This window comes from Suncus etruscus, chromosome 15 (assembly GCF_024139225.1).
Source record: "Suncus etruscus isolate mSunEtr1 chromosome 15, mSunEtr1.pri.cur, whole genome shotgun sequence".
In the NCBI taxonomy this organism is placed as follows: domain Eukaryota; kingdom Metazoa; phylum Chordata; class Mammalia; order Eulipotyphla; family Soricidae; genus Suncus; species Suncus etruscus.
In genome coordinates, this window is record NC_064862.1 from 75,839,723 (window position 1) to 75,902,761 (window position 63,039).

General features: G+C 41.0%; 4 protein-coding genes and 2 pseudogenes across 4 annotated transcripts in view; 5 read left to right on the forward strand and 1 right to left on the reverse strand.

Moving 5' to 3' along the window:
- The window catches only part of GJC3 (gap junction protein gamma 3), a 4,833-nt gene extending 679 nt beyond the window's left edge, over positions 1-4,154 (forward strand). Inside the window, exons 1-2 of the mRNA XM_049788185.1 lie at positions 1-99; positions 4,087-4,154. The exon at positions 1-99 is cut by the window's left edge and continues 679 nt beyond it. Coding sequence (XP_049644142.1) covers positions 1-99; positions 4,087-4,154 — 167 coding nt within the window. The remainder of the gene's footprint in view (positions 100-4,086) is intronic.
- A 7,412-nt stretch (positions 4,155-11,566) lies between these two features.
- On the forward strand, positions 11,567-12,505 carry LOC126030465 (olfactory receptor 2AE1-like). The gene has a single exon (XM_049788680.1). The coding sequence runs from the start codon at positions 11,567-11,569 to the stop codon at positions 12,503-12,505; it is 939 nt and encodes a 312-aa protein (XP_049644637.1).
- An 8,963-nt stretch (positions 12,506-21,468) lies between these two features.
- LOC126029963 (olfactory receptor 2AE1-like) lies at positions 21,469-22,407 on the forward strand. Its single transcript, XM_049788186.1, has one exon. It carries the CDS (start codon positions 21,469-21,471, stop codon positions 22,405-22,407), a length of 939 nt encoding a protein of 312 aa, XP_049644143.1.
- Positions 22,408-33,891: 11,484 nt separating this feature from the next.
- LOC126030470 (olfactory receptor 2AE1-like) lies at positions 33,892-34,793 on the forward strand (annotated as a pseudogene).
- Positions 34,794-39,649: 4,856 nt separating this feature from the next.
- LOC126030466 (olfactory receptor 2AE1-like) lies at positions 39,650-40,588 on the forward strand. Its single transcript, XM_049788681.1, has one exon. The coding sequence runs from the start codon at positions 39,650-39,652 to the stop codon at positions 40,586-40,588; it is 939 nt and encodes a 312-aa protein (XP_049644638.1).
- Positions 40,589-57,425: 16,837 nt separating this feature from the next.
- Positions 57,426-59,059, reverse strand: LOC126029964 (U6 snRNA-associated Sm-like protein LSm1; annotated as a pseudogene).
- Positions 59,060-63,039: the final 3,980 nt, after the last annotated feature.

Sequence of the window (63,039 nt, forward strand, 5' to 3'; positions counted from 1 at the left end):
CTGCCTTTGCTAAGTGCTGCCCCAGGATTGCCAGAGGCCCCAAGAAATCGAGCAGCACCTCCCCAGAGGCGGCAGCCAAGGAGCCAGCACGAGAAGCAGGTGAGAGCACAGGGCTGGGCCCTGCATTTCTCTTCCTCTTTCTCTTCCTTTCTTTCTCTTCCTTTCTTTCTGTCGCTCTCCCTTCCTCTCTCTCTTCCTTCCTCCCTCCCTCCCTCCCTTCCTCCTTCCCTCCCTCACTCCCCTCCTTCCTTCCCTCTTCTTTCTTTCTTTCTTTCTTTCTTTCTTTCTTTCTTTCTTTCTTTCTTTCTTTCTTTCTTTCTTTCTTTCTTTCTTTCTTTCTTTCTTTCTTTCTTCTCTTCTTCTTTCTTTTTCTTTCTTTCTTCTTTCTTTCTTTTTTCTTTCTTTCTTTCTTTCTTTCTTTTCTTTCTTTCTTTCTTTCTCTTTCTTTCTTTCTTTCTTTCTTTCTTTCTTTCTTTCTTTCTTTCTTTCTTTCTTTCTTTCTTTCTTTCTTTCTTTCTTTCTTTTCTTTCTTTCTTTTCTTTACTTCCTTATCTTTCCCTCCTTCCTTCCTTCCTCCCTTCCTCCCTTCCTCTTTCTTTCTTTCTTTCTTTCTTTTCTTTCTTTCTTCTTTCTTTTCTTATCTTTCTTTCTTTCTCTCTCTCTCTCTCTCTCTCTCCCTCCCTCCCTCTCCCTCCCTCCCTCCCTCCCTCCTCCCCTCCCTCCCTCCCTCCCTCCCTTCCTTCCTTCTTCCTTCCTTCCTTCCTTCCTTCCTTCCTTCCTTCCTTCCTTCCTTCCATTCTTTCGTCATACCTGGCAGCTCTCAGGGGTTACTCCTGGTTCTGTGCTCAAAAATTGCTCCTGGCAGGCTCAGGGGACCAGAATGGGATACTGGAATTGAACCACTATCTCTCCTGGGTCAGCCACGTGCAAGGCAAACACCCTACCACCTTGCTATCTCTCTGGCCCCTGAATTTCTTTTGCTTCCTCTTAAAGCTTCTGTCCAGAGACCACTAACTGAGGTCTGATAGCTAATAGAATCTGGGAAGGCTCTGGGCCCTGCACCCCATTGGGTCCCCCAGACTTTGGTCCTTCCAGTGAGCCAGGCCCACACCTTCACCCTTTTCTCCCTCCTGGGTCTTGATCCACCTAGAAACCAGGCTCAACCCCATTTGGTTCTGACTTTGCAGAGTTATGAGGCTCCTGATTCAGCCCACCAGGGTTACAAACCTCCACCAGCTCTTCTTCCTGCTTTTGGGGGACCATGGGTGCTGCCCTGCTCTGGGTCAGAGTCTGTGAAGCATCTTGAAGGACTGAACGATCTTCCTCCTTGCTCTGAAGTGCTCCTGTGTCTTCTCTCCAGAAGCTTCCAGGACCTACACCCCTACTTTTTTGGATGGGTTCCAGAGTCAGCCTCAACGTGGCCTCCAGGAAAGAGAGCATCTCTCCACTCAACGTGGCCTCCAGGAAAGAGAGCCTCTCTCCATTCATCTGTCCCATCCACCAACACTGTCAGTGGCTGTGGCCTTACTCATGTTGAGATTCTCCCTGGTGCCCCATATTCTCTGCTCCTGCTGCTTCTTTGTCCTGTGACCTCCAGAGCCCAAGGCCGGGACTGATTCCTTTTCCAGGGCCCTTCCACCCTCAGTGCCCTCTGGACCCTCATTGAATTCCATGGGTGTGGCAACCCAAGTCACCCTTCACTTCCCTTTTCCACTATGTGTGGTCAGTTGCCCTCAGAACTCAGCAGGGCACCTGTGTGGGCCCCCCTGGGTCTCCTCTATAGCACACAGCCAAGACAGGGCTTTAACTGCTGATTCGAAGTACCAGGAAGGAAGGATGTCCTCAGGGGGCAACACAGTGGGTACCTTATTATCTTACATTTTATTTTGGGGCCACAACTGCTGGTGATCAGGGGTTGCTTCTGGCTCTGTACTCAGGAATCATTCCTGATGCTGCTCAGGGGACCCTATGGGATGCTGGGGATTAAACTGGGGTCATTTGTGTACAAGAGAAGCACCCTCCTTCCTGTGTTCCTGTGTTCTATCTCTCCCTTAAATTTTTTATTTTTTGTTTTGGTATTTTGGATGAGGAAGGGACACAAATATTAGTACTTGGGCCATTCCATAGGACTCTGTGCTCAGAGTTCCTTCCTTCCTGTGATGCTCAGGGTCCCACACTATGCTAAAGATCAAACTTGAACCCTCAGCACACCTCAGCTGGCACCTTACATCTGAGTATCATCTTTCTTTCTTTCTTTCTTTCTTTCTTTCTTTCTTTCTTTCTTTCTTTCTTTCTTTCTTTCTTTCTTTCTTTCTTTCTTTCTTTCTTTCTTTCTTTCTTTCTTTCTTTCTTTCTTTCTTTCTTTCTTTCTTTCTTTCTTTCTTTCTTTCTTTCTTTCTTTCTTTCTTTCTTTCTTTCTTTCTTTCTTTCTTTCTTTCTTTCTTTTCTTTCTTTCTTTCTTTCTTTCTTTCTTTCTCTCTCTCTCTCTCTCTCTCTCTCTCTCTCTCTCTCTCTCTTTCTTTCTTTCTTTCTTTCTTTCTTTCTTTCTTTCTTTCTTTCTTTCTTTCTTTCTTTCTTTCTTTCTTTCTTTCTTTCTTTCTTTCTTTCTTTCTTTCTTTCTTTCTTTCTTTCTGTCTTTCTTTCTTTCTTTTCTCACCTTCTTTCTCTCTTTCTTTGTCATACCTGGCTGTGTTCAGGGGTTACTCCTGGCTCTGTGCTCAGAAATCACTCCTGGAAAGCTCATCCCTATGGGATTCCAGGAATTGAATTTGGGTCAGCCACATGCAAAGCAAATGCCCTACTGCTGTGCTATGGCTCTGGCCCCTCATCTTGTTTCTTTTCATTTGAGCATCTCCTCATTCCTGGCCAAGGGCTGGACTCTGTCTTTTCCCAATATCACTTTTCTCAGTTCTGAACCCAGAACAATTACTTTTTTTTCTCTTCCTTTTTTTTGGGGGGGGACACACCACACTCAGTTATGTTCAAGATCTAGGTGCTGGCTCTAGGTACTTGGGAGTTCACATGGGATGCTGGGGACTGAATCTGGTTTGTGAATGTAGGGCAAACATCTTCCCCACTATACTATTGCTCTGATCCTATTTTGTTTTATTCTTCTAAATCACAAGTCAGTCATGAAGACTAATTTTCACAGAAAGGTATTGATTTTACTAGGACATGCTGGCAGTAGTGAGAAAATAATAATTTATTTATTTATTTTTTTTGGATTTTGGGTCACACCTGGCAATGCTCAGGAGTCACTCCTGGCTCTATTCTCAGAAATTGCTCTTGGCAGGCTTGGGGGACCATATGGAATGCCGGGATTCGAACCACCATCCTTCTGCATGCAAGGCAAATGCCTTACCTCCATGTTATCTCTCCGGCCCCCAATAATAATTTTTTTTTTTGTGATTCAATTGTTTCATTAAGAATCATGTTTTGGGGGGCCAGAATGATAGCATGGTGGGTAGGGCATTTGCCTTGCACATGGCCGACCCAGGTTTAGTTCCTGGCATCCCATATGGTCCCCTGAGCCTGCCAGTAGTACTTTTCTGAGTGCAGACTCAGGAGTGATCCTATGTTATGGGGCCCCATAACAAAACAAAACAAATCTCACACACACATACACACACAAAGGAAAAGGAAAAAAAATCACATGTTGACTTGAATAGAAAATTTACTGGGCCCAGCTAAGTCACTAAGGAGAAAGGCCAATATATCAGTTTGATTTCTCCTTACATGGGTCCCCATTTAGCAACAGTGGTACTGAGATACAGTTCACGTACCCTGACATACACTCATTGGAAGTAGAGACGTCAATTGTTTTGAGAGTAACATAGAACTGTGTATCCATCCGCACAAATACTGTAGAACGTTTTCATTAACTCAAAAGGAAAATCCCATGTTTCATAGCTGAGATCCTCTTCCGCCCCTAACCCCAACAGAATAGCAATCACTCATTTATTTCCTGTCTTCATTGCTCATATAATATGTGATCTTGGGCACAAGCTTGTTTCCTTTTTTTCTGTTTTTGGGGGTCCCTTTACATTGAAGCATCTGCTACTCATATTTTGTTGGCCCATTTTCCAGTTGATGGACATTTAGATGTCTTACACTCTGATCATATGTGTTATGGTGCTATGAATGTGTTTGGATAAGTCTAGTGCAAGAAACATGTTCCCTTAACTTAGGAAGTACACTTGTTGGGAGCTAGAATTAATGTTTCATTTTAATCCAGATCTTTCCCCACATTGGTTGGGCTATATTGCACACTCACCATCATTCCATAATTGTGCAAAGCAAGGTCCATGACTGTTGTGTATGCAAATACTGGTATCTCAAAATATATGTTATTAACTCCACATAAAGGAGTGTATTTATTTGTTTGCTTGTTTATTTTTATCTGTGAGCAACAAGGGGAAAGAGCCCTGCCTGCTCATATATTGTACCTGTGCTCCTAATGTATTGTTTAAGACAGAAGAGTCTTTTTTTTGTGTGTGTGTGTTTGGGCCACACCCGTTTGATGCTCAGGGGTTACTCCTGGCTAAGTGCTCAGAAATCACCCCTGGCTTGGGGGGACTATATGGGACGCCGGGGGATCAAACTGCAGTCCGTCCTACACTAGCGCTTGCAAGGCAGACACCTTACCTCTAGTGCCACCTTCCCGGTCCCAAGACAGAAGAGTCTTAAAAATATTAATTTGGTTGGGGGCCGGGCGGTGGCGCTAGAGGTAAGGTGCCTGTCTTGCCTGCGCTAGCCTTGGACGGACCGCGGTTCGATCCCCCGGCTTCCCATATGGTCCCCCAAGCCAGGAGCGACTTCTGAGCGCATAGCCAGGAGTAACCCCTGAGCGTCACCGGGTGTGGCCCAAAAACCAAAAAAAAAAAATTTGGGGAGATAGCTTGGAGGTAAGGTATTTGCCTTGCATGCAGAAGGTCGGTGGTTCGAATCTCAGCATCCCATATGGTCCCCTGAGCCTGCCAGGAGCGATTTCTGAGCGTAGAGCTAGGAGTAACCCCTGAGTGCTGCAGGGTGTGACCCAGAAAATAAAAAAAATTAATTAGTGGGTCAGAGAGATCATACAGCATGGAAGTCATTTACATTGACCCAGGTTTGATCCCTGGCACCCCATATGACCTTCTGAGCCTCACCAGGAGTGATCCCTGAAGGCACAGCCAGGAGAAAGTCGAGATCATAGCCAAGTGTGGCCTCCATTTGCACCCACATAAAGTTATTATTTTTATTGTACATTCTTTACAGGTCTTGATAAATTATAATTTTTGAAATTCCACAGAAGCCTCAATTAGAGAAGAATTTCTAGGGAGATGAAGGGAGCATAGGGTTAAAACAATAACAGAAGCCAGAGTGATAGCACAGCAGGGAGGGCATTTGCCTTCCACACTTTGATCCCTGGAATTCTATCTGGTCCCCAGAGCACTGCCAGGAGTGATTTCTAAGTGTAGAGCCAAGAGTACCCCTTGAGTGCCTCTTGACCCTTAAGAAAAAAAAAAGGAAACAGAAACAAAGGTTTCTTTTTTTTTTTTTTTTTTTTTGTTTTTGGGCCCACCCGGCGGTGCTCAGGGGTTACTCCTGGCTGTCTGCTCAGAAATAGCTCCTGGCAGGCACGGGGGACCATATGGGACACTGGGATTCGAACCAACCACCTTAGGTCTTGGATCGGCTGTCTGCAAGGCAAACACCGCTGTGCTATCTCTCCGGGCCCAGAAACAAAGGTTTCTTTGTGTGTGTGTGTGTGTGTGTGTGTGTGTGTGTGTGTGTGTGTGTGTGTATCTCTGTGTAATTTTGCATTAGAGCCTTCTGCGTTCACCCTCATGAGCTAGCTCATAACTCCAGACATGTTTTTGAAGAAAAGGATGATGCATGGAATCTTTTCAACAACACCACAGGATTCAATAAGAAATGCTAGTAAAAGACAAAAACAATTTTTAGGATCTGAAGAAAAACTCAATTCTGAATAAATTTGTGAATCACAGTGCCTCAGTAAAGATACATTTTAAAGAATTATAAAAAAGTAAGACGTATTGGTCAAGTGACTGACATCCATTGCTTTACAGTTCATAAAAAGGAATTAGTTAAAAATACCAATACATCCCAGTGAGATCATGAAGAAAGCTGTAGGAAAGTGAGTCCAAAAAACATGCTATTGGGGGTTGGAGTGATAGCATAGCAGGGAGGGAGTTTGCCTTGCACACGGACAGCCAGGTTTGATCCCAGCATCCCATATTGTACCCAGAACCCACCAGGAGTGATTCCTGAGCAAAGAGCTAGGAGTGACTCCTGAACACTGCTGGGTGTAGCCCCCAAACATAAAGCAAACAAACAACTCCCCATTCTAGTAACTGATTTGAGATAGAGAATGAAGATGAATGTCATGTTATCTAGAATGAAGAGGAGCCCCTTAAAAGAACTATCTGGAATCCCAAGGACGCAGAGTCATCACATTTTCTTCTTTTGCATTTTGCATCTGAAACCTTCCCACACATTGGAGTATGGGCTAGGGTGGCTGGGAAGGAAGAAAAGTGGGGTTTGTCAGGGCTAGAGAAATAGCATGGAGGTAAGGCCTTTGCCTTGCATGCAGAAGGACTGCGGTTCGAATCCTGGCATCCCATATGGTCCTCCGAGCCTGCCATGAGCGATTTCTCAGGGTAGAGCCTGGAGTAACCCCTGAGCTTCTGGGTGTGACTCCAAATCCACCGACCCCCCCAAAAAAAGTGCTGTTTGTCACTAGTACAGATTGAGAAATATCTCCATCTTGGGCCGGAGAGATAGTATGGAGGTAGGGCATTTGCCTTGCATGCAGAAGGATGGTTGTTCGAATCCCGGCATCCCATATGGTCCCCTGAGCCTGTCAGGAGCTATTACTGAGCATAGAGCCAGGAGTAAACCCTGAGCGTGGCAGGGTGTGACCCAAAAGCTAAAAAGAAGTGAAAAATAACTTCATCCACTAATTTATTTGCTAGGACATTGGGGAGATGCTCAGAGAGTCTTGTGTGCATAGAGGTGAGGTCTCAGATTATCTCTTAAAATGATTGGGTGTTTTGGGACAAAGCCCTTCGAGGTTCTAAGACAAAATAGCCAGGAATTTAAAAAAGTTGAATCTATTATGGCTAATGGGCCCTTGGAGAAGAGATTTCCTTATTATCTTCAGGGTCACACACCTCATGATATCACTTTTCTCTGACTTTTATAACAAACACTAAAACAAAGTGAAGCCTTTTGGGGTTGTATCTCTCAGGGTCTCTGCAACTGTAATTGGTACCTTGAGTCCTGGTCTCCGACAGAGACTCAAAATGTGCCCCCTGGGTTGAAATCCCTGATGCCTCAGTTTGCCTCAGCTGACATCATCGTTCCTCTGGGTGAGGGGATGTTTCATATCTCACACATGCTGCTCCTTTCTTTCATGATGAGCTCATGTCATACCAAATCTGTGATTCTTTTCTCCCTGAAGAAATATCCTTGTCACCAGGAAGGGACAGAAAACACTAGCAACTCATCAAATTCTAGGTTTAGTAAGTTAGGATGGTGGTGGTAAACCTCAGGAGAAAATATCATGAATAATTCCCAAATCAGGAAATCCAGAACAAATCCAGACCATTCTCATGGATGACTAAACTGGTGTTAAATGTAGCCCTTAAGAGATAAAGTGAATAGAAACTCTCATTGCCCAAGATCTGCCAGTCCTGTTGGGATAAAGAGGTGTTGTTTGAGGAAGTAGATGCATGATTCTAAGTCACTACTAAGAAACATTAAGGATCCTGTCCTGCTGTGTTAATTTGTCCTGCTGGGTCCTGGTGGAGGTCAAAATTCAGAGCAGATTGTAAAAGCATCACACACAATTTCATGTGCTGTGTTGTTGCTGCTGCTGGTGCTCTGGACAATCAGTGTAAACAGTACCTGTGAAGACAATTCCCTTCTCAAGTCTCCCAGTAAACAGAAATTTCTAGGGTTGGAGAAGGACTCTCATGAGTTTCTCAGAAAAGGCTTCTTTGGATGACCAATAGCCAATATGTGAGTCATTGAACTCAGTAGAGTGGACTTATCCTGTCTCCTCCATTGCAATTTTATACTTGTTCTCTCCCCAGTCTCTACAGAAAGCCCAGGTAAGGTAAGTCTGGGTTGTGACTATCCAGGTCCCCTTAAAATCTAGTGCGTGGGCCTGGAGAGATAGCACAGTGGTGTTTGCCTTGCAAGCAGCCGATCCAGGACCTAAGGTGGTTGGTTCGAATCCCGGTGTCCCATATGGTCCCCCGTGCCTGCCAGGGGCTATTTCTGAGCAGATAGCCAGGAGTAACCCCTGAGCATCGCTGGGTGTGGCCCCCCCCCAAAAAAACCCCCCAAAAAACTAGTGTGTTGTACGGGATTATCAATTTATTTTCTCATCTCTTACTCGAGGGTGGTATTGGACCAATCTAGGAGAGAAGTTTTGGAGAAAGGGGGTGGTGGTGGTGGGAGGGAATTTCACAAACCAGAATGTGAGAGTAATGGAAACTTTGTCTTGGGAAGAAGAGAGGCTCCTGGAGGATGGTAAAATATTTGTGATGATGAGAAGGGAGCACAGCAGAAGAAGAGAATGGGAAATACATGGTCCTTACACATAGAACATGGGTGGATTCTTTTTATTTTTTTTATTTTATTTTTTATTTTTATTTATTTATTTATTTTTGGTTTTTGGGCCACACCCGGCATTGCTCAGGGGTGACTCCTGGCTGTCTGCTCAGAAATAGCTCCTGGCAGGCACGGGGGACCACATGGGACACTGGGACTCAGACCAACCGCCTTTGGTCCTGGATCGGCTGCTTGCAAGGCAAATGCCGCTGTGCTATCTCTCTGGGCCGGTGGATTCTTTTTAACAGGATAGTGGAGAATGGAGTTTCTGATCCACTGGAACCTATAAGGGACAGCGCTGACATTTTGGTGATTTATTTAGATTACTATTTTATTTTGTTTTGTTGGGCTTCATTCTCTTTCTGATATGTATTTTGGTAATAATCCAAAAATAGCTGGATAATTTCTACAATTCTAGTTTTATCAGCATGAGTCATGCTTGGCACCCTCAGGTCTGACTGCACAGGACACTTTCCTGTTTGTTTTCTGAGTCTTAAGTGGGGTGAGGTAATGATGAGTCTGGGGAGCTCTCACCTTTCTCTTTGCCTCCAAATGAAGACAGTAATGAGTTATTCTTCCAGCCTAACATGACACAGTTTTCTCACATATAGTAAAACACCTGTAGCTTTTCCCGAGACTATTTTGTTTATATGTATGTGGCAGTTACCTAAGCATTTAATGATAACATAGAAAAAGGGATATAGGCTTAGAAGAATGAGTGTCACCCTCATAATAATAGAAATTTCTATTTTCTTCTGGGAAGAGCTTAGCACATTTGTGGTTTTAGATGGGATGGTTATTTACTTTTCCTTGCTTCCTTCCTTCCTTCCTTCCTTCCTTCCTTCCTTCCTTCCTTCCTTCCTTCCTTCCTTCCTTCCTTCCTTCCTTCCTTCCTTCCTTCCTTCCTTCCTTCCTTCCTTCCTTCCTTCCTACTCTTTCTTTCTTCCTTCCTACTCTTTCTTTCTTCCTTCCTACTCTTTCTTTCTTCCTTCCTTCCTTTTTTCTTTCTTTCTTTCTTTCTTTCTTTCTTTCTTTCTTTCTTTCTTTCTTTCTTTCTTTCCTTTCTTTCTTTCTTTCTTTCTTTCTTTCTTTCTTTCTTTCTTTCTTTCTTTCTTTCTTTCTTTCTTTCTTTCTTTCTTTCTTTCTTTCTTTCTTTCTTTCTTTCTTTCTTTCTTTCCTTTCATTCTTTCTTTCTTTCTTTCTTTCTTTCTTTCTTTCTTTCCCTCTTTCTTTCTTTCTTTCTTTCTTTCTTTCTTTCTTTCTTTCTTTCTTTCTTTCTTTCTTTCTTTCTTTCTTTCTTTCTTTCTTTCTTTCTTTATATAACTATATTTTTCAATATTTTTCTTTCTTTATTTCTTTCTTTCTTTCTCCTTCCTTCTCCTTCCTTCCTTCCTTCCTTCCTTCCTTCCTTCCTTCCTTCCTTCCTTCCTTCCTTCCTTCCTTCCTTCCTTCCTTCCTTCCTTCCTTCCTTCCTTCCTTCCTTCCTTCCTTCCTTCCTTCCTTCCTTCCTTCCTTCCTTCCTTCCTTCCTTCCTTCCTTCCTTTGGATTTTATGGGATGTCAATCTATGGGATTGAAACCATGGCAGGGCAAACACTCTCCCTACTTTGCTATCAATACAGCTTCTAGATGGGATTTTGTGTGTGTGTGTGTGTGTGTGTGTGTTAGGCAGAAGGAGGACTTTTCATAGATAGCTTAAGATGAAGTATGGCTTAAGGAGATGGTGTGTGTGTGTGTGTGTGTGTGTGTGTGTGTGTGTGTGTGTGTGTGTAATAACATGAACAGACTCTGGGGACTGTGTAGTATATTGCCGTGAGCAAGCTGAACAAGGACATTTCCAGTGTCCATGTTAGAATGTTTCTGGTTCATGTGTCACAGGATGTACTAGAGAGACTCAGAGTGCAGAGTGCACAGAAGTTATAGATTTTTGTGACCTGTTGCTGCCTCATCCCACTGTCTCATAGTACAGTTGCTCCCCCTTCTCTGATCGGCTTCAGCTCCCGTGCCTTTCCAGGCAGGAATGTGCATTTTTAGCTCCTTTCAGAGAGGTCAGGATTCTGCAGTTACCTATGTGCCACTTTGGTCAGTTCTAGAATTATGATGAGCTGAAATGTATCCCAATCATTTTTGTATGTGCCCAGCTCCTGGCATGGGCTCAGTCTGCCCTTGATCTCCTGGACTTTGTAGCTATTCACCATTCCTCACTGTGCCTGCCTGTAACAAAAAGTTCTAGCATCAGACTACACAAGGGTTTATTTCTGATATTGCAAAACATCAAATACTGAAAGATGACAGAATTTCTCTCTGGTATCAAATTTGTTAATGCCAAGTTTATCTAACATTTCATCAAGTGTATATGCATGTATAAATTATAGAGGTTTGTTTTTGATTAAACCCTGTCAGATATGTTAACAAAACAGAATGCTCATGTATATACATACAAAAAGTACACAAAAGTAATATGAACAGTTGTATATGTATTAATCAATGTGAATGCATATTATGTACTATTTATGTGAAAACCTACATATATATGTGTGTATAATTTTTTTGGTTTGAAATACTTTAGGAGTTTAAGTACTCTGACATCCAACACTAGCATTATTGTGAAGGGGAATTTTTTAACTTGCCCCCTTAAAAATTTCAATAAATCAAATAGAGAAATATTATTAATTGAGTTTGCTATATTCAGCAGTGCTCAGGGTTTACTCCTTAACCTAGATTAATTTTCGTTCTTAGTGTGGTTTAGAGAATTATATTAGGGTGCTGGAAAGCCCACATTGACTTTGAGCCAGACAGTCTACTTTTTATGCTATTGCTATTGCCCACAAAATTTTATCTTAAAGTCAAAGGAGCTTTTGTTTTTTAACAATATATGTTGAGTACCATATTTCTAATATTCATTTATCTTTATTTTCTGTTCCCACAGGGACTAAGGAGGGGCCATGAGGCAGAGCAATCAGTCCTCATTGGCCGACTTTATCTTGGAAGGGCTCTTTGATGACTCCTTAACTCATGTCTTTCTTTTCTCCTTGACCATGGTGGTCTACCTTGTTTCTGTGAGTGGCAATTCCCTCACTATCCTCCTCATTTGTGCTGACCCACGGCTCCACACTCCCATGTACTTCCTGCTCAGTCAACTCTCCCTCATGGATCTGATGCATGTGACTACGACCATCCCCAAGATGGCTACCAACTACCTCACAGGCAGGAAGTCCATCTCCTTTGTGGGTTGTGCTACCCAGCACTTTCTCTACTTGTCAGTGGGAGGAGCTGAGTGTATTCTGTTGACTCTCATGTCCTATGACCGTTATGTTGCCATCTGTCATCCATTGCATTATGCTATTCTCATGAACAAGAGGGTGGCCCTGATGATGGCCATCATGTCATGGTTGGGAGCATCTACAAACTCCTTCATTCACACTATGATCTTGATGCATTTCCCTTTCTGTGGGTCTCGTAAAATCCAGCATTTCTATTGTGAGTTTCCAGCTGTTGTGAAATTGGTCTGTGAAGACATCACTATTTATGAGATGACAGTTTACATCAGCACCATTCTGCTTCTCCTTGTCCCTATTCTCCTGGTCTCTACATCCTATGGTTTCATCCTCCATAGTGTCATTCAGATGCAGTCTGCTGGGAGTAAGAGAAATGCTTTTGCCACTTGTAGCTCTCACCTTACTGTAGTTTCTCTGTGGTTTGGTTCCTGCATTTTCTCCTATATGAGACCCAGGTCCCAGCGCACTCCACTGCAAGATAAGATTGGTTCTGTGTTCAATAGTATCATTACTCCCACCCTGAATCCTCTGATTTATACTCTCCGCAATAAGGATGTAGCTAAGGCCCTAAGAAAAGTGTTGGGAAGAGATACTGTTATTCAATGACTGCACAGTAGCTGCCTTGAGTAGAAGAGTATAAGGTATTAAACTCATTCCATTTATCTGGGTAAACCTGTAAGGATTTTTAATGGTCCAGAGTCCTGATGCTATTTGATTACAACAAATTAATGAACATACAATTACAGGTCTCTAACCTGCTGGAGGAATCTAATAACATAAGTCACCATCTTAATCTGTATGCATTGTTAAAAACAACACTAGACTTTGAATGGCTTAAATAGAAAATATATGACACAATTCTAGAGATTGCAGATTCTACAATGAAGTTTCTTACAGATTTATTGTCTAGGACCCGCTTTCTAACTCATTAATCAATATTCCTTTCATGGGTCATTTAAAAGACATAATCTCGTTCATGACCTCATCAGCTTAAAAGCTATCACCTTCAAATGCCACCACCTTGAGGATAGAAATTCAATATCTGTGTTCTTTGTGGAAAAAGTATATTTCAGTTAGTCTCAGAAAATTAAGTCAGAAGACACAAAATATATTTGAAAGAAGATATATGAAGGCAGTGATGCACTGTAAAAGATAGAAAATAAAGATATAATAATGCTTTTAATTTGCACTTTATTAACATAATAGTTTAGTACAAATGAGAAGGGAGAAAGGGTCATGCAAGTAGAGGGAGAGTCTACAGCTTTGATGAATTGTTTTACATACCCACTCTTATAAGGGCATATGGCATCTGATTGGTCAGACGACAAACCTTATTTGAATAAGAGCATCTTAGAAATCTGTGTCATGGCACATGTGATCTGATGGTCATACCACTATCACTCCATCCTCCTATTTGCATATGCTAGTCTATGATCTTTCATAGTCTTTAATCAGATGACCATCTAAGGCTTAACTAATCAGATATCAAAAACAGAAGGAATGGAAATAATAGATACAAATTCAGGTCATTGTGGAGAAAAATCTGGAAGAGGGGCTGGAGAGATAGCATGGAGGTAAAGGCGTTTGCCTTGCATGCAGAAGGTCAGTGGTTTGATCCCAGCATCCCATAGGGTCCCCTGAGCCTGCTGGGAGTGATTTCTGAGTGCAGAGCCAGGAGTAACCCCCTGAGCACTGCCAGGTGTGACCCAAAAATAAAAAAAAATCTGGAAGAGAAGAAAGAAAGCAAATAGGGAAGAGAAGGACAAGAGCAGAATGGCATGGATAGGAGAAAAGAAGGTTTTGAGCTGCTGGTTATAATCTGCTGTAACAAAATTAGATAAAACAAGTCACCAGATAATATTCACAGATTATTAAAATGGCATGGTGGTATAGGAGTGATACTACAGAAGAGTGTTTGCCTTATACTTGGTCAACCTCAGCACCCCAGGTGGTCCTTGTGGACCTCCAGGAATGATCCCTGAGCCAGGTGTAAATCCTGTATATCTTTGGGTGTATCCCCACAAGTTGTATGTTCTGGTTATTATCTAAGCACAGAAAATAAAGCATATTAATGGGTTGTTTGGAAAACTTAAATGGATGAATATATGTATATCTTTAGAGTTCTTTTTTTTCTCTACATCCTGTGGTGCTCAGAGGTGACTTCTCTCTTTGCACTCAGGAATTACTCCTGGTGAGCTCAAGGCACCATAATGGGATGCTGGTATCAAAACTAATGCAAGGCCACTGTACTATTTCTTGGGCCTCCAGTCCTTAGAGTTTTTAATTCAAACATAGAAGCATTCACATGGAAGGAAATTATATATTTTATTATGTGCAGGATAATAAATATAATTATGATTGTATTCTTACTAGACTAGAAATGTGTACTGAGTGCTTACTCTCAACCTGTAGCTAAATCAAGAGCTTGGCACCTGTCAGTCTTCTCTGACATAAAACACAATCATCTTTGCTCTTGTGAAAATTGATATTCTTTCAATAGATCCTTTCCTTAGATTCTCTGTCCCAATCTAATTTTAGTTGTCTTTTATCATCATGTTTAAAAAAAAATTTTTTTTTTTTTTGGTTTTTGGGTCACACCCAGCAGCTCAAGGGTTACTTATGGCTCTATGCTCAGAAACTGCTCCTGGTAGATTTGGGGTTTGTATGGGATGCCGGAATTCGAACCACCAACCTTCTGCATGCAAGGCAAATGCCTTAAGTCCATGCTCTCTCTCCAGCCCCTTTTAAATGCTTTAATATGAATTAAAGTCATATGTTAATGACTTTTGTATTGTTATACCTAAATTTATTTTACTCCCAGAACAACCTTTGTTTTGCTAGGTTTGAATTTTCTTTTTCTTTGTTTTAATTTTACTTTAATTTTGTTGAGGGGAACAGCTGATAGTGTTCAAGGTTTATTTCTGGCTTTGTAATCAGAGATCACTTCTAATGCTGTTCAAAGGACCATATGAGGTTCTGGGGACTGAACACTGGTTGGCTGCTTGCAAGTCCAGTGCCCTTCCACTATACTATCTCTCTGGTCCTTGATTTGATTTTGAAGCACTTTCTAGAATGGACATTCTGACATCGATTTTTTGTTCATCATATTATCATTTGAACTTATTTTTTGGGGGGCCATACTTGGAGGTGCTCAGGGGTTACTACTGGCTCTAAGTTCAGGAATCATTCCTGGTAGGTTTGGGGGACCATAGGAGATGTTGAGTTTGACACATACAAAGCAGTGCTTAGTCTGGCTCTGTGTTCAAATAAATAAATAAATAAATACATAAATAACTAAATAAATAAAATTACAGGAGCACCCAGCAATAGGGGCTTTCATCATTGCTCTTTGTCAGACCATACTGATGGATCTATAAGAAACAAGGACTCATGCCTTCAGTGACCAGACACCAGAGGCACCACAAATCTGTGTGATGTCATATGGGTAGAGAGTGATATTTGGGGGTGATGATCTATGGAGACTGGGATTGCAAGTTCTGTGAACCAGCAAGTAAACAGGCTGAAAGCAGGAATACTGCAGGAATAAGAAAAGAGGCAAATGAGCTGGAGCAATAGCACAGTGGCAGTGTATTTGCCTTGCAAGTGGACAACTTGGGATGGACATGGATTTGATCCCCAGCATCCCATATCATCCCTCGAGACTTCCAGGAGTGATTTTTTCTTTTTGGTTTTTGGGCCACAACTGGTGATGCTCAGGATTTACTCCTGGCTATGTGCTCAGAAATTGCTCCTGGCTTTGGGAACCATATAGGTCAGTGGTTGCAAGGCAGACGCCCTACTGCTTGTGTCACTGCTCTAGCCCCCCAGGAGTGATTTCTGACTGCAGGGCCAGGAATAACCCCTAGATTCCACTGGGTGTGAACCCCCAAAAATGAGAGGCAAAAATAAGAGAGAAAAATTCCCTTGCATCTGGAATGTAATAAGAGTGTCCACTTTCACTATTTTGATTCAGTGCAATACAGGAAGCCCTCACCATGGCTATTATGCAAGAAAAAAGTATAATTTATTCAAAGCAGAGGAAAATTGTGATTGACAGATCACATAAGATATTCTAGTAAAAAATAAATATACTAAATGTAATAATAATATCAAGTGTCAGCTATATTTCTATGTTAGTAAAGAATTATAAGAAATAAAATCAGGAAAACAACTCCATTTAGGATCAAAATAAATTACATCTTTTTTTTTTTTTTTGCCACACCTGGCAGCACTCAAAGGTCACTCCTAGATCTCTGCTCAGAAATCACCCTTGGCAGGCCCATCGAACCATATATGGGATGCTGGGATTTGAGCCACCATTAGTCCTGGGTGGGCCGCTTGCAAGGCAAATGCCCTAACGCTGTGCTATCTTTTGGCCCCTGAAAATGACATTTTAAGGAATAAATGTAACCATAGCAGAAAATGATGTCAAATTGGAAAAGAATTAAATATTGCTGAAAAAAAACAGAAGTCAGAGAAACGGAGCCATATCACAGCAACACACTCTTCACTAATATGTCTGCTTCCATCATTTCTGTACCTGTGGTCCCCCAGACCCCACTGCAGCAAGTTTCCTACTGAGGCTAGTTCTTAGTTTCTGTTGCCTTTGGATCATCTGATCTGTTTTCTATGTTCTGCACCTGGGGAATGCAATAAGGAGTCAGTGCCATAAAAGGTCAGACAGTCTTTCTCAGACTGTCTTCTCAAAGAAATTGGGCAATGGGGGTTAGATAAGTTAGGTTCCAAGTAAAAAATATAGTCATGGATTTAAAGAACTATATCTGTTTATGGCTAATGGTTCCTTGGAGAAGAGATTTCCTTGTTATTTTCTTTCTTTCTTTTTTTTTTTTTTTTGTTTTTTTTTGGGCCACACCCAGTAACGCTCAGGGGTTACTCCTGGCTATGCGCTCAGAAGTTGCTCCTGGCTTGGGGGACCATATGGGTCGCCAGGGAATCGAACCGCAGTCCGTCCAAGGCTAGCGCAGGCAAGGCAGGCACCTTACCTCTAGCGCCACCACCCGGCCCCTTCTTGTTATTTTCAGGGTCATGCACCTCATAATATTACAGTCTCCTGATTTCTAAAACAAACCCCCAATGAAATAATAGAAACTCCAAGTGAAGCCTTTTGGGGTTGCATCTCTCAAGGTCTCTGCAAGTCTAATTGGTACCTTGAGTCCTGGTCTCCGGCAGAGACTCAAAATGTGTCCCCTGGGTTGAAATCCCTGATGCCTCAGTTTGCCTAAGTTGACATCATCGTTCCTATGGGTGAGGGGATGTTTCATATCTCACACATGCTGCTTCTCTTCTTTCATGATTAGCTCATGTCACACCAAATCTGTGATTTTTTTTTCTCTGAGAAAATATCCTTGTTACCAGGAAGAAACAGAAAACGCTAGTAACTCATCGAATTCTAGTTTTAGTAAGTTAGAATGGTGGTGGTAAATCTCAGGAAAAAATGTCATGAATAATTGCCTAATCAGGAAATCCAGAACAGGTTTTCTTTTGACCATTCTCATTGATGACTAAACTGGTGTTAAATGTAGCCCTTAAGAGATAAAGTTAATAGAAATTCTCATTGCCCAAGATCTGCCAGTCCTGTTGGGATAAAGAGGTGTTGTTTGAGGAAGTAGATGCATGACTCTAAGTCACTACTAAGAAACATTAAGGATCCTGTCCTGCTGTGGTAATTTGTCCTGCTGGGTCCTGGTGGAGGTCAAAATTCAGAGCAGATTGTAAAAGCATCACACACAATTTCATGTGCAGTGTTGTTGCTGCTGCTGGTGCTCTGGGCAATCAGTGTAAACAGTACCTGTGAAGACAATTCCCTTCTCAAGTCTCCCAGTAAACAGAAATTTCTAGGGATGAAGAAGGACTCTCATGAGTTTCTCAGAAAAGGCTTCTTTGGATGACCAATAGCCAATATGTGAGTCATTGAACTCAGTAGAGTGGACTTATCCTGTCTCCTCCATTGCAATTTTATACTTGTTCTCTCCCCAGTCTCTACAGAAAGCCCAGGTAAGGTAAGTTTGGGTTGTGAATATCCAGGTCCCCTTAAAAACTAGTGTGTTGTATGGGATTATCAACTTATTTTCTCATCTCTTACTCGAGGGTGGTATTGGACCAATCTAGGAGAGAAGTTTTGGAGAAAGGGGGTGGTGGTGGTGGTGGTGAAAGCCACTTTTGGGAGGGAATTACAAAGCAGAATGTGAGAGTAAGAGAAACTTTGTCTTGGGAGGAAGAAAGGCTCCTGGAGGATAAGATGATGATAAAATATTTGTGATGGCGAGAAGGGGGCACAGCAGAGAAAGAGAATGGGAAATATATGATCCTTACAAATGGGACATAGATGGATTCTTTTTTTTTTTTTTTTTTTTTTTTTTTTTGGTTTTTGGTTTTTGGTTTTTGGGCCACACCCGGCATTGCTCAGGGGTGACTCCTGGCTGTCTGCTCAGAAATAGCTCCTGGCAGGCACGGGGGATCATATGGGACACCGGGATTCGAACCAACCACCTTTGGTCCTTGATTGGCTGCTTGCAAGGCAAACGCTGCTGTGCTATCTCAAGCCCAAGTGGATTTTTTTTTAACAGGATAGAGGTGATGTGTGGGGTTGTATAGAGAATGGAGTTTCTGATCCCTGGAACTTATAAGGGATAGCACCAATATTTTGGTGATTCATTCAGATTATAATTTTTTTTTTGCCACACTCGTTTGATGCTCAGGGGTTACTCCTGGCTAAGCACTCAGAAATCGCCCCTGGCTTGGGGGGACCATATGGGACGCTGGAGGATTGAACCACGGTCCTTTCTTGGCTAGAACATGCAAGGTAGACACCTTACCTCTAGTGCCACCTTTCCAGCCCCTCAGATTATTATTTTGATATTTTTGGGCTTCGTGCTCTTTCTGATATGTATTTTGGTAAGAATTAATCCAAACATTTGGCTGGACAATTGCTATAATTCTAGTTTTATCAGCATGATCCGTGCTTTGGCAACTTTCAGGTCTGACTGCACAGGACACTTTCCTGTTTGTTTCCTGAGTCTTAAGTGGGATGAGGTAATGATGAGTCTGGGGAGCCCTCACCTTTCTCTTTGCCTCCAAATGAAGACAGTAATGAGTTATTCTTCCAGCCTAACATGACACAGTTTTCTCACATACAATAAAACACCTGTAGCTTTTCCTGAGACCATTTTGTTTATATGTGTGTGGCACTTACCTAAGTATTTAATGATAGGATAGGAAAAGGGATATAGACTCAGAATAAGTGTCACCCTCATAATAATAGGAATTTCTGTTTTCTTCTAGGAAGATCTTAGCACATTTGTGGTTTTAGATGAGATGGTTATTTACTTTTCCTTGCTTTCTTCCTTGCTTCCTTCCTTCCTTTCTTCCTTCCTTTCTACCTTCCTTCCTTCTTTCCTTCCTTTTCTTTTTCTTTTTTTTCTTCTTTTCTTTCTGTGAGGAAGGGCCACACCTCAAAGTGCTTAGGGCAAGTTCCTGGCTCTGTGCTCAAGGATCAATCACTCCAGGCAGATTCAGGAATTCTATGGGGGTGTCATGGATTGAAACCATGGCAACTATGTGCAGGGCAAACACTCTTTCTCTGCTATCAATAAAGCCTCTAGATAGGATTATTTATTTTTTGTCTTAGGCAAAAAGAAAACTTCTCAGAGATAGATTGAGATGAAGCATGGCTTAAGAAAAAAGGTGTGTGTGTGTGTGTGTGTGTGTGTGTGTGTGTGTGTGTGTGTGTGTGTGTAATAACATGAACAGACTCTGGGGACTGTGTAGTATGCTGCAGTGATCAGGATGAACAAGGACATTTCCAGTGCTCATGTTAGAATGTTTCTGGTTTGGGCCCGGAGAGATAGCACAGTGGCGTTTGCCTTGCAAGCAGCCGATCCAGGACCAAAGGTGGTTGGTTCAAATCCCGGTGTCCCATATGGTCCCCCGTGCCTGCCAGGAGCTATTTTTGAGCAGACAGCCAGGAGTAACCCCTGAGCACTGCCGGTGTGACCCCCCCCCCAAAAAAAAAGAATGTTTCTGGTTCATGTGTGACAGGATGTACTAGAGAGACTCAGAGTGCAGAGTGCACAGAGGTCACAGGTTTTTGTGACCTGCTGCTGCCTCATCCCACTGTCTCATCGACTTTAGCTGCTGTGGTTTTCCAGTCAGTTATGTGCATTTTTAGCTCCTTCAGAGAGGATGGGATTCTGCAGTTACCTGTGCCCACTTCAGTCAGTTCTAGAAATATGAAGAGCTGAAATGTATCCCAATCTTTCTTGTATGTGCCCAGCTCCTGGCCTGGGCTCTCTCTGCCGTCGATCTCATGGACTTTGTAGCTATCCACCATTCATCACTATGCCTGCCTGTGACAAGTTCTACCATCAAAGGTTTCTTAATAATAATTAACAATACTTAATAATAAACAAAAATAAACAAACAAATACTTTATTATTATTAATAATAAATAAGGTTTTATTTATGACTGCAAAAAAATCAAAGACTGAAAGATGACAGAATTTCTCGCTGGTATCAAAATTGTTAATGCTAAGTTTATCTAACATTTCATCAAGTGTATATGTATGTATAAATTATAGAGGTTTGTTTTTGATTAATTCCTGTCAGATATGTTAACAAAACAGAATGATCATGTATATACATATTAAGGGTACATGAAAGAAATATGAATAGCTGTATAAGTATTAATCAATGTGAATGCAAAATATGTATTATTCATGTGAAAACCAACATATATATGTGTGTATAATTCATTTTTGTTTGAAATACTTTAGGAGTTAAAGTACTCTGACAATCAGCGTTAGCATTATTGTGAAGGGGCATTTTTAGCTTGCTCCCTTAAAAATAAAGTATTTTGGGGCCGGAGACATAGCATGGAGGTAAGGCGTTTGCCTCTCATGCAGAAGGTCAGTGGTTCGAATTCCGGCATCCGATATGGTCCCCTGAGCCTGCCAGGAGTGACTTCTGAGCATAGAGCTAGGAGTAACCCCTGAGTACTGCCAGGTGTGACCCAAAAACCAAAAAAAAAAAAAAAAAAAAAAACAACCCAAAACCCCCCCAAAATAAAGTATTTTAATTAACAGTTATCAAATAGAAAAATATTACTGAGTTTGTGCTACATCCTGCAGTGCTCAGGGTTTACTCCTTGTTCTAGTTTAATTTTCATTCTTAGTGTGATTTAGGAATCATATTAGGGTGCTGGAAAGCCCACATTGACTTTGAGCCACACAAACAGTCTATTTTCTATGCTATTGCTACAGCCCACAACATTTTATTTTAAAGTCAAAGAACCTTTTTTTTTTTTTTTTTTGGTCACACCCGGCAGTGCTCAGGAGTTACTCCTAGATCTATACTCAGAAATCGCCCCTGGCAGGCACGGGGGACCATATGGGATGCCGGGATTTGAACTACTGTCCTTCTGCATGAAAGGCAAACACCTTACATACAAAAGGTTCCCAAAGAACCTTTTCTTAATTAATATATGCTGAGTACCATATTTCTAAGATTCATTTATCTTTACTTTCTGTTCCCACAGGGACTAAGGAGGGGCAATGAGGCAGAGCAATCAGTCCTCATTGGCCGACTTTATCTTGGAAGGGCTCTTTGATGACTCCTTAACTCATGTCTTTCTTTTCTCCTTGACCATGGTGGTCTACCTTGTTTCTGTGAGTGGCAATTCCCTCACTATCCTCCTCATTTGTGCTGACCCACGGCTCCACACTCCCATGTACTTCCTGCTCAGTCAACTCTCCCTCATGGATCTGATGCATGTGACTTCGACCATCCCTAAGATGGCTACCAACTACCTCACAGGCAGGAAGTCCATCTCCTTTGTGGGTTGTGCTACCCAGCACTTCCTCTACTTGTCAGTGGGAGGAGCTGAGTGTATTCTGTTGACTCTCATGTCCTATGACCGTTATGTTGCCATCTGCCATCCATTGCATTATGCTATTCTCATGAACAAGAGGGTGGCCCTGACGATGGCTGTCATGTCATGGTTGAGCGCATCCACAAACTCCTTCATTCACACTGTGATCTTGATGCATTTCCCTTTCTGTGGGTCTCGTATAATTCAGCACTTCTATTGTGAGTTTCCAGCTGTTGTGAAATTGGTCTGTGAAGATATCACTGTTTATGAAATGACAGTTTACATCAGCTCCATTCTGCTTCTCCTTGTTCCCATCCTCCTGGTCTCTACATCCTATGCTTTCATCCTCCATAGTGTCATTCAGATGCAGTCTGCTGGGAGTAAGAGAAATGCATTTGCCACTTGTAGCTCTCACCTTACTGTAGTTTCTCTTTGGTTTGGTGCCTGCATTTTCTCCTATATGAGACCCAGGTCCCAGCGCACTCCACTGCAAGATAAGATTGGTTCTGTGTTCTATAGCATCATTACTCCCACCCTGAATCCTCTGATTTATACTCTCCGCAATAAAGATGTAGCTAAGGCCCTAAGAAAAGTGTTGGGGAGAGATACTATTATTCCATGACTGCTGTGTAGCTTCCTTGATTAGAAGAATATAAGGTATTAAACTCATTCAATTTATCTGGGTAAACCTGTAAGATTTTTTTTTTTTTGGTTTTTGGGCCACACCCAGCGGTGCTCAGGGGTTACTCCTGGCTGTCTGCTCAGAAATAGCTCCTGACAGGCACGGGGGACCATATGGGACACCGGGATTCGAACCAACCACCTTTGGTCCTGGATCGGCTGCTTGCAAGGCAAACGCCACTGTGCTATCTCTCCGGGCCCAAACCTGTAAGAATTTTTAATGGTCCAGAGTCCTGATGCTATTTGATTACAACAAATTAATGAACATACAATTACAGGTCTCTAACCTGCTGGCAGGAATCTAATATCATAAATCACCATCATAATCTATACGCATTGTTAAAAAAACACTAGACCTTGAATGGCTTAAATAGAAAATATATCACACAATTCTAGAGATTGCAGATTCTACAATGAAGTTTCTTACAGATTTATTGTCTAGTGAGGACCCACTTTCTAATTCATTAATCATTATTCTTTCATGGGTCATTTAAAGGACATAATCTCCTTCATGACCTCATCATTGGAAGCTATCACCTTCAAATGGCACCACATCAAGGATAAAATTCAGTATCTGGGTTCTTTGTGGAAAAGGTATATTTCAGTTAGTCTCAGAGACTTAAGTCAGAAGACTCAAAATATATTTGAAAGAAGACATATGAAGGCAGTGATGCACTGTAAAAGACAGGAAAATAAAGATATAATAATGCTTTTAATTTTGCCTTTGTTAACATAATAGTTTAGTAGAAATGAGGAGAAATAGAGGGTTATGCAAGTGGAGGGAGTGTCTTCAACATTGATAAATTGTTTTACATACCCACCCTTATAAGGGCATATGGCATCTGATTGGTCATAATATTAGAAGCCTTATTTGAATAAGAGCATCTTACAAATCCTTGTAAGGGCACATGTGATCTGATTGGTCATCCCACCATAACTCCGTCCTCTTATTTGCATATACTAGTCTATGATCTTTCATAGGATAAAAGGTCTTTAATCAGATGACCAAGGCTTAACTAATCTAATAGCAAAAACAGAAGGAATGGAAATAATAGATACAAATTCAGGTCATTGTGGAGAAAAATCTGGTAGAGGGGCTGGAGAGATAGCATGGAGGTAAAGGCGTTTGCCTTGAATGCAGAAGGTCGGTTGTTTGAATCCCAGCGTCCCATATGGTCCCCTGAGCCTGCCGGGAGTGATTTCTGAGCACAGAGCCAGGAGTAACCCCTGAGTACTGCCAGGTGTGACCCAAAAATAAATAAAAATCTGGAAGAGAAGAAAGAAGGCAAATAGGGAAGAGAAGGACAAGAGCTGAACAGCATGGATAGAAGAAAAGAAGGTTTGAGCTGCTGGTTATAATCTGCTGTAACAAAATTAGATAAAACAAGTCACCAGATAATATTCACAGATTATTAAAATGGTGTCCCGACCTGTGGGACTCAGTTATTTGTGGGCGCAGAGGGGATCCAGCCTGGAAGAGAATGGGGGGGGGGGAGAAGGGAACCAAGCATGGAAGCTTGTCAAGGTTCCGACTTTATTGAGCTACACAGGCTTCTTTTAAGCACGATTTTACAGGGGGTGGAGAGAAGGCAGGATGGAACAGCTTGCATTACAGACAACTTTAAAGAGAGTATCTTGTGGTTAATCTTTACATGTTATCTTTATATCAAAAACACAGGAACAGTTTTACTCTCAACTCAAGGCTAGTGAAGCTTCAAAGATGTCACAAGTTTCCTGGAATGTTTGACAGATAGGACACTGTGGTATTTCTTTGGGCTCTGGGGCTTGGGCAATAGCCAATGCCTTAGGTTACGTATCAGGCCACACAAGACTGGCTTGTCCTGCTGGATTCCATATTAGGGTCTGGTCTCTGGCAAAATGGTATGGTGGTATAGGAGTGATACTACAGAAGAGTGTTTGCCTTATACTTGGTCAACCTCAGCACCCCAGGTGGTTCTTGTGGACCTCCAGGAATGATCCCTGATCCAGGAGTAAGTCCTGTATATCTTTGGGTGTACCCTCACAAGTTCTATGTTCTGGTTATTATCTAAGCACAGAAAATAAAGCATAGTAACAGGGTGTTTTGAAAACTTGAATGGATGAATATATGTTTATATCTAGAATTATTTTTTTCTCTACATCCTGTGGTACTCAGGGGGTGACTTCTCTCTTTGCACTCAGGAATTACTCCTGGTGAGCTCAGGGGACCATATGGGATGCTGATATAAAAATTAATGCAAGGCAAATGCCCTACCCACTGTACTATTTCTTAGGCCTCTAGACCTTAGAGTTTTTAATTCAAGCATAGAAGCATTCACATGAAATGAAATAATATATTTTATTATGTGCAGGGTAATAAATATAATTATAATGTATTCTTTTTTTTTTTGTTTGTTTTTGGGTCACATCTGGCAGTGCTCAGGGATTACTCCTGGCTCAATGCTTAGAAATCACTCCTGGCACTTTTCCTGGCCACATGGCTGGGCAAGCCAGCGAGGTGGGTCCCTTGGAGGAGTTTATTGGTTTTTCTAGGCTTTCCCCATTTCCCTCCCGGCTCCAAAGGAAGGGTCTGGGGGTGGGGGCTCTGACCTTCCGGCCTTTAAGCTCGAGAAGGATTCTCCTTCCTTCCTGGGAGCCGGGAGGTTCAGCCAGCATGGCGTTTGGCAGCCCTCTGCCATGCCAAAGGCCTCTCTAACTGGGCCTAGGAAGGGGTGCGGGACATGGGTCACCCCAGCACCCCTCTACCTCCTTCCTCCGGTGCTCCAGGGCTTTTCCTGGCCACATGGCTGGGCAAGCCAGCGAGTTGGGTCCCTTGGAGGAGTTTATTGGTTTTCCTAGGCTTTCCCCATTTCCCTCCCAGCTCCAAAGGGAGGGTCTGGGGTTGGGGGCTCTGACTTTCCGGCCTTCTAGCTCGGGAAGGATCTCCTTCCTTCCTGGGAGCTGGGAGGAATAGCATCACAATAGGTTCTGTCAATAGGACTTACCAGGGAAGTTTCCTTATTAAACCTGTGCATTGTGAAACCACGCTGGGCTAGCACCCCCCCGCACGAAACATTATGACAAATATATGGATATCATTGTGTTTCATTGCTTGTCATTATCTGAATGCCATTTAGGAGCTCGTTTTATTCCTTTACTCCCTCACTCCCATCTCTTGTTACCCCACATTTAACCATTTTTCTGTACTAATGATTTTTGTTTTGGCCAAGGTGGATTACATATCTTTCACAGTAATTTTTTGGGTGGAGTCTGAAGTTTCAGCAATGCGTCATGGCAAGGTTTCATGCTGTAGGCTTTTTGGCCAAGATAAGGTGAAGATGCAGCCTCGGCTGCCCCCCACAGCTTTCTCTCTCCTTCCTCCCTGTCCCTAGGGTTATTTCTGGACACCTGCTCAGGGTCCCAGCAAGTAGATTCCAGTGAGGTGCAATTTAAAATAGACCCCAGGACTCATTGCTCCTGCAAGGGGCTGGGAGGGGACTGGTGAACTTTCAACTTCCAGCAATTAGGAAGCAAAGGCCTCTCGGGGAGTCAGAAGCTTCAGCAGGCAACAAGGGGAGGACATGACTCCATGTTCTCTTCGCTTGTCCAAATCACAGACCAAAGTGGTGTCTCAGAAATATTCCCCTCCCTCTTGACTATTTCTAAAACACAAAAGGGACACATGTTTCTCCTTTGTATATCTCAGATGTATTCCCTTAACATCTATAACTCTTTTCGAACATCCTCATATAGTGACAATTTTGCCCACTGGATTTGTTATTTGATTGTTTGATTTCCCCCCTTTGAGATCCGTTTTATAAGCAATACTGGTAGAAGAATACCTCTGTATAGATTTCATGTTTGAACCAAGTTACGGGAAATGTTGGACTTGATTCGTTGGCCCCCAGATGCACCAACAATATGTGTGGCATTGCTTCTCTTTTACATAGGCCCATTAAAATTGGAAAATAATACATATGCAAACAAGTTCTTATCTATTTTTTTAATATTTTTTTGGGGGGCCACACCCGTTTGATGCTCAGGGGTTACTCCTGGCTATGCGCTCAGAAATTGCCCCTGGCTTGGGGGGACCATATGGGACGCCGGGGGATAGAATCACGGTCCGTCCTATGCTAGCGCTTGCAAGGCAGACACCTTACCTCTAGCGCCACCTTCCCGGCCCCACAAGTTCTTATCTAATAGAGATGGGAACACATATTTGGTAATGTAATTAGGCCTTTTACCCTAAACATTGGCATAATGATTTGGCTTAGGCCTCAGAAGAATGGGCATCGCCCACACACACCTGAACAATGGATACCATCTATGGAAACAACCACAATTGTCTATAACATTACCAGGATCCAAGCCTCTAGGAGGGAAGACCTACCACTGCTTTAGCATTGGCTTACTCCAAAGAGTGCTCCCAACACCCAGACGACTCAGCAACAGTCTGCATGCAGGGCAGATTGCTCCGCATTTAATGGTATGCTGAAACTAGAGGATGCTCCACATCAGCCTGACATAGATGAAAGAAATGCACAGAATCTAGAGTCTTTAAATATAAGAATCTAATACCAACAATAGCTAAAGTGTAAAAAAGTTTCACCGGGACCTTGAGAATGACTCAAGTTGGATGGACTGGTATGCTTGGAACCCAGAGTCGGTCTTATGCCAAAAACTTCTGGGATGAGGCCTTTTTGTAATCAGGTCAAGGATTTTTTTCCATTTTCCCATTTTTCTGGACCTATGCAAACAATGGCGATTGCCACTACCACACCTTTACTATATTTTTTTACTCTTATCCTTTAAGGAAAAAAAATACAACTAACTGAACTTCAAAACAAATAAATATAGTAGAATGAATGTCTCGAATACAGGTAGGGGATGGGAAGGGGGGAGGGAGTAATGTTACACTGGTGAAGGGGGGTGTTCTGGTAATGACTGTAACCCAACTATGATCATGCTACTTAAATAAAAAATATATTAAAAAAAAAAAGAAATTGCTCCTGGCAAGCTCGGGGGACTATATGGGATGCCAGGATTTGAACCAATGTCCTTCTTCATGAAAGGCAAACACCTTACCTCCATGATATCTCTCCGGCCCCTATGATTGTATTCTTACTATACTAGAAATGTGTTCTGAGTGCTTACTCTCAATCTGTAGCTAAATCAGGAGCTTGGCATCTGACAATCTTCTCTGACATAAAACACAATCATCTTTGCTCTTGTGAAAATTGATATTCTTTCAATAGATACTTTCCTTAGATTGTCTGTCCCAAACTAATTTTAGTTGGCTTTTTATCATCACTTTTTTGATTTTTTTTTGTTTGGGTCACACCCAGCAGTGCTCAGGGGTTACTCCTGGCTCTATGCTCAGAAACCGCTCCTGGCAGACTTGGGGTTTGTACAGAAAGCCGGAATTCGAACCACCAACCTTCTGCATGCAAGGCAAATGCCTTAAGTCCATGCTATCTCTCCAGCCCCTTTTAAATTCTTTAATATGAATGTTGCTAATGACTTTTGTATTGTTATACCTAAATTTATTTTACTCCTAGAACAACCTTTGTTTTGCTAGGTTTGAATTTTCTTTTTCCTTTTTCTTTTTTTAATTTTACTTTAATTTTGTTGAGGGGCACAACTGAGAGTGTTCAAGGCTTATTTCTGGCGTTGTACTCAGAGATCACTTCTTTTTTTAATATTTAATAACATTTATTAGCCCTTTAAAATGACACACAAAAATGTCACAGTTAATCATACTATTTGTACATTCAAAATATTTAGTTTAGTCATAAATCAAAAGGTAGTAACTATTTTAATATGAAAGCTTATAGGGTGGAAAAAAGTACATAAAAATAAAAAGTAACTGCAATGTTCTAAAGTGGTCTTGAATCAATATTCTAACTAGAAAGTAAAATTCAAGCAACTTTCTATATTCAAATTAATTCATTGTATTTTAAATCTGTTAAGGCAAAAACTCCCCTTCAGACAAGAGAATGATTACTCCAAGAGAGATATACTAACAGTTTTATATAGTTCAATTAGTAGTATTGAATAAAAGACAAGAACACTTGCCTTTACTAAGTGTAAAGTTCCACTTGTTGAGACCATTTTGTATATTATTGTATTATCAGTTTCATGTAAGATTACCTAACCAATGAATATCCCGCCCAAGGTACATATTGATTTTCTTATTTTATACAAAAAGGGAGGCATTACCCCATAACCTCTCACATTTCTACTTCTGGTATCCTTCCAAATGTCTTCACCCTATTTTATGTATGACATTGAGTGCTCAGTGTATGTGTTCAATCACTTTTAGTCTTTAGTTATTCAATGCCGTGTCTTATATCTATGCTTTATGGTTAAATTATCTTTAAACACTGTGATTACAAATATGATTGCAGTTGTATAATTACAGTAATGTAAAGAACACCCCCCTTCACCAGTGCAAGATTCCCACCACCAATTTTCAAGATCTCCCTCCTCCCTACCCCATCCACACCTGTACTCGAGACATGCTTTCTACTTCCCTCATCCATTCACATTGTTATGATAGTTCTCAGTGTAGTTATTTCTCTAAATGCACTCATTCTATGTGGTGAGCTTCATGTTATGAGCTGCACCTACCATCCCTCATCTCTCTTGTCTCTGAGATACTGCTAAAAATGTCTTTCATTTTTTTAAAACCCATAGATGAGTGAAACTATTCAGCGTCTCTTTCTCTTCCTCTGACTTATTTCACTCAGCATAATAGATTCTATGTACATCCATGTACAGGAAAATTTCATGACTTCATCTCTCCTGACGACTGCATAGTATTCCACTGTGTATATGTACCACATCTTTAAACACTCATCTGTTGAAGGGCATCTTGGTTTTTTCCAGAGTTTGGCTATTGTAAATAGTGCTGCAATGAATACAGGTGTGAGGAAGGGATTTTTGTTTTGTATTTTTATGTTCCTCGGGTATATTCCAAAGAGTGGTATAGCTGGATCATATGGAAGCTCAATTTCCAGTTTGTGGAGGAATCTCCAGATCACTTTCTATAAAAGTTGGAGTAGACAGCATTCCCACCAGCAGTGAAAAAGAGTTCCTTTCTCTCCACATCCAAGGCAGCACTGCTTGTTTTCCTTCTTTGTGATGTGTGCCAATCTCAGTGGCGTGAGGTGGTACCTCATAGTAGTTTTGATTTGTATCTCTCTGACGATTAGTGATGTTGAGCATCTTTTCATGTTCCTTTGGCCATTTGCATTTCTTTTTTACAAAGTGTCTGTTCATTTCTTCTCCCCATTATTTGATGGGGTTAGATGTTTTTTTCTTGTATAGTTCTGTCAATACCTTTTATATTTTGGATATTAGTCCTTTATCTGATGGGTATTGGGTGAATAATTTCTCCCACTCAGTGGATGGCTTTTGTATTCTGGGCACTATCTCCTTTGAGGTGCAGAAGCTTCTCAGCTGAATATAGTCTCATCTGTTTATCTCTGCTTCCACTTGTTTGGAGAGTGCTGTTTCCTCCTTAAAGATGCCTTTAGTCCCCTGATGGATTCATGAATGAATTCTTTCAAACCTTTCAAGAGGAACTACTACCAATCCTGGCCAGGCTCTTTTATGAAATCGAAAAAACAGGAACACTTCCAAATAGCTTTTATGAAGCCAACATCACCTTAATACCAAAACCAGATAGAGATGCTGCCAAAAAAGAAAATTACAGACCAATATCTCTGATGAACACAAATGCAAATATCCTCAACAAAATCCTGGCGAACAGGATCCAGTGCCTCATCAAGAATATCATTCACTTTGATCAAGTAGGTTTCATTCCAGGAATGCAAGGATGGTTTAACATCCATAAATCTATCAACATAATACACAACATAAATAACAAGAAAAATAAAAATCACATGGTCATATCAATAGACGCAGAAAAAGCATTTGATAAGGTTCAACACCCATTCTTTTTTTTTTTTTTTTTTTTTTTGGTTTTTTGGGCCACACCCAGTAACGCTCAGGGGTTACTCCTGGCTATGTGCTCAGAAGTTGCTCCTAGCTTGGGGGACCATATGGGACACCGGGGGATCGAACCGCGGTCCGTCCAAGGTTAGCGCAGGCAAGGCAGGCACCTTACCTTTAGCGCCACCGCCCGGCCCTCAACACCCATTCTTGATGAAAACTCTCAGCAAGATAGGAATAAAAGAAACCTTTCTCAATATAGTTAAAGCCATCTACCACAAGCCAGTGGCAAATATTATCCTCAATGGAGATAAACTAAAAGCAATCCCTCTAAATTCTGGTACAAGACAAGGCTGTCCTCTCTCACCACTCCTATTCAACATAGTACTGGAAGTATTTGCTATAGCAATTAGGCAAGAAAAAGATATCAAGGGAATCCAGATAGGAAAGGAAGAAGTCAAGCTCTCACTGTTTGCAGATGACATGATACTCTACTTAGAAAACCCTAAAGACTACCAAAAAGCTTCTAGAAACAATAGACTCATATAGCAAGGTGGCAGGCTACAAAATCAACACACAAAAATCAATGGCCTTTCTATACACCAATAGTAATAAGGAAGAAATGGACATTAAGGCCCTGCAGGATACCCAGGACATTCTTAAAAAAAAAAAAGAAAACAACCCCATTCACAATAGTGCCACACAAACTCAAATATCTTGGAATAAACTTGACTAAAAATGTGAAGGACCTATACAAAGAAAACTATAAAACTCTGCTCTAAGAAATAAGAGAGGACACACGGAAATGGAAACACATACCCTGCTCATGGATTGGCAGGATTTACATCATCAAAATGGCAATACTCCCCAAAGCATTATACAAATTTAATCGATCCCTCTAAAGATACCCATGACATTCTTCAAAGAAGTGGATCAGGCACTTTTGAAATTCGTTTGGAACAATAAACACCCTAGAATAGCTAAAGCAATCATTGGGAAAAAGAATATGGGAGGAATTACTTTCCCCAACTTTAAACTTTATTACAAAGCAGTAGTTATCAAAACAGTATGGTATTGGAAAAAGGACAGACCCTCAGATCAGTGGAATAGGCTTGAATACTCAGAAAATGTTCCCCAGACATACAATCACCTAATTTTTTTATAAAGGAGCTAGAAATCCTAAATGGAGCAAAGAAAGCCTCTTCAACAAGTGGTGTTGGCACAACTGGCTAGCCACCTGCAAAAAATTGAACTTAGAGCCCCAGCTAACATCATGTACGAAGGTAAAATCCAAATGGATTAAAGACCTCGATATCAGACCCAAAACCATAAGATATATAGAACAACACATAGGCAAAACACTCCAGGACATTGAGACTACAGGCATATTCAAGGAGGAAACTGCACTCTCCAAGCAAGTGAAAGCAGAGATTAACAGATGGGAATATATTAAGCTGAGAAGCTTCTGCACCTTAAAGGAAATAGTGCCCAGGATACAAGAGCCACCCACTGAGTGGGAGAAACTATTCACCCAATACCCATCAGATAAGGGGCTAATCTTCAAAATATACAAGGTACTGATAGAAATTTACAAGAAAAAAACATCTAATCCCATCAAAAAATGGGGAGAAGAAATGGACAGACACTTTGACAAAGAAGAAATACAAATGGCCAAAAGACACATGAAAAAATGCTCCACATCACTAATCATCAGGGAGATGCAAATCAAAACAACTAAGAGGTACCACCTCACACCCCAGAGAATGGCACACATCACAAAGAATGAGAATAAACAGTGTTGGCGGGGATGTGGAGAGAAAGGAACTCTTATCCACTGCTGGTGGAAATGCTGTCTAGTTCAACCTTTATGGAAAGCGATATGGAGATTCCTCCAAAAACTGGAAATCGAGCTCCCATATGATCCAGCTATACCACTCCTAGGAATATACCCTAGGAACACAAAAATACAATACAAAAAACCCTTCCTTACACCTATATTCATTGCAGCACTATTTACCATAGCAAGACTCTGGAAACAACCCAGATGCCCTTCAACAGACGAATGGCTAAAGAAACTGTGGTACATATACACAATGGAATATTATGCAGCTGTCAGGAGAGATGAAGTCATGAAATTTTTCTATACATGGATGTACACGGAATCTTATTATGCTGAGTAAAATAAGTCAGAGAAAGAGAGAAAAACGCAGAATGGTCTCACTCATCTATGGGTTTTAAGAAAAATGAAAGACATTATTACAATAATAAATTTCAGACACAAAAGAGAAAAGAGCTGGAAGTTCCAGCTCACCTCAGGAAGCTCACCACAAAGGGTGATGAGTTTAGTTAGAGAAATAACTACATTTTGAACTGTCCTAATAATGAGAATGTATGAGGGAAATGGAAAGCCTGTTTAGAGTACAGGTGGGGGTTGGGTGGGGAGGAGGGAGATTTGGGACATTGGTGATGGAAATGTTGCACTGGTGATGGGTGGTGTTCTTTATATGACTGAAACCCAAACACAATCATGTATGTAATCAAGGTGTTTAAATGAAATATATAAAAAATAAAGTATTTCAATAAAGAGTTATCAAATAGTTAGAAAAATATTACTAATTGAGTTTGTGCTACATCCAGCAGTGCTCAAGGTTTACTCCTCGATCTAGTTTCATTTTAATTCTTAGTGTGGTTTAGGGAATCATATTAGGGTGCTGGAAAACCCACATTGGCTTTGAGCCAGACAAATAGTCTACTTTTTTATTTTGTTTTGTTTTTGTGTCACACCTGGCAGCGCTCAGGGCGTTACTCCTGGCCCTATGCTCAGAAATCACTCCTGGCAGGCTCGGGGGACCATATGGAATGCTGCAATTCGAACCAATGACCTTCTGCATGAAAGGCAAATGCCTTACCTCCATGCTATCTCTCCAGCCCCACAAATAGTCTACTTTCTATGCTATTGCTACAGCCACCACAAATTTTTTTTTATTGTTTTTTTGGTTTTTAGGTCACACCCAGCAGCACTCAGGGGTTACACCTGGCTGTACGCTCAGAAATCGCTCCTGGCATGCTTAGGGAACCAAATGGAATGTCTGGATTCGAACCACCATCCTTCTGCATGCAAGGCAAACGCCTTATCTCCATGCTATCTCTTTGGCCCCACAGTCCACACAATTTTATCTTAATGTCAAAGAAGCTTTTTTTTTTTTTTTAAATCAATATATGCTGAGTACCATATTTCTCGGTTTTTTTTTTTTTTTGTTTTGTTTTTGTTTTTTGTTCACAACTAGCAGCGCTCAGGAGTTATTCCTGGCTCTACTCTCAGAAATCGATCCTGGCAGGCTCGGGGGACCATATGGGATGCTGGGATTCGAACCACCATCCTTCTGCATGCAAGGAAAACGCACTAACTTCATGCTATCTCTCCAGTTCCCCATATTTCTAATATTCATTTATTTTCACTTTCTGTTCCTACAGGGACTAAAGAGGGGCCATGAGGCAGAGCAATCAGTCCTCGCTGGCTGACTTTATCTTGGAAGGGCTCTTTGATGACTCCTTAACTCATGTCTTTTTTTTCTTCTTGACTATGGTGGTCTACTTGTTTCTGTGAGTGGCAATTCCCTCACTATCCTCCTCATTTGTGCTGACTCACGGCTCCACACCCCCATATACTTCCTGCTCAGCCAACTCTCCCTCATGGAACTGATGCATGTGACTTTGACCATCCCCAAGATGGCTACCAACTACTTCACAGGCAGGAAGTCCATCTCCTTTGTGGGTTGTGCTACCCAACACTTCCTCTACTTGTCAGTGGGAGGAGCTGAGTGTATTCTGTTGACTCTCATATCCTATGACCGTTATGTTGCCATCTGCCATCCATTGCATTATGCTGTTCTCATGAACAAGAGGGTGGCCCTGACGATGGCTATCATGTCATGGTTGAGCGCATCCACAAACTCCTTCATTCACACTGTGATCTTGATACATTTCCCTTTCTGTGGGTCTCGTATAATTCAGCATTTCTATTGTGAGTTTGCAGCTGTTGTGAAATTGGTCTGTGAAGACATCACTGTTCATGAAATGACAGTTTACATCAGCTCCATTCTGCTTCTCCTTGTTCCCATCCTCCTGGTCTCTACATCCTATGCTTTCATCCTCCATAGTGTCATTCAGATGCAGTCTGCTGGGAGTAAGAGAAATGCATTTGCCACTTGTAGCTCTCACCTTACTGTAGTTTCTCTTTGGTTTGGTGCCTGCATTTTCTCCTATATGAGACCCAGGTCCCAGTGCACTCCACTGCAAGACAAGATTGGTTCTGTGTTCTATAGAATCACTACTCCCACCCTGAATCCTCTGATTTATACTCTCCGCAATAAGGATGTAGCTAAGGCCTGAAGAGTGTTGGGAAGAGTTACAGTTATTCAATGACTGCACTGTAGCTTCCTTGAGTAGAAGAGTATAAGGTATTAAACTCATTCCATTTATCTGGGTAAACCTGTAAGGATTTTTAATGGTCCAGAGTCCTGATGCTATTTGATTACAACAAATTAATGAACATACAGTTATAGGTACTAACCTGCTGGCAGGAATCTAATAATATAAGTCACTATCTTAATCTACATGCATTGTTAAAAAAATCACTAGGGGCTAGAGAGATAGCATGGAGATAAAGTAAAGTATATGCCTTACATGTAGAAGGACAGTGGTTCGAATCCTGGCATCCCATATGGTCCCCCGAGCCTGCCAAAAGCAATTTCTGAGCATGGAGCCAGGAGTAACCCCTGAGCACTTCCAGGTGTAACCCAAAAACCAAAAAACACAAAACAAAACAAAAAAATGAATGCCTACTTTCACTATTTTGATTCAGTGTAATACTGGAAGTTCTCAAAATGGCTATTATGCAAGAAAAAAAGTATAATTTATTCAAAGCAGTTGAAAATTGTGATTGACAGATCACATAAGATATTCCAGTAAAAATGAAGATACTAAATGTAATAATAATATCAAGTGTCAGTTATGTTTCTATATGTTAATAAAAAATTAGAAGAAATAAAATCAGGGGGCCCGGAGAGATAGCACAGAGGCGTTTGCCTTGCAAGCAGCCAATCCAGGACCAAGGGTGGTTGGTTCGAATCCCGGTGTCCCATATGGTCCCCCTTGCCTTCCAGGAGCTATTTCTGAGCAGACAGCCAGGAGTAACCCCTGAGCACTGCCGGGTGTGGCCCAAAAACCAAAAAAAAGAGAGAGAAATAAAATCAGGAAAACAACTCCATTTAGGACCAAAATAAATTACATCTTATTTTTTTGTTTGTTTGGCCAAACCTGCGGCACTCAAAGGTTTCTCCTAGCTCTCTGCTCAGAAATCACTCTTGGGAGGCACGGGGGACCATATATGAGATGCTGGGATTTGAACCACCATTGGTCATGAGTGGGCTCTTGCAAGGCAAATGCCCTAACGCTGTGCTATCTCTCTGGCCCCAGGAAATGAAATCTTTTTTTTTTTTTTGGTTTTGGGGCCACACCCGGCAGTGCTCAGGGGTTACTCCTGGCTGTCTGCTCAGAAATAGCTCCTGGCAGGCACGGGGGACCATATGGGACACCGGGATTCGAACCAACCACCCTTGGTCCTGGATCGGCTGCATGCAAGGCAAACGCCGCTGTGCTATCTCTCCGGGCCCAGGAAATGAAATCTTAAGGAATAAACGTAACCATAACAGAAAATGACCTCAAATTGGAAAAGACTAAAATATTGCTGAAAGAAACAAAAGTCAGAGAAATGGAGCCATATCCCAGCAACACACTCTCCACTAATATGTCTGCTTCCTTCATTACTGTACCCTGGGTCCCCCATACCCCATTGTGGCAAGTTTCCTATTGAGGCTAGTTCTCAGTTTCTGTTGCCTTTGGATCACCTGATCTCTTTTCTATGCTCTACACCTGGGGAATGTAAGAAGGAGTCAGTGCCATAAAAGGTCAGACAATCTTTCTCAGACTGTCTTCTCAAAGAAATTGGGCAATTGAGGTTAGATCAGTCAAGATTCCAAGTAAAAAATATATAGCCATGGATTTAAAGAAATATATCTGTTTATGGCTAATGGTTTTTTGGAGAAGAGATTTCCTTGTTATTTTCAGGGTCATGCACCTCATAATTACAGCCTCCTGATTTCTAAAACAAACCCACAATGAAATAATAGAAACTCCAAGTGAAGCCTTTTGGGGTTGCATCTCTCAAGGTCTCTGCAAGTCTAATTGGTACCTTGAGTCCTGGTCTCCGGCAGAGACTCAAAATGTGTCCCCTGGGTTGAAATCCCTGATGCCTCAGTTTGCCTCAGCTGACATCCTCTGGGTGAGGGGCTGTTTCATATCTCACACATGGTGCTCCTCTTTCCTCATAATTTTCTCAGGCCACACCAAATCTCTCCTCATGCTAAACTCTGTGATTCCTGCTGAGGACAATCCTTGCAACCAGAAAGGGATTTAGAACATCAGAACTCATCAAGTTATAGTTTTAGTAAATCTGAATGAAGGATTAAATCTATCTAAGGAGAGAATGATATAAATGACCCCCAAATCAGAAAATCATTGGACTCTGCACTGATTAAAGATTATGCTGATATTAAATGTAGCCCTTCCAAGTTAATATTCATGGAAACTCTTATTACATCAACTTTGAGAGTCCTGTTGGGATGTAGACATGATGTAGACATTTATTTTGGGCAGGGGTATAATATTCATAACTCAAAGTCCCTCCTAATACAGGTTAAAGAAATTGGTTAATCAGTCCTGTTGAATGCTGATAGAAGTCAAAATCTGAGCTCAGACTGTAAGAACATCACTAGTTTTATTTGTTGTTGTTCGTGGTAGTGCTCTGGTCATAGGAAAATGAGTGTAAATAAAGCTCGTGTCATTGTCCCAGTAATTCAAAATTTCTAGATTTGGAGAAAGACGGCTCATGAGCTCCCCAGAAAAGAATTCTTGGGGTCATGAGAAGAAGCCAATATGTGAGTTATTAAACTCACCCAATGTGGACTTATCCTGCCTTCTTCATTGCATTTTTGTACTGCTTTTCTACATCTCTACAAAAAGCCTAGATAAGGTAAGTTTGGGCTGTGAATATCCAGAAGAATTCTATTAGGAACGAGGTGTCATATAGAATGATCAACCCATTTTCTCATCCCTTAATCAAGGAGGATGTTGGACTAGTCCTGAAGGAAAGCTTTGAAAAAAGAGGAAGGTGGGAGGAGCCACTTTTGGGAGGGAGAATCAGAATCAGAATATGAGATTAACAGGAATTTTATCTTGGGAGGAAAAGAGGCACAGACCAGATGATGGGAATTTTTTCTGTGGTAGACAGAGGGAAACTGAGAAGGATGAGAATGGGAAACATGGTGCTTACAAATGTGTGGATATGACAGGCTAGAGTTGATGGGCAGTGTGGGTGGAGAATAAAATTCCTAGTCAAAGAGAAGTTGAGTTAAAAGAACCACTGTGGGGGTGCTGAAGAGATAGTACAGTGGTAAGGCATTTGCCTTGTATGTGGCTGACCCGGGAAAGACCTGATTTGATTCCTGGCATGCCATATGGTCCCCCAAGCTTGCCAGGAGCGATTTCTGAGCATAGAGCCAAGAGTAACCCTGAGCATCACCGAGTGTGACCCCAAAACCAATCAATTAATAAATAGAACAACTGCTAAAAAATCACTGTGATTCTGCAGGTTGCCCACAGCATGAAATTCTAGATTGTATTTAATAGGAAAACAGCAAATGTACCTTATGCTATATTCATCAATTATACTTTGAAGGACAATGAACATCATTCTCCACAAAAACAAGAATTCTATTTTGGAAGAAGACTTATCTTACTTTTGGTGTAAGTGATATAGTTTCCTGTGCTAGGCAGAAAGATGATGAATTTATTGAGGATCATTGGAGATGAAGCAGGCTTTAAGAAGATGCACGCTATGTCAAATAAAACAAACAGACTGCTGATTGTGCTGTTTCCTACTGACAAGGATAAACCAGGACATTTTCAGAGACTGCAAATTCGGCAGGTGTCTCTCACCCCTGGTGGTACCAGAGGCTGAGATAAAACATCTCAGTTTATTTATGCGGGTTTCCAGTTCATGAGGTGGGGCTCAGTCTGCCTTTGATGTATAGTTTCTAGCCATCATCCATTCCTACCTGACTTGTTCTGCCCCATGACAGTAAGTTCTAGCATCAGGTAAAACATGAGAATCCGCTCCCAGAAGTGGCTCAAGTGTAGAGACATCAAATCTGCCAGAGCTTGGCATTGCAAAAGAACAAAGATTGAAAGGTGGCACACTTCCATGATTATTCCCTAGATTACAAAGTTCTTAATGCCAAGTTTTGTAATTTTATTAACTGAGTATGTGTCTACAAATCTTGGTGGCTTATACTTTAATTAACTCTGTCAGTTATAAAATACAAGAAGTATATATATATATTTATGTATATACACATATAAGTGTATACAATACATATACTTGATTATATACACATGTACATATTAACAATAGTATATATGTAAGTATATGTGTGCGCATGATAGGATATGAACATATATCTAGAAGTGTTTACATATATTTTTTCCTTGATAAGAAGATATGTTTTCATTGGGGTGGGTTGGTACCATACCCAGTTGTGCTCAGGATCTTACTTTTGACTCTGCTAGAAATTACTACTGCCAAGGTTTGGGGACCATATGTAGTGCCAGGTTCAAACTCAAATGGGCATGTGCAATGCAAGGACCGTATCTTCTGTATTCTTGCTTCAGATCTGACACTCTAATTTTGATGTTAGATAGTTTGTGAATTTAAATATTCTGACATTCACCATTAGCATTATTGTGAAGGGATAGTTCAAGTTATCTCTCTGAAAAATACAGTATTTCAATAATACAGTTAATATTTAATAAGAAAAGCTTCTTACACAATACTTTCTTAAAGTCAAAGAAACTTTTTTTTTTTTTTTTGGTTTTTGGGCCACACCCGGTGATGCTCAGGAGTTACTCCTGGCTATGCGCTCAGAAGTTGCTCCTGGCTTGGGGGACCATATGGGATGCCGGGGGATCGAACCGCGGTCCGTCCTAGGCTAGCGCAGGCAAGGCAGGCACCTTACCTCTAGCACCACCGCCCGGCCCCCAAAGAAACTTCTTGTCAGAAATATCAAATCTAAGATTTCTTACATTCATTTGTTCCTATTTCCTGTTCCCACAGGGTCTGAGGAGGGGCCATGAGGCAGAACAATCAGTCTTCGCTGGCTGACTTTATTCTAGAAGGGCTCTTTGATGACTCCCTCACCCATGTCTTTCTTTTCTCCTTGACCCTGGTGGTCTACCTTGTTGCTGTGTGTGGCAATTCCCTCACCATTTTTCTCATCTGTGCTGACCCCCGGCTCCACACCTCTATGTACTTCCTGCTCAGCCAGCTCTCTGTCATGGATCTGATGCACGTCACCATAACCATCCCCAAAATGGCTACCAACTACCTCACAGGCAGGAAGTCCATCTCCTTTGTGGGTTGTGCTACCCAGCATTTCCTCTATTTGTGTGTGGGAAGTGCTGAGTGTGTTCTCTTGACTCTCATGTCCTATGATCATTATGTTGCTATCTGTCATCCACTGCGCTATGCTATTCTCATGAACAGGAGGGTGGCTCTGATGATGGCTGTCATGTCATGGCTGGTAGCATCCTTTGATGCCCTCATTCACACTGTGATCTTGATGCATTTCCCTTTCTGTAAGTCTCGCAAAATCCACCATTTCTATTGTGAGTTTCCAGCTGTTGTGAAGTTGGTATGTGGAGACATCTCTGTTTATGAAATGACAGTTTACGTCAGCACTGTTCTGATTCTCCTCCTCCCCATCCTCTTGGTCTCTATATCCTATACTTTTATTATCCGAAGTGTCTTTCAATTGCATTCAGCTGGCAGTAAGAGAAATGCTTTTGCCACTTGTAGCTCTCACTTCACTGTAGTATCTCTATGGTTTGGTGCAGGAATCTTCTCCTATATGAGACCCAGGTCCCTGCGCACTCCACTGCAAGACAAGGTTGGCTCTGTGTTCTATAGCATTATTACCCCGGCACTCAATCCTCTGATTTATACTCTCAGGAATAAGGATGTGGCTAAGGCAGTGAGGAGAGTGTTGGGCAGAGATACTGTTACTCAGTGACTGCTGTGCACTTGTCACAAATCTAAAGCTCAATGTGATAAACACTTTCAATTACTCTTGGTAATCTGTAAGAGTTTTCAAGGGCCTGGAATTTTGATGCTCTTTGATTACTGTAACAATAAAGTAATGGATGCACAATTACATATTTCTAACTGGGTCTGAGACATCTTATTGCTTAGATAACCATCTTCGTTCCTGTACACTATTAAAACATGATACCAGATACTAGCTGCTATTTACCAAACATTTTCTCAGAGTCCTAGTATTTGGAAAGTTTACAATCAAGGATATGGCACTATACTTGCTATATTATTGCACTGGCCCCACTTGACACTCTTGTTTTGATATTAGGTAGGTCATGAATCTAAATCTAAAGATTCTTGTTATGAACTTGTCTGAAGTTCTGCTATTATGAAGATTTAAGAAGGGGAACAGGATTTGAGAAATTCACTCTTTACAGTTGAATTTAAATCAAAGAGCAGGGGTCGGAGAGATAGCATGGAGGTAGGGAGTTTGCCTTGCATGCAGAAGGACAGTAGTTCGAATCCCAACATTCCCATATGGTCCCCCGAGCCTGCCAGGAGCGATTTCTGAGCGTAGAGCCAGGAGTAACCCCTGAGCAATGCAGGGTGTGGCCCCCAAACCAAAAAAATATCATGAGCAGAGATTTAAAGTGCATATATATATATATATATATACAGGCAACTGATGAATCATGCAAATCAACCAAGGTTTGTAAAACAAAGGAACTTGAGTGCAGGAAGAGAACTTTGCTCTTCCTTAGCCCAGTACCTGGAAAAGTGTTTTAGTTTGTCCACTAGGTGTCAGGATTGGACCTAGGGTCGCAAAGAAAAAAATGTAATGGCTCTACCAAAGAGCCACATCCTCTTGCCCTCCATCTGCTCTCTTACCATTCAAGGAACCAGGTTAGCATTAGAAAAAGAGCAGTCAACTGTTAGTTTTTTCCCCCCAGAGGGAGAGGTGAGATTGAAACTTCTGTGGCAAACAATTGCCAAAGATTGGGGTGGAGTTGAATGACTTGCAGAGGAGGAAGGGGAATTCTAAAAATTAGAATGGAAATAAAGAAAATAGAGATAAAATATGAAGATTAGTGAAACCCAAAGGTAAATCTTTATACTGTTAGCCCTGGACTCGAGATCCAACCCATGACGACCAGAGGAGATGATAGTAAAGCAAAACGCAAAGGAGTTTATTGGAAAAACCAGCATGCTGGGGCTGCACCTCTCCCAGGTGGTGACCCTGAGGTGAGTTTTAAAGTCCTTTTATAGTGTTACAGAGGCTTTGTTAGAGTTAGAATTAGAGTTACAGTTACCCATCGTCCCAAAACCCAGAGAGACAGAGACTGCCAATTTGAGATGTATTTTACATAGGGATTTTTATTTATTAATATTTTTACTTGGGCACCAGGAGTCCAACAATTTCCTGATGGAGCTCCTGACTGTGGACCCTGAGTGCTCATTGCTTTCCTCTTTTATATATTTCAGAGATATTCCATGCAGCAAACATTAAATCATTCAAAGACAATGTAGTGCCGGAGAGAGGGCATGGACGTAGGGCGTTTGCCTTGTGTGCAGAAGGACGGTGACTTGAATCTGGCATCCCATATGGTCCCCTGCATCTTCCAGGAGCAATTTCTGAGCATAGAGCCAGGAGTAACCCCTGAGCGCAGCTGGGTGTGACCCAAAAACCAACCCCCCCCCCAAATCAAAGCAATCTTTACCTGACATGTGAAACACTAGTTGTTTCAAACTTTCACAGACATACAGTTTCCTATTCCTCTGCATTCCTATGTAGGCAATGTAACAGTCTTAATTGACATATGAGATAATGGTCTGGCATCAGAGCCAATTGTAATGTATAACACAGATAAACACAAAAATGTACAAAAATGCTTTTACCAGGACTTAATATATTGCATAGATAAGGATGTGAGCAATGGATAAACAGGACCAGCTTTTATTTTTTAATTTTTTAAATTTAATTATCATGATTACAAACTTGATTATAGTTGGATTTCAGTCACAAACAGGATATCCCTCTTCACCAGTCCAACATTCCCACCCCCAAAGCCCCCCTTCCTCCTTCCCATCCCCTGCCTGTATTTGAGACAGGCATTCTACTACAGTTATTTTTTTTAAGTTCAATAAGCTGTTTTTTTTTTTCCTTAAAGAATAAGTGTTAAAAAAAATACAGTAGTAAAGGTGTGAAAGTGACAATCACCATTGTTTGCATAGGCCCAACAAAATATGGGGAAAACAAAAAAAAAAAATACTTGGTCTGATTATAAGACGGCCTCACCCCAGAAGTTTATTGGCATAAGACTGACACTGGGCTCCAGGCATATCAGTCTGTCCAACCCCTGAAACATTCTCCATGGTTCCGGTGAAACTTTTTTGCACTTCAGCTGTTGTTGGTGTCAGGTTCCTGCATTTAAAGATTCTGGATTCTATGCATTTCCTTCATCAAAGTCAGGCTGATGTGGAGCATCCCCTAGTTTCACTTCACCATTAAGATGCAGAGAGACTTGCCCTGCAAGCAGGTTTTTGCTAAATTGTCTGGGTGTTGAGAGCCCTCTTTGGAGTAAGTCAATGCCTGAGCAGTGGTAGGGTCTTCCCTGGTAATGTTATAGACAATTGTGGTTGTTTCCATAGATGGTATCCATTGTTCAGGGGGGTATATGGGCAATGTGCATTCTTCTGAGGCCTAAGCCAGATTATTATGCCAATGTTCAGGGTATAAGGCCTAAATGCATTACAAAATTTGTGTTCCCATCTCTATTAGATAAGAACTTGTTTGCATATGTAATATTTTCCCATTTTAATGTGCCTATGCAAAAGAGAAACAATGCAGCAAGGTATTGTTGGTGCATCTGGGGGCCGAGGGAGCAAGTCCAACATTCCCCGTCACTTGGTTCTAACATGAATTCTATACAAATACTCTTCTACCAGCATTGCTTATTGAACAGATCTCATAAGGGAAAAAAGCAAACAAACAAACAAAAAACTAGTGGGCAAAATTGTCACTATATAAGAGTATATTCAAAAAAGAGTTATAGATGTTAAGGTTTATAGATGTTTAAGATATACAAAGGAGATACACATGACCCTTTTATTTTTTAGAAATAGTCGGGTGGGGTAGGGTGTTGTTTCCGGGACACCACTTTGGTCTGTGATTTGGCCATCTGGAGTCTGTAAACAACTACCAGCACCCCCGTATCAGAAAATGTCTTTGAGTGGGGGCATCTCGAAAAGTGATTATGGTAGTAAGCACAGGTACCCAGTGAAGGGAGTTGGAGGACAGGAGTTCGTTGATAATAAAATTGATAGGAACAGAGTTTTAGTTTCTTTTCAGGCTGAGAGTCTATTTCTTAATTTTGGGAGCTGGCTGGCAGTTAGCTTGAGAGTGGATATTAATCTGCTTCATAAGAAGCTAAGACCTGAGGGTAAAAATTGTTACATGTGGGGTAATAGACAGGGAGGTTGAGAATAAAGAACTAGAAATGAACCTGTAGGTGGTGAGCCAATGGGGAAAAGGAATAATACAACATAGACATTCTGTACATTGTAAACATAGATGAACACCTATGATATCCTATTTAACTATCCATTCTGTATAACACAGAGTGGATTAAACTATATGATATCCTATAAATCTATATACATTTTATGTGCGGGGCTGTTGCCCTCTTCTCCCCCAAAACATGCCTCTAGTGCAGGGTGGGGATGGGGGAGGCCTGGGTCCCCTTTAAAATGCTCGCCAGGACCTAGCAGGGCAGGCAGCCCTGGGTAACGTAACCTTGAGACAGGATCAGCTTTTTCTTGTTTTTGTCTGTTTTTCTGTGCTCCTTGCTCAGACTCAGAGCCTGACTTGTCATGACTATTATTAACCCTAGGTGAATTAAGCAGGTCTTATAATATCAGTTACAAAAAACAAATTAGCATATTAATATAATAGATTTGAACATTCAACAGCTTCAAGCTAGGAGTAACACTATAGGTTCATAGTTTATGTTGCATCAACATAGTTTAAACTGGTAAAAGTAGTGAGGGTGGAACTCAGTTGCTTGCTGACCTTCAGGTGCAGTTAGATAAGATTTGCTGCCCTCAGGCCTCTGGGTGTTGCTAGCTATCATGCATTCCTTAGTTTATCTATCCGTAACTGTCCTGGTGTGTGCCCATGAAGATCTTGGAACTGGCTGTCTTTCTGGGTCTACTTCCTGTTCTCTGCAGTTTAAGCAAAGCAGAGTTACAGAAGTAAAATAGCAGTTAATATAAATTTACATTCTAATGTTCCCTTTTAACAATAACAATAAATGGAATACACACACCCTTAGTCAGATTCACTGAAAAAGAGAACAAAAATTCAAATAAAATTGGGGAAAAAAAGGTTCAGAACAGGAGGGAGCCTGGGATTGGGATGTTTGGGATGTTGTGTTCAGTCTCCAGCATGGAATCACAATCCTTAAATACCACCAGGTATGGCCCTGGAGGCCCCAAGCTCTGTCAGGTGTGGCACTGGAGTTTCTGGAGTACCATAAGGTGTAGCCTTGGTCATCCCAGGAACTTCTGGACCCAAGCAGCATTGTGGCCTTGAACCTTGGCATTGAAGAGTCTAATGGACTTGGCCTAGTATGTAGTATGCCAGGATTAGATTCTGACTAATTAGCACCTTTTTGAAGTCTTCCCTGCCTCTATATATCAAAAAGAAAAAGAAAGGGTCTGGAGAGATAGTACAACACATAGGATGCTTGCCTTCATGTAGCTGCCCTGTGTTTAACTCACAGCATGCCCTATGGTCCACTGAGCCCACAGGAGTAATTTCTGAGTGCAGAGCAAGGAGTAACTTCTAGGCACTGCTAGGTGTGGTCTAAAAACAAACAAACAAACAAAACAAAAAAAGGAAAAGCTACAACATTCTATAAAAATAGGAACATAGTATGAACATCTGAGTAATCTTAAAATGTCCAAATTCTTAGGATATGTAACTGTCCTTTTATAAATAAGAAGATTTTAAAAATTATAGACCACTAGCTCGGTTTATAAATGCAAAACATTTAAATAAATTTCTAGCAAGCAGAATTTAACAATCACAAAAATGTTCTTCCTCATGTTGAAGTGATGCTTCCTGATAAACACAGAGAGATGATGAATGTTGGAGAATCTAGTTTTTGTATTTTATAAAGAAAGAAAAAAAAAAGAAATAAATTAGAGAATGGTCAATAGCTAAAGAAAACGAATTGGACTTGATGCAGCATATCTGGTTTACATGAATTAGTGGGATTGGAACAGAGATGAGAGTTGGGGGGGCCGGGAAGGTGGCGCTAGAGGTAAGGTGTCTGCCTTACAAGCGCTAGCGTAGGTCGGACCGCGGTTCGATCCCCCGGCGTCCCATATGGTCTCCCCAAGCCAGGGGCGATTTCTGAGCTCATAGCCAGGAGTAACCCCTGAGCGTCAAACGGGTGTGGCCCAAAAACCAAAAAAAAAAAAAAAAAAAGAGAGTTGGGGAGCCCTAGAAGGGACATTAGAAAAGTGATGAAGGGGGCCGGCGAGGTGGTGCTAAAGGTAAGGTGTCTGCCTTGCAAGCGCTAGCCAAGGATCAGGACCGTGGTTCGATCCCCCGGTGTCCCATATGGTCCCCCCAAGCCAGGGGCGATTTCTGAGCTCTTAGCTAGGAGTAACCCCTGAGCAGTAACCCCTGAGCATCGAACGGGTGTGACCTGAAAAACCAAAAAAAAAAAAAAAGAAAGTGATGAAGTTTTGCCTTTTGGTGGTGGTAAAAGGGCCACCTTTATGTTAAGGAATCAAGATTTTTGTACACATTTAAATATGTACCTAAATCGGTACATATTCATTTTAAGAGGATACCATTTGAAACCTATAATATCTGAAACTCATATAATCTAAAATCTGCACATAGCCAGGAGCAATTCTTGAGAACAGAGCCAGTAATAAACTCTGAGCATTTTATGATGTGACCCAAACAATCTGTGCTTTGGATTTACAGCTATACCACACACCCACACTCCCTCCAAGGATAACAGCCCTGACCCCTGTTCCCCAATTATTTCCCTTTCTTTTCTTCTTCTTTTCTGCCTTGATTTAAAAGAATGCTATTATTTATTTTGGAGGACCTTTGACTTTCATATAGCCCAAATATTCAGAAATTATTCTAATATTTACAATAGCACTAAACAATATTTGCACATTTAACATAGAAATCTGTTACCTAGGGGCCATAGTGGTGGTGCAAGAGATAAAGTGTCTGCCTTGCCCGCACTAGCCTAGGTCAGACCAAGGTTCGTCCCATAAGGTCTCCCAAGCCAGGAGCGATTTCTGAGCGCATAGCCAGAAGTAACCCCTGAGCGTCACCGGGTGTGCCCCCCCATGAAAAGAAAAAAAAAGAGATAAATCTGTTACCTAAGGCTTAGTTTTGAGATTTAAACACCATGTGGAAAATTCTTTGTGTAAGATAAAATAGAAAAGCATTCAAATATCCCAATTGATAACTTACTGGAGGTTATCAGAATTACCTAATACTTTTTAGTGAATATCATAAATTTTTTAAGACTGAAAATTGTACTTGGTTATTTATTTGTTTGATTTTTGCTACACCCGGTGATGTTCAGGGGTTACTCCTGTACTACTGGCTAGGTGCTCAAAAATCGCTCTTGGCTTGGGGACCATATGGGACGCCAGGGATCAAATCCAGGTTCGTCCTGGGTCAGCCATGTGCAGGGCAAATGCCCTACCACTGTGCTATTGCTCTGGCCCCTCTACTTGGTTATTTATACTAGTGTTTGTTTATTTTTTTCTAAGTTATTGTTCTAAGCCAATGATTTCAGGCAGTGAAGACAGTTCAATAGGTTGAGTATGCTTTGCATGCAGGGGGCCTGGGTTCAATCCCTGGCACCATATGATTCCTGAAGTGTTCATGGGTGCTGTCAAAACAAGCAAGTGAGAAATAGATATATGGTATATAACATATAATTTGAAAGAAGGCAGGGGAACCTTTACCAATCTCAGTTTGTAGAGGCTGAAATTTTTATTTATTTATTTTTTTGGTTTTTTGGACCACACCCGTTTGGTGCTCAGGGATTACTCCTGGCTAAGTGCTCAGAAATTGTCCCTGGCTTGGGGGAACCATATGGGACGCCGGGGGATCAAACCGAGGTTTTTCCTTGGGTAGCGCTTGAAAGGCAGATACCTTACCTCTAGGGCCACCTCGCCGGCCCCAAGGCTGAACTTTTGTGTAATTTTAATGGATATAATCTATTTTGGGGCTCTCCTTATGATACTATCAACACGCAGGCACAATCTAATTTGTATTCAAAGATGAAACATTAGCCTAATCCCTCAGAACTAGGACATTTAATCCTTCTCTTATTTTCATGATGATAAAAATATCTTCTCATATGGCTATTTCAGGAAATAGCTAGTGATTTTACCTGCAGCAAAGCAGATTACAAAGAACCTGTATGTTTGATCCTTGTTCGTGCTCTACTTTGAAAAGAATAGACTGCCTTATTGAGAGGAAACTTGCTTTGCCAAAAGCTGGACATCTGTAAAATCACCCCATGCGCCATATCTCTAAGCCCAGGTGAACAAGTCTGGATCAGGGTTGCACAAGAAACAATCCAGACCAGGTTGAGGGTAAAACACGTGTAGTCTGGCAGTCTTCTCCCTAGTAAGGAGCTCCTGCTGCCTGCCAGACTACCATTTTTATTGAGTACAGAGATCACTCCTGGGTGGGGCAGTAAACCCACCCAGGTTTACAAGTAATACAATTTTTGTTTTGGGTGAACCAAGTTGTAAACGAACAGATATAAAGAAACCAGGGAGGGCCGAAGCGGTGGCACGAACTTTAAGGCATCTGCCTTGCGGTGCCAGCCTAGGACTGACCATGGTTCAATCCCTTGAATCCCACATGGTCCCCTAAGCCAGGAGCGATATCTGAGTGCATAGCCAGGAGTAACCCTTGAGCATCACTGGGTGTGGCCGAAAAACAAGAACAAAAAGAAAAACAAAGAAACCAGAGATAAACATTGTTTTAGGTAAAATAAGGTGTAACCCAATAGACATCCCATGACTATCATTACTAGAAATGCAGGGGAGTTTGGTAAGAATGACATCCTGAGCAGGACTTTTAATCTGAACCAATCAACAAAGTGGTGAAAAAAGATACTTTATGAAAGGGGCACAAGACAAATAGCTTGCATATATTTCGGCTAAGACTTTAAACCCTTCTTTTTCCAGGAACTATTTCCAGGAGAGGTATTCATTTTGTTTTTGGTGTGGGGTTATTGAAAGCAAAGGAGTGTAAATTTACATGGAGGTCAGACTCTTAGCCCAGTTAATGATGATTTGAGTTTCTAAATGAAAACTGTAAAATTTTTCTTAAGCATTTAAGAATAGGCAGTCTCTTCATCTCCATTTATATAGTCCTATGCTTGGATGTGTTTTATTTCAACTAAGAAATTTTTTTGTTATTTTGGATTGTGAGATTATACTCAGAATATGTAAACACATTCAATGGAAGAGATTTTGTTATCATTTGAGAAAAAAATGTGAGTCAAGAAGAATGATGGATGGAGGCACTGACATTATTGGTTACTGGCTCTAGTGGATTCTGAGAGCAGTTTCATTCATTTCTTTTTCTGATTTCATAGCTTTCCCCCCAAATAGCTAAGTTTTGTTTAGTTATTTATTTAGGCCACACCTTGCTGTGCTCCAGCCTTATTCCTGGCTGTTATGTGGTGTTGTATGTGATCTAAGGGATCTAACCTGGTTGACCATGTTCAAGGCACACATCCAATTCCAATCTCTTGTATATATTTTGTTTTAGGCCAATTCCATTTGGAGAATATACATTAAGTAATGAATTAAGACATTTAATATTTCTCATATGTGGTACAGATACTTCTCACTTAACGACCAAGTTCCGTTTCAACGACTTGGTCGTTAAGCGAATTGGTCGTTAAGTGAGGAACTGCATGTACTGTATACAATAGTACAGCATATGCATAGTACTTGACGATGCAGTATTTTGAATAAATAAAATAATGAGAAAGATCAAACTGAAAACTTTCACTTGTTTTAATTTGCATAGGTTGTGTAATTTACACACAGTACTACAATATATTATAGAACATAAAGTTAGTAAAGTAGGTATGGTGAAAAGATGGTTGTAAGTGTGAGCAGTCGCTAGGTTATTAAGCGAAGAGTATCTGTATAGTGTAATGGCTCCACATGTCATAATTCCACCCCAGGTAGTAGGGATCTGGAGCAAGGGTCACCGCAGAAAAGAATCCAAACCAAGAAGATGAGGGTGAAACCCATGTAGTCTTTGAGCTTTCCAGCTCAGAGAGGGGGTGGGGCTCCCCAAACTGCAGCTTTTTTAGGAATCAAGACCACTCCCTTGGGTGAGGTGAGCAAAGGTGAATGGCATATCTGGAGCTTGTCCTTCCTCGCTGAGTCTATGACCTGTAAAGAGGCAGGGGAAAAGGCAGCTTTGTTTAGGGTGAAAACTGCTTATATTCCAACAGTATAGGAAGAAATAGCAAGCAGCCAAAGAAAAGCATCAGAACTGGAGATTTTGTCTAGAGAACTGAGCTGGGAATGGGGTGGAAGCGAAGAGTTTTGGGGACATTGGTGGAAGGAAAAGAGCACTCTGGTGGTGAGATTAGTATTAGAACAATGTATGCACGAAATTTTCACCATAGCATTGCAAATCATGGCACTTCAATAAAAATGGGAAGAAAATCCAATCAACATGAGGAAAAACATACATTTTATGACCAGTGAAGAAAGGGAAAAATAGAATGTGAGATAGTCTTGAAACAGAGAGAAGTCAAGCTACTAGAATGAGATGGAAGAAAACAAAAAGGGTGTAGCTCTATGCCAGGCTCTTCTTTGTCTGAAATCTTCTGAAGACTTATTTTTTTTTTTTTTGGGAAATCTTTTCACCTAAAATTTAGATCATCTCTAAAACTAGAATTGGTGAAGGTTGTTACTATTGGGGATGATGACTTTCCTCCATTGCTTGACTACTTTTCTTTTCTTTTTTTTTTTTTTTTTTGGTGTTTGGTTTTTGGGCCACACCTGGTGACGCTCAGGGGTTACTCCTGGCTATGCGCTCAGAAGTTGCTCCTGGCTTGGGGGACCATATGGGACGCAGGGGATCGAACCTCGGTCCATTCAAGGCTAGCGCAGGCAAGGCAGGCACCTTACCTCTAGCGCCACCGCCTGGCCCCGCTTGACTACTTTTCTATGGTAGTCTCAGGGGAAGCCCCATTCTATCCTGGGAAATAGGATTATGTTGATCTTCCTTTTGTCTTCTCAAAGTGTTGGCTAGCAAAGGGCTGAAGAAATCTGGGTTCCAAGATTAAAAAAAAAACCCACAGTTTTTAGAAATGACTTATTTCCATTGCTAATTGGTCCTTGGAGAAGGTAATCCCCGGTTGTGTTTAGGGAGTCTAAAAAATGCATTCTCCTGACTCCTTATTCATCCATCCAAGAAAAGCCCTTTGGGAATTTATCTCAGTGCATCTAATTGGCACCTTGAGTACTACTTTTTTCCAGACAAGACCCAGTGTGTTCTCTGATTTGAAATTCCCGAGGTCAGACATTAGTGTCCTCAGTTTGCCTCTGCTGACATCATGCTCCTCGGGGATCCCTGTTTTGTCATCACAGAAATGATTCCCCTTTCCTCATGACTGACTCTGGCAGGACAAATTTGCTCATTTGTTAGCTTGTAATTCTTGCTGAAGAACCATTGTGCAGAGTCAGGATAGGACTGAGATTCACGGTGCCAGATAGAGTTTATTCTTCAGGAAGGAGGGAAAGTGACTGAGGGATCCAAATGTCAGAAAATGCAGAGTGGACTTGTTTTAGATTCTGGACTCCTTAATGATTAAGCTGTAGCTTCTTTACTGGGCAATATTCACACTATTCTTATTGTACAAGTTCTGTTGGGATTTTAGGCAACTCATAGATAAATTCAGAGGCAGAGGAAGCAGTGGACATTCAAAGCCTCATTAGTGAAGAATAAAGAAAAGGTAACTTAACCTATTCTGTGGGCTGCTGACAGAGGTAAAAATCTGAGCACTGATTTCAAGAGCATCTCAGAGTTCCATGTATTGTTCTGTCCAATCTCTGGATAAATTCCAGGTAAGGTAATGTTGGGAGCATTAGCGAAGAAAATAGTTTTCAGAAACTGAGGCATTTATACTGTCAACTTCTTTTCTCATCCTGTAAATCAGGGGATAGTATCTGTCCAGGACATAAGTTTCTTGATAAAGCATCCCTTGAAGGCCACAAATCAGAACATAAAAGAGTTAGAAATATTCCTTATAGAATGCCTGGCTCCAAGACAGGAAGGGAGTGTGGGAAGAGGGAAATGGTGGTGGGAATGTTGCACTGGTGAAGGGGTGGTTACTTTTTATGACTAAAACCCCACAACAAACATGTTTATAACCACGGTGCTTAAATAAAGATACTATGATTAATTATTATTATTACTATTAGAACAAATAAAAAGAAATGTTCCTTATGGAGGTAGAGGGACAGGAATGAAATGATGTGAACACTTTTACTGTGGAGGGTTCCAGAGAAGATGGAAATGAGAGAGGGGATTAGCAAGGGGATGTGGAGGTTGTCCCATGGGCAGAGGCATGTGAAAAACTGAGCTCTTAGGTAACTACAGAGTTTGAAAGGACAGTGTGAGTTGACAGCCAAAGAGATGAAATCTGAGACTGCATCAATAAATAATAAATGTGTCCTTTAACTTATTGTTCTTTCTTTGTTTCTTTTTCTTTCTTTTTTCTTTATTTTTTTCTTCTTTCATTCTTCTTTTTATTTCTCTTGTTATTTCATTCTCTCTATTTCTTTCTCTTTCTCTCATTCTTCTTTCTTTCTTTCTTTCTTTCTTTCTTTCTTTCTTTCTTTCTTTCTTTCTTTCTTTCTTTCTTTCTTTCTTTCTTTCTTTCTTTCTTTCTTTCTTTCTTTCTTTCTTTCTTTCTTTCTTTCTTTCTTTCTTTCTTTCTTTCTTTCTCTCTTTCTCTCTTTTTCCCTTCCTTCCTTCCTTCCTTCCTTCCTTACTTCCTTCCTTCCTTCCTTCCTTCCTTCCTTCCTTCCTTCCTTCCTTCCTTCCTTCCTTCCTTCCTTCCTTCCTTCCTTCCTTCCTTCCTTCCTTCCTTCCTTCCTTCCTTCCTTCCTTCCTTCCTTTCTTCACACCTGGTGGTGCTCAGGGTTTACTCCTGGCTCTGCATTCAGAAGTCGCTCCTGGCAGGCTTGGGGGACCAAATGGGATGCTGGGATTCGAACCAGGTTCTATCCTGTGTTGGCTGCGTGCAAGACAAACATCTTACCGCTATGCTATCGCTCCAGCCCCTTACTTATCTTTCACATTAAATCAGAAAGAATGCATTTTGGTCCAAGGATTGTTGGTTTTAATTTCTTTTTTTCTTATTTTCCTTCCTCTCTTATTTAATTTATTTATTTGACTCTTTGTTTCTTTCTTGTTTGCTTGTTCTTTCTTTCTTTCTTTCTTTCTTTCTTTCTTTCTTTCTTTCTTTCTTTCTTTCTTTCTTTCTTTCTTTCTTTCTTTCTTTCTTTCTTCTTTCTTTCTTCCTTTCTTTCTTCTTCCTTCCTTCCTTCCTTCCTTCCTTCCTTCCTTCCTTCCTTCCTTCCTTCCTTCCTTCCTTCCTTCCTTCCTTCCTTCCTTCCTTCCTTCCTTCCTTCCTTCCTTCCTTCCTTCCTTCCTTCCTTCCTTCCTTCCTTCACTTTCTCTCTCTCCTTTCCTTCCTGCCATCCTCTCTTCCTTTATTTTCACAGTCTTCCCTAACTTTCTTTGCTATTTTTTACATATGAAGAGAAATCTTTTTTTGTTCCTTTATATTTTATTTTAGTTTTTATTTTATAAAATATTTATTTAAGCACCATCATCACAAGCATAATTGTAGTTGGGTTTCAGTCATAAACAAAACACCCTCCTTTACCAGTACAACCTTCCCACCACCAATGTCTCTATCCTCCTTCCCAACCACTGCCTATATTTGAGATAGGCATTCTACTCTCACTTATTAACATTGTCATGATAGTGTAGTTATTTCCCCAACAGCATTCACCACTCTTTGTGTGAGCTTCATACTGTGAGCCAGTCTTTCCAGCCCTAAACTCTACTTCTCTGGCATTATTACAGTAATGTCATTAATTAAAAAATACTATAGATGAATGAGACTATTCTGTGTCTATCTCTCCCTCTGATTTATTTCACTCAGCATAATAGATTCCATGTACATCCATGTATAGGAAAATTTCATGACTTTATTTCTCCCGACAGCTGCATAATATTCCATTGTGTATATATACCATAGTTTCTTTAGCCCACTCATCTGTTGTTATTTGGTTGTTGGTTGTTTTCAAAGTCTGGCTATTGTAAATAGTGCTGTGATGAATATAGGTGAGAAGAAGGGATTTATGTATTGCATTTTTGTGTTCCTAGGGTATATCCCTAAGAGTGGTATAGATGAATCATAGGGGAGCTCAATTCCCAGTTTTTTGAGGAATTTCCATATTGTTTTCCATAAAGGCTGGACTAGACGGCATTCCCACCAGCAGTGAATAAGAGTTTTTTTCTCTCCACACTCCTGCCAGCACTGTTTATTCTCGTTCTTTGTGATGTGTGCCATTCTCTATGGTGTGAGGTGGTACCTCATAGTTGTTTTGATTTCCATCTCCATGATGATTAGTGATGTGGAGAATTTTTATGTGTCTTTTGTCCATTTGTATTTCTTCTTTGACAAAGTGTCTGTTCATGTCTTCTCCCCATTTTTTGAAGTTAGATTTTTTTAAAAGTTCTTTCAGTGTCTTGTATATTTTGGATATTAGCCCCTTATTTGATGGGAATTGGGCGAATAGTTTCTCCCATTCAGTAGGTGGTTCTTGTATCCTAGGCACTATTTTCTTTGAGGTGTAGAAGCTTCTCAGCTTAATATACTCTCATCTGTTTATCTCTGCTCCACTTATTTGAAGAGTTCTGTTTTCTCCTTGAAGATGCCTTGAGTCTTAATGTCATGAAGTATTTTACCTACGTTTTCTTCTATATACTTTATGGTTTAAGGCCTTATATCAAGGTCTTTAATCCATTTGGATTTTACCTTTATGCATGGTGTTATCTGGGGGTCTGGGTTATTTTTTTTTTTTTTTTGCAAGTGGCTTACCACTTGTGCCAACACCACTTGTTGAAGAGTCTTTCTTTACTCCACTTTGGATTTCTTGCCCCTTTATCAAAAATTAATTGATTTCATGTCTGGAGAACATTCTCTAAATACTCAAGTCTATTCCACTTATCAAAAATTTTGTCTTTCATAAAGACCTGGCACAGGCCTCAGAAGAATGTGCATTCTCCATCCACCCCTGATCTAGGGAAGACATCTACGAAACATCCAAGATTGTCTATAACATCACCTGGAGGCAATCCTCTACCAGGGAAGACCCTACCGCTGCTCTGACATCAACCTACTCAAAAGAGACTTCCCTTAACACTGAGAAGACTTAACAACAACAATGACCTGCTTACCGGACAGGGCTTTCTGTATTGCCCCTTAATTGTGAGGTGAAACTAGAGGATACTCCACACCAGCCTGACTTTAATGTAGGATGTGCAGATTCCAGGATCTTTAATACAGAAACCTGATGCCAACATTAGAGACTGTGTGAAAAATAAAACTGTATTGGTACTAAAATGACTTGGATTGAATAAACTAGTTTGCCTGGAGCCTAGAATTGGTCTTATGCCAGGAAACTTCAGGGGTAGGGTCTTCTTGTATTTAGACCAAGGCTTTTCCTTTCCATGTCCCCCATATTTTGGTGGGCCTATGCAAGCAATATTTGCCACTCTAACACTGTTTTTACTGTGTTCTTTTGACTCTAACCCCCTCCCAAAACCTTAAACTTTTGATGTTAACTTAAACTAATATGCATGAAAATATAAAATGTTTAAGGAGTCACATAAATCTCATGGCTTTAGATTGCTTTGTGTACTGCTAAGAAATCGGGGGACTTGTGGACAAAGTAATTGTACATGGGTTCCGCCTTATTTTTCTTAATGTTCTTTGACTGTAAGTTCAATATTTAGGCGTCAGCAAGGGGATTTTTTTTGAGAACTCTGTTTATGGGCGACTGTCCTTCCACTGTAACTTTACCTTCTCCTCTTTGCATCATTGTTTTCATAATAAAAAATAAAAAAATAAAAAAAATTGTCTTTATTCTAATACCATGCTGTTTTAATAACTATTGCTTTGTAGTACAATTTAAAATTAGGGAAATTAATACCTCTCATATTCCTTTTCCTAAGGATTGCTTTAGCTATTCATGGGTGTTTATTATTCTAAATGAATCCAATTCTTTGAAGAATTGGGTATTTTTCTTTTCTTTCACACTACCTCTATCATAGATCTTAAATCTCTGGCTCAGTTCTGGCTCTCTCTTTCTTTTGTCCTTTTAATTCATGGACTATATTCAGCACTGCTTACAGCTTATTCCTTGCTCTGTGGTCAGGGACTTTAGAATAGAACATTCTTGTCTGTGCTGGGGGAATCATATGTGGTACCCAGGATTGAACCAGGGTTGGCTGCGTACAAGGCAACAGCTCTACTGATGCTACTGATGCTACTGATGTTCTATTGTTCTTGCCGTGTTCAGTGTTTTTCATTTCAAAGAGCAGCTGATATCTAGAATGCTTAAAGATCTTGGGTGATGTTTATGAGTAAAAATACAAAGGGAAAGGGTGAATATTTTGGTCATTAATTTAGACTTTTCTTTTAGTTGGACTTTATCAGAAGATCAGCAAGTTTTCATTGTGACCTGTTTTTATCTTATTTTTTTTTGTTGGAATTTTTGTATTTATGTACAGGTGAACGAAGAATGTCCCCAGTATACTCGAATTTAATATGAGGAGCAATATAAATATAAATCTATTTATTGCTAGCTCTATTATAATGTGAAGAGTTGATGCTTCTTTCAATGATAATTTAGTATTAAAAAATTCACAATTTCGGGCCCGGAGAGATAGACAGTGGCGTTTGCCTTGCAAGCAGCCGATCCAGGACCAAAGGTGGTTGGTTCGAATCCCGGTGTCCCATATGGTCCCCCGTGCCTGCCAGGAGCTATTTCTGAGCAGACAGCCAGGAGTAATCCCTGAGCACCACCGGGTGTGGCCCAAAAACCAAAAAAAAAAAAAAAAAAAAAAAAAATTCACAATTTCTTTATTTTATTTATTTATTTATTTTTAGTTTTTGGGTCACACCCAGCGGTGCTCAGAAATAGCTCCTGGCAGGCACGGGAGACCATATGGGACACCGGGATTCGAACCAACCACCTTTGGTCCTGGATCGGCTGCTTGAAGGCAAACCCCGCTGTGCTATCTCTCCGGGCCCCACAATTTCTTTATGTTGCAAATGCAAAAGAATTAAAAATAAAAATAAAATTGTAAAACTCTGCAGGCTTGAATGTGAGGGCGAACTGGCTGCGACATCTGTCAGCCCATTGATCGCTAGAGTTGATTCGGCTGATCTGGCTAGCTAGGCGGGTGTCCCCTTCCTCTCTCACCGCTCCATGGGAATCCCTTCCGAAGCTGCGCACTCAGTCAAAGAGGACGGCCTTCCCCGAATAGACACGGACCGTTCTTCGGTCGTGGGTATACGAGTAGCTGCATTATCCTGCTAGAACCTCCAAACAAACTCTCAAAACTCTGCAGTCTTTACTCAAACTGTGTGAGGTACACAGCTTGCCACTTTCATTCTGTGACACCCCTGCTCTCAAAGAGTAAGTAGCCTCAGAGCAGAAGACAAATACTCATCTAGAGTATCTGCTAGAGAAATGGAAAGTCCTGAGTGCCTGAATTTTCAGCTTCTCTGCTTCCAGCTATGTCTGCTGATCCACTCTTTGCTCTTCAAGGATTTCTTCAGTAGACACTTGTTGAAGGTGTGTGTCACTTTCCTTTTCCAAGTTTATTTCTCCTAGTAGGACTACATTTTATCTTCTGATTACAAAAATTCCTCGAGAAATATCACTGTTCTTTTTGCCCACATAAATACACTCCACAGTCCGATGTAGAACTAAGTTAGCAAATTGATCAATGCTCCAGAAGAAGCCTATAAGTGTCCTTCCATCTTGTAGTAGTACCAAGTGTTTTTTGTCAATGTCTTCTATGAGGCTAGAGGTCCCAGGCATTCAGTTCAATTTGAGCTGAGATAAGGCTGTTACTTACAGCAGTGGTGGGCTTGTGCATACAATACCCCTTTCCTAATGCAGTCACCCCTTTGGTGGGATCCCACCAAGAATTGGCACAGAGAGACCGAAATATCCACCCAGCTTTTAGTAGCTGGGGCCCACCCTGACCTGTTTTTGTAACAGAATTAGGCAAAAAATTTAAATGTTACAATTCTATTTTTATTTTTTAGCTTGATTCACGAATTAAACTCTCAGGTTTACCCTGAACACATAACAATTTGTTTTTAGGTACATGAGTACAGAGACTTCGTTCTGTGTCACCGGAACATCCCTGCATACTTCTTTTTTTTGTTGTTTGGGCCACATCCAGCAATTTTCAGGGGTTACTCCTGCCTCTGCACTAAGGAATTACTTTCAACAGTCTTGTGGAACCACATAGGATACTGGATTGGCCACATGAGCAAGGCAAATGTCCTCCTCACTGTGCTAATGCTCTGGGAATCCATGCCCTGCCTTTTAAGCTACCCTTAACCTCCAAGGAAAGACCATAGCAATATATTGGCTATGATGGGGCCAGAGCAATAGCACAGTGGGTAGGGTATTTGTCTTGCATTTGACTGACCTGGGTTTGATCCTTGGCATCCCATTTGGTCACTTGGTTCTTCCAGGTGTGATTTCTGAGCCCAGAGTCAGAAGTAAAACCTGATCTTTGCCAGCTGTGGTTCCCTCCTCCCCCATCATCCTTGCCAATAGCTTTGCCACCTGCTTCTCCATGTAAAACACACCAACCTTTGCCCATGACAGGACATAGAACCCATTTTTCTGTGGTTGGTGAGGTAGCCCAGTATTTAGGGGCACATGCTTTGCATATACAGAGGCATGAGTTTTATCCTCAGCACACATTGATTCCCAAGCACCACAGTTAGTCAGGCAATCCTGGTAGGGTTCAGCATTGTCTTGCATGGCTAGTCAAGTATCTTGGGAGTGACTCCTGGGTCTCCTGAGTTCTTCTTCATTACCTTTTCCTTTTATGATGATTGTAAGTTGCACATACTTGCTTCCAGTGCTCATCCTGGTCCCATCTTGTTAGTTGTGGTGCCCACAACATGACTGTGGTGCTTTCCATGGAGTCCCCATTCAATTGTGTGCACTGTGCTGGAGATTGTGCACTTGGGTGCAGCAGCAGCACAACTGGCAGTGCCACCAGGACAGTGCTCATCAGCCTGTAGAGAGGTGGCAGGAATCAATCTGGTGACTTTCTGTTACTTTTTTTTTTGCCACACATCTGAGCACTCAGGGGTTCCTCCTGGCTCTGTGCTCAGAAATTACTCCTAGAGGTTTGGGGGACCATAAGGGATGCTGGGGATTGAACTCAGGTCATCTGAATGCAAGGCAAATGCCCTACCTGCTATGTTATCATTCTGGTCCCTCCTGTCTTCTCTAAAATAGAATTATCCCTGTGTTCCCAATTCCTTTGGGTTATATATAATGTATCTATCTAATTCACAATTCTTAAAAAACAAATCCTGTAATTAGAACACTAGGATATGAGATTATCTAATAGATACTATAGTTTCAATATACTGTATGCAGAAAAAAGATGGGAAACCATGGAGAATAAAGCAATAAAGTTGATATACATATCCCAAAATATACTGAAACCAAGAAGACATGCCCAAAACAATAGTCGGTTTTGTTTCTGTTCATGCTCTCTGTTGATGTTAGTATCACTTACTCCTTTGTTCATGTTGGTCACAGTTTTGTGTATGTGTGTGTTAACAATAAATGCATATTTCTAACCCCTTTATACCTTGTAAAATCCAAAATCTTGATTCTGGAACATTTGGTTCCAGATGGCCATAATCTCTCACAGTTGAAGAAATGAGAGAGCTCTCATTTTAGACACTAATTCTACAGAAGAGCTAATCACCTCCCAAAGGACCACAGTTATCAATATGATATTGCAGATTAGGCAAATCCCCAAGAATTTGGGTTACATAAATTCTCATTATAAACAAATGACAGTTCAGTTAGACTTTTCAGAAATAGGCAAAAAATTTAAAGAAAACCACTTCAGGGGCCAGAGGAATAGTACAGCTGTTAGGGCATTTGCCTTGCATGGAACTGACCTAGATTTGAGACCTCACATTCCATATGGTACCAAAAGTGTCCCCTGAATGCAGAGCTCATATAAAGCCCTGGGCACAGCCTGGTGTGACCCACAAACAAAGGTCATTTTAAAAGAGAATATGTTAGCAGTGAAAAAATTAAATAAAATGACTTCAAGATAATAAACTCTTTTTATTATTATTTTCATTATTTAAAACATGTCACCAGAGAGTATTTAAATAGTACATGATATGTCACCAGATAGTATAAATAATACAGATAGTATAAATAATAAATAAATAATGCATGTTGTAATAGTACAGCGGTAGGGCGTTTGCACCCAGCCGATCTAGGATGAACCTTGGTTCAATCCCCCCCATGTCCCATATGGTCCCCTGAGCCAGGAGTAATTTCTGAGTACATAGCCAGGAGTAACCCCTGAGCTTCACAGGGTGTGGCCCCAAAAGCAAAACAAACAAACAAACAAGCAAACCCCCCCAACAACTTAGAGACAAGACTGGACTCTACTTATTGATCAGGGGAGCAGTAGACCAAGAAGTACTAACTCTGATCGACATATACACACCAAATTTAGAGTCAGCAAAGTATGGAAGGCCTTTGCTCACAAATCTAGAGAAACATATGGACTGAAATGTGATAGTAATGGGAGGTTTCAATACATCACTCTTGCCACTGGAAAGATTCACCAGGCAGAACATTAACAAAGACATCAAAGCCCTACATGAGAAACTAGAAGAGCTGGGACTAATTGATTTATACAGGGCCTTTCATCCTCAAAAAACTGAAAATAGACTCTTCTCAAGTTCACATGGAACATTTTCGAGGACACATCACATCTTAAGATACAAGTCTAACTTACAAAAAATCACATCTGTAAGAATTATAACAAGGTGTATATATATATATGTAAGTATATATATGTATATATAGTCTACCAAGAATTATACTTATCAGACCACAATGCCACAAAGATAAAGATTGTAAAAAGATGTGGAGAAAGTCTAATACCTGGAGACTGAACAACATGCTGCTCAACAAGAAGGAAATCAAGGAAGAAATTAAGAAATTCCTTGAGAGCAATGATAATGAAGAAACAAATTAACAAAATCTATGGGCTAAAGCAAAAGCAGAATTAGGGAGAAACTCAGTAATACAGGCCTATATGAGGAGAGAAGAAAAGACAAAATCAACAACCTAAAGGCACACCTTAAATATCTGGAAAACCAACAACAAAGGAACCCAAACACAGCAGAAGAAAAGAAATAATAAAAACCAGAGCAGAATTCAACAATATAGAAACAAGGCAAACAATACAAAGAATTGATGAAACCAGGAACTGGGTTTTTTTTTTTTTGAAAGAATAAACAATATAGACAAACCATTGGCAAGTCTCACAAGGAAAAAAGAGAAAATGTTCAAATAGATTAGATTAGAAATGAAAGGAGAGAAATTACAACAGAACCCCTAGAAATAAAAGACATCATGATAGTTTATTATGAACATTTATGCTCTGTTAAGCTAGAGATCCTAGAAGAAATGATCAGGTTTCTGGAAACATATAATCTTCCAAAACTGAATGGGGAGGAAATAGAAAGTCTAACTATGCCAACCACAAGTAAGTAAATTAAAACAACAATTAAGAATATCTCCAAGAATAAAAGTCCAGGACCAAATGGGTTTACAGATTATTTATTTTATCAAACATTCGGAGAAGAGTTACTACCATTGATCTTAGACTCTTCCAAAATATCAAAGAGATGGAAATCTTCCCTAATACTTTATGAAACAAGCATTATTCTCATTTCCAAAGTTGATATAGATATTACCAAGAAAGAAAACTACAGACCAATCTCACTGATAAACATTGATGCAAAAATTCTTAACAAAATCTTAGCAAACTGAATCCAACAACACATCAAAAAGATTATACATTTTGATCAAGTGGATTTCATCCTGGGGATGCAAGGATGGTTCAATATAAGCAAGTCGATCAACATCATACACTACATCAATAAAAGATAGGGTAAAAATCATGGGACCGGAGAGATAGCATGGAGGTAAGAAGTTTGCCTTGCATGCAGATTAGTGGCTCAAATTCTGGCATCCCATATGGTCCCCTGAGCCTGCCAGGAGCATTTCTGAATATAGTCAGGAGTAACCCCTGAGCGCTGCTGGGTGTGACCCAAAAACAAGCAAACAAACAAACAAACAAAAAAACCCCAACCCCCCCCCCCACCAAACCCCCCAAAAAACCCCCCAAAATAACCAAAAACCAACAAAAATTATATGATTATGTCAGTTAATGCAGAGAAAGCATTGGACAAGATCCAACACCCATTCATGATTAAAACCTTTAGCAAAAGAGTGTGAAAGGAACTTTCCACAAACTAGTAACAGCTATCTATAAAAGCCAGCAGCCAACATTATTCTTTTTTTGGGGGGGGGCCCCACACCCGGTGACGTTCAGGGGTTACTCCTGGCTATGCACTCAGAAGTCGCTCCTGACTTGGGGGACCATAGGGGAGCCAGGGGATTGAACTGCGGTCCGTCCTAGGCTAGCACTGACAAGGCAGACACCTTATCTCTAGCACCACCACGCCGGCCCCCAACATTATTCTTTTGTTTTGTTTTGTTTTGTTTTTGTTTTTGTTATTTGGGCCACACCCGGCGTTGCTCAGGGGTTACTCCTGGCTGTCTGCTCAGAAATAGCTCCTGGCAGGCACAGGGGACTATATGGGACACCGGGATTCGAACCAACCACCTTTGGTCCTGGATCTGCTGCTTGCAGGGCAAACATCGCTGTGCTATCTCTCCAGGCCCCCAACATTATTCTTTTTTATTTATTTATTTTTTATTTTATTTTATTTTATTTTTATTTAAACACCTTGATTACATACATGATTGTGTTTGGGTTTCAGTCATGTAAAGAACACCATCCATCACCAGTGCAACATTCCCATCACCAATGTCCAAAGTCTCCCTCCTCCCCACCCGACACCCGCCTGTACTCTAAACAGGCTCTCCATTTCCCTCATACATTCTCATTATTAGGACAGTTCAAAATGTAGT

Coding starts and splice junctions, on each gene's coding strand:
- LOC126030465 (XM_049788680.1), top strand. CDS start 11,567: ATGAGGCAGAGCAATCAGTCCTCATTGGCCGACTTTATCTTGGAAGGG.
- LOC126029963 (XM_049788186.1), top strand. CDS start 21,469: ATGAGGCAGAGCAATCAGTCCTCATTGGCCGACTTTATCTTGGAAGGG.
- LOC126030466 (XM_049788681.1), top strand. CDS start 39,650: ATGAGGCAGAACAATCAGTCTTCGCTGGCTGACTTTATTCTAGAAGGG.